Raw genomic sequence first — 72,089 nt, 5'->3', positions numbered from 1 at the left:
AATGGTATATGTTAATCTAAGCACAGTAAAAATAAAGACATATTTGGCCACTTCAAGAATTAGGAAAGAGTTGGTCAATAATTTTTCTTTAGTCACTTTGTATTTTAAAATGTTAGAAGTAGCACTTTGAAATTATAAAGAAGATTATCCAGTAATACTATTCTTAGGTATATACCCAACAGAAATGCATACACATGTTCACCAAAAGATATATGCTAGAATCTTCAAAGTAGCACCATCCATATTAGTCTGATATGGGAACTGCCCAAATACTACCACCCTGCTCTCTCAGTCCTACTTCCACCCTTTTTTATCAGTTGGGTATTATCAACAGTAGAATATTTCAACAAATTATGGCATATTCACAATGAAATATTGTACAGCAATAATAAAAGATTAGCATTATGCACAATATAGCCGAATCTTACCAATTTACTATAGAGGGAACCAGAAACACAAAATTCTACACTGTATGATCATATTTACACAAATAAAAAACCAGTTTTTATATTAAACTCACAAGATTTACCTTTAAGCAAGGTACTGACTGATAAAGGGCACAGAAGGAGCTCTGGGTTATTAGTAATATTCTCTTAATGAATTTAGGGGCTGGTCTAACAACATGTTCACTTTGTGAAAATATATCAAGCCACACATGTATAACATATTGATATATAAGCACACAGGCAAATATCACATTTTAATAAGGTATTAAGATAGTATTTTAATTCTAGAAATATAGTTAAGTAACCTGGATCATACTGCTGATGCAAACAATATATATAAACAATATCATATAGTCATCAATAAAATAATGAGGAAGTAAGGAGTCTGAAAGTCAAAACAGCCTAAAACCAGGAAACACTGATGGAAGCAAGCACAAAGGCTGCCTTTCATCATGGTGCTTCTACAAAACCGTGGAGAATGTATGGGGAGCAACTCTGTGGTATCCAGTCTAGGTCTTTAAGACCAGGCCCACATGAAGGGTATAATTTAAAAGGACATTCCTGCACGATGCTCAGATACCAAAGAGGTATGCTTACTGGGGTAAAAGTAAATAAGAAATAAATTGCACAACACAGAAGAAATCAATGCTGTTTGCCTGTCTTAACCTTGCTGGAGGATGAAAGGGAAAAACATGTCTGAGAATGAGTAACCAAAAGAACAACCAAATCAACTTCCCACAAAGGTTTGTAATATAAATCCAGGCTACCGCTGTGGACTCACAATACCTAAGCAAATATTCAAAGTGGTACCAGTTTAGTACTTTTACCAGATGAAGGAAGCATATATAGATGTTTTCTGAAGAAACTGAACTTCAATGCATCTAGAAGAATTTCTACAGAAAAAATAATCCAGACAAAAAGAGCTGCTTATATTAATAATTTTTAAAAAATCACATAACACTCAAGGACATAAAGTATTATGAATGAAAGCCATCACAAATAAGAGACATCAGAAATGACGAATTCAGACATTAGAATTACTAGGCATAGAATATAAAATAACCGTGTTTAATGTATTTGACCAATAAAAGAGAAGCTGAGAAACTTGAACAGAAGATGAATCAACTAGAACTAGAAATGAAAAATATAATAGTTGAAATAGAATGGTTCCAAATAAAGATTCATTAAAGAGACTAAATACAAGATTATTTGAAAAAAGAATTAATGAACTGAAGACATAATGGGCAGAAGACATTGTTCATAATTCAGTCTAAAAGCCAAAAGATGGAAAATATAAAAGAGATAGAACATATGGAGGGCAGAGTAAGACGATCTAGCACACATCTAAAGTGAGATCCAAACAGATATATTGGAAAGATTATCTAAGAGTTTTATTGGAAGAAATAAATGCTTCAGTTTTTCCAGAGATCTTGAAAGATACCAATCCTTAGATCCAAAAAGCCTGGAAAATTCAAGCAAGATGAATAAAAGAAATACTCATCTAAATATATTATAGTGAACAAAAGAACAGAGAACACTAAAGGAAAAAAAAATCAGAAGTAGTCTAATGGGGGAAAAGGAACAGATCACTTACAAATAACTGAGGAGTATATGCCCCACAGCCTTCTTGACAGGAAAAAAACAAAAACAAAAACAATAAAATAATATTTTCAAAATATATAGAGAATGTAATTAATCTAGGATTTTATATACAGAAAACCATCTTCTATTGCAAAATTCTTAAGAAATGTCATTTTCAAACCAGTAAATACGCAGAATTTATTACCTAAAGACCTGCATCAAAGCAAATTCCAAAGGACGTATCTCAAAAAGAATAATAATGATTTTAGACAACTAGTCTGAGATGTAAAACAGAAGGACAAGGGACTTCTAATTACGGCACTGAGAGAATATCTTTGGAACAACTGAAGACTTTGGTAAGCAAACAACACAAGCCGGACTTGAGCAGCTACAATTTCTGATGAGCAGAAAACACATAAGTTCCATATTCACTATGGCTTTTTTTCCTTATGGACATTTCCCATTTCCCACTGCAGGATAACTGAGGCCAAACAGAAAGTGTTATCCTTACTGGTTCAAGACTAAGAAGCCAGTTGGAAATCAAAGAGTAAAGTTTAGACATGAAAACACTTCAGAGAACTGAATGTAAAAATCTACGCCCAAATAACCCTTCAGTCATGGGCTAAATCCTAACCTACGCATGCACAGGGAGAGACCCCGAGGAAACCTGCAGAAATGTGTCTAAAAGTGTGAACAACCGAACAGTCATTTCAATAGCTACAGTGTTAGGGGAATGAAGAGGTGAAATCCAAGCCCCAACAAAAAAGGTTCTTATAAACACGCTATGATTTCGGTTGATACATAAGAAAATTCATGGCATACAAATAAGAACCATGCCTTAGGAGTAAGGAGTACGCTTTTGGTAAAAGAGCAGACCTTAAGTGAACTAGTCCTCACAAAGCCTGAAGCAACTGACCTGTGATAGTATGTCAGTAATCTTCCAATACTTTTTCTGCTCATTCCACCCAGAAATCCTTTAGAAAAACTATATCAATTGGAATGTTAATAATTATCCACAATACCCTGCATTTAATCAAAAATTAAAGAGGAGGCTCAAAAACAGAATATGTTGCCAAGAACTCAAGAGAACCAACAGATAATCGAAATAGTCTCATAGGGGTTTACATATTTGAATTCATAGACCACAAACTTAAAACAACTGTGATTAATATTTCAAAAATAGCAAAAACAAAGCTGGAGAACTTTAGCATAGAACTTAAAACTCATAAAAGAATAAAATGGATGTCTTAGAAATAAAAAATAATAAAAATTAGTAGTTTAATTGATGTCTTTAATGGCAAAAAAAAAAAAAGAGAGAGAGAAAGAGAGAAAAGAAAAGAAAAAGAAAACCAAAGAATTAATGAACTGTAACAGAAGTCAGTAGAGAGTATTCATAAATAAGCTAAGAGGGAAGAAAGGATAACGCACAAAGAGATGAAAGGATTTAGCAAGAATATAGTAGAATTAGGAGAAATGGTGACAAGTTATAACATATGTATAATCAGAGAGAGAATGAAACAGAAGCAGTATGTTAATAAATAATGAATGAAAATTACCCCAAAGAGATGAAAAACATCAAACCACAAAATGAAGAAACTCCACCTTTCCCAGGAAGATTAAATACAAAGAAAACTACACTAAAGCACATAATAACCAAACTGCTGAAAACCAAATGCAGAAGATCTGAGAAGTAGCCAGAAATAAAGGATACTTTCCATTCAAATAGCAAAAACATAGCTGATTATTTTATTTTATAAATTTTATTTGATTTTATAAAATTATATTTTATTTTATTTTATTTAAGACAGGGTTTCACTCTGTCCCCCTGGGTAGAGTGCCATGGCATCATCATAGCTCACAGCAACCTCAAACTCTTGGACTGAACTGATTCTCTTGCCTCAGCCTCCCTAGTAGCTGGGACTACAGTTATGCAGCACCACACCTGGCTAGTTTTTCTATTTTCAATAGAGATTGGGTCTCATTCTTGCTCAGGCTGGTCTTCAACTCCTAAGCTCCAGCAATCTGCCGACCTTGACCTCTCAGAGTGCTAGGATTACAGGTGTGAGCCACCATACCTGACCATATAGCTCAGTTTTTAAAAGAATGACGAAAACAAGGACACACTGGAATTACTGAGAGAGAGAGAATGAGAGAGAAAACTTGCCAATCTAAAATTTTATGCTCGAGAAAAATATTCTTTAAAGATAAAAAACAAATAATTTTTAATATACAAAAGCTGAGAGACATTGTTGCCAGCAGAATATGATGTAAGAACTACTAAAAAGAATTTTTCACGATTAAGGAAAAATATTACACATAGGAAGACAGTACTGTAGGAAGGAATGGAGAACAGTAAAAAGAGTAAATAGGTCAATATAAATAAATATATACTGCTTAAATCAACAACATATAAAAAAATATACAATATAGCATAGCTGTAAGATTAGATTAATGGAGATAAACAAAAGAATAAAGAACAGATGTAACAAAGTGAAAACAATGAGCAGTTTGGTCAACTTAAACCCAATTGTCAAGGACTGAAGGTTTGTGTCCCTGCAAAATTCATATACTGAAACCATAACTCACAATGGAATGGTATTAGGAGGTGGGCCTTTGGGAGATAATTAGGTTTAGATGAGTTCATGTGTATGGAGCACCCATGATAGTATTAGTGTCCTTATGAGAAAGAAGCTAAAGCTCCCTCTTTTAGCCATGTGAAGATATACTGACAAGGGGGCTGTCTACAAACCAGTAATCTAGCCTTCACCAGACATGGAATCTGCTGGCACCTTTTTCTTGAAACCCACCCTGCTTCTCTGCCAAGCCTCCAGAACTGTGAGAAATAAATGAACTGTAAGCTACCCAGTCTATGACATTTGCATTACAGCAGCCCAAACTGATCAAAATACCAACTATATCAATAATTCTATTCATTGTAAATGATTAAAAATCCAATTACAAGACAGAGTTTACTTAAAAGAGAAATACTTCAAATATGAATACATAGAGATTGAAAAAAAGATGGAAAATTATACACCATACAAACACTAACCAACAGAAAGCTAGTGTGGCTGCACTGATAACTGTATTACTATGATGAGAGTTCCTAGAGATAATAAAGACATTTCATAATAAAAGATCAAATCAGTGGAGCAGAAAGCAATATAACAATGTTAAATTTGTGTCTTTAATAACATAACTTCAAAATTCATAAAAAGTTAACAATAATAAAAGAAGTAATGGGCAAATCTACTATTATAGTTGATGGTTTAATACCTTTCTCATCTTTCTAAAGATCAGTAAGGATATACACATACAAGATTGGAGTAGCATAGTTAACAAATTTGACCCTATTAACATATATGATACATATACACCCACCAACAATAGAATATACATGATTTCAAGTGCTTGTCAAACATTTTCTCAAACAGACCATATGTTGGGCATAAGGCAAAAAACTAAACAAAATAAAAACATACAGATTAAATCGTATTAAACAAAACATAAATCAATAACTTCATTAGAAAATTCTCACGTTTGGAAATTCAGAACATATTTCTAAACCAGCAGTCCCCAACCTTTATGGCACTATGGACAAGTTTCAGGGAAGACAACTTTTCCACAGACCTGGGGAGGGTGGTTTGGGGATGATTCAAGCCCATTACATTTCCATCTCAGATCATCAGGCATTACAATCTCATAAGGAGTTTGCAACCTAGGTCCCTCGCATGTGCAGTTTATAGTAGGGTTCATTAAGTTATCCTGTGAGAATCTAATGCCTCCACTGATCTGACAGTAGGTGGAGCTCAGGCAGTGATGCCAGCTACCGGGACCAGCTGTAAATACAGACGAAGCTAGGCTCCCTGGCCTGCCTCTCACCTTGGGCTGTGCAGCCTGGTTGGTAACAGGCCACCAACTGGTATTATTTTTATGCCTAGGGGCAGCAGACTGCAGATATAAAGGACCCTTAGGTCAGAAAAGAGATCACAATGAAAATTAAAAAATAATTTTTACTCAAATGATAATTAAAATACACCATATCAAGGTTTATGAGATGAAGCAAAATCAATTACTAGGAGCAAATCATATCTCCAAATGCATATATTACTAAAAGAGGAAAGGCTGAAAGTAAACCATCCAGGCTTCTATCTTAAGATATTAAAAATGAAAGAACAACAAATCAAAGCCAAAGACAATAAATGAAAGAATGTAATAAACATATGAGCAGAAATCAAATTTAAAAAAATTGAGAAATTCAATAAAACCAAAAGTTGATTTTAATGAACCAAAAGAAAAATGGTCAATAAAGAGAGATAAAATATATTATGATTATGATTAGAAATAAAAGGGGGCCTTACAGTACAGCCCTAAAAGACATTAAAAAGATAAACAAATGATATAATGAATAACCATATGCCAATAAACCTGAAAAATTCAGATGAATTTTCAAATTTCTTAAAAACACAATTTACCCAAAATTGTGCAGAAAGAAATAGAAAACATATATAATTCTATCTGTTAAAGAAATTTAACTCAAAATTAAAAACATTCCCAAAAAAGGAACTTTAGACCTAGAAGGAATTTCATAGTGAATTTTCTTAAACATTTGAGAAACACAATACCAATGTTATACAACTTCTTCCACAGAATAGTAATACAAAAATATTTCCCAACTCACTTTATTATACCTGGCATAATTTTGATACCAAAATCTGGTAAGTATATTACGAGAACAAAAAACTAGAAGCCAGTACCACTCAATGAACATAGATTCAAAAACCCTTAACAAAATATAGCAAATCAAACTGAATGATATATAAAAAGAATAAAGAATCTTCAACAGACTCACATATGTATAGTTACCTGATTTACAATAATGTAACTAATATAATCCAATAGTGTCAAGAGGCCTTTTCAGTAAGTAGTTCTTGACTGAGTAGGTATCTATATGAAAAAAATAAACCCTGACCCATCCCTCACATCATACACAAAAAATAATTTGAGATAAATTACATTAAATGTGAACAATAAAATATTAAGCATAGGGTAATTTTTTTGTAATCTAGGAGTAGGCAAAATTCTCTCAAATAGAACTTAAGTGTTTGGATTTATTAACAAAAATTAGGTATTATTAAAATTAAGTAAATTAAGAAGTACTTTTTATTACCAAAGTGAAAAGATAAGCTGCAGTTTAGAATCAGATATTTACAATTTGTTAAAACAAAAAAGATGTGTATGCATGATTCAGAACATTATTAAAAACTTCTGGCCAGGCATGGTGGCTCATGCCCTTAATCCTAGCACTCCAGGAGGTAAGGTGGGTCAATTGCTTGAGCTTAGGCCTTGAAGACCAGCCTGAGCAAGAGTGAGACCCAGTCTCTACTAAAAATAAAAAAAACTAGCCAAGCATGGTGGTGCATGCCTATAGTCCCAGCTACTGGCAGGGCCGAGGCAAAAGAATCAGTTCAGCCCAAGAGTTTGATGTTTCTGTGAGCTGCTACCGAGAGCAACAAAGTGAGATCTGTTTCAAAATAAAATTCACAAAATTAATTAACAAAGAATTAACTATTTCATTTCCCCAAATGGACAAAAACATAAACAGACAGTTCATCAAAGATGATAGTCAAATGGCCAGTAAGTATACAATAAAATGCTTAATATTATAATTAGTCATCAAAGCAATTAAAATTAAAACTGTGAGAGACCTAGATCTATTCTAGATGTCTAAAATTAACTGTAGTGACAATATCAAACAATGACAAGGATCTAGAGTTGCTCAAATGTATAAAATAGACATTTCTGATGGGAGGGTAAACTGATAAAGTAATTTTGCAAAACTAGTATTTCCTATTCAGGCTGACTAGGTATATGTTCGATAAAAATGAGTGATACCAAAAGATATGTTCAAAGAAGTTTATTTGTAACAGCAAAAAGACTGGAAAAACTCAAATGTTCATCAATAGTAGAATGGATAAATAATTTGTGATCTACTTAGGCAACATGATACTATAGAGAAAAGTAAAAGAACAAAGTACTGCTATATGCCACCATGTGGACAGACGTAGTGCTGGGTAAAGCAAGCCAAACCCAAAAGAATACCTATTTATTACTCAGTTTATGTGAAGATTGCTATTGGACCAATATGTGACGATAAAGATCTGAATAGTGGTAATCTATGAAAGTGAAAAAGTCTGAATATTATATATCCTGACCTAAGCTATATACACATACACTCCATATTAAGTGCACATTTTTGTGAATTTATACATGTAAGTTATACATCAAGTTTTCATAAAAAGAAAAATTTGTAAGCAAAAATATTTGTAAATAGGTTGGAAAATCAAACACTGATGGTACTAAATAATAAAAATTATTTGATACTCAGAAGTGAGAGTATAAGAGGAGAAACAGCCTCAAGCCCATCAATAGCTGTAAAAGTTGTCCTTTGTCCTTTGTATCATTACTTAACGATACAACTGCTTATCAGTCAGTCACATTACTCAGTCTTCCCCTGGTTCTGACACCGTGAAGGCCACCATGACCCTGGGCTGAAGGATAAAACACCAAATGTACAGCTTGGGAATGTAACAAACAGTGAGGCCTTCAGCTAGAGATTAGTGGGCTGGATGATATGAAGCTAAAGATAATACTTTTGAGGAGGGCATAAGAACTCCGTGAAGTTCTCCCAGAGTCAGGCACCCTTTGAGAATAATCTCCCTGTCTTCCTGGGATTCTGAATCTTGGCAAACAAAGGACAACTTTAACCCAGATGAGTGTTTGGCTCATGCTCCTAGTTCTGCTGCCCCAGTTACAAGAGTTAGACATAAAGTCCTGAGAACCAATTTAACTTGAGTGTGTAAATTATAAAACTAACCATGTTATAAACTAGAAATGCCATGAATTAAATGTGTTAAAATTTAAAATATTCCTAAAGCATGAGACCTAAAGCATGTAACTTCCATGTAAGCCAGAAAAAAAAAGAGCAATAGTAATAAAAGAGACAGAAAATATTGGGAAAAATAAAAAGCAAAGCAAATAATAAGATGGCAGGAATAAATTGAAATATAATCACAATAAATATAAAAAGACTATACCCATTGACAATTTATAAATTGTTAATTTTTTTTAAATGCAGGATTTTAAAAAATCCAGATATCATACATATTTAAAGCATAGATTCACAAGATTTAAAGTCAAAGGATAAAAGAGATAAATGAAACAAATATGAATCAAAGAAACCTTGACTTGATATTTGAACAAATTAAGATTTTAAAACAATAAACGTGGACAGGTATCCATGATATAAGATACCTACATTAAAATAAAATGTTCAGTTTACTACCATTCACTATTAACATATCCTCAGAATATATAGAGCAAAAATATGTAGCCACACAATGAAAAACTGTCAAACCTAGCATTATAGTGAGTAATTACACCTATTTCTGTAGTTATTAATTCAATTGGTAAAGATACATAAGGTTGGATCACACAGTTAACACAGTTTAAAGATACACATAATCTCTTTATAATTAGAGACTACACATCCTTTTCAAGTACAAAAAGAAACGAACCAGATTCAATAAATACAAAGGAATTGGTATCATACATTTTCTGACTATAAGTTAGGCAACACTTATTTCATATGAACAACTGGAAATTAAAATGCACATTTCTAAGAAATTCATGACTCAAACAACATACAATAATGGAAATTATAAACACTTAAAGCTACATGATCAAAAACTTCATACCAAACCCTGTGAGGTGTAGTTAAAAAACAGTGACTGAAACTTACAGCTTAAAATCTTTCATAGGAACAAAAGCTCGAAGTTAGAGAGTTAAGCTTACAACCTAAAAGCTTGGAAGATAAATTACTGAAAAATTAAAAGAAAGCAGGAAGAAGTAATAAAACAGGCAAAAAATTGTGAGAAAAAGTTAACAGTTTTTCCGTCAGAGTGTGGAAGAGCTAATAAAGTAGACCAAGTTCCTGCAAAACTAAAACAAAAGAGGAAAAAATATATACGTATTAATTAGTAATGAAAAGGGGATCATATTGATAGGTGATGGCAAGATTTAAACAGATAATAAAAATATATTATGAATAATTTTATTTATCAATTTTGAATACACATATTCATATGCGTGCAGTTGACTCCTAAACAACATCGTCCTGAACGGCTTGGGTCCACTGACTTGTGTATTTTCTTCCTCTGCCACTACCAGACAGCAAAATCAACCCATCCTCTTTCTCTTCCTCCTCAGGCTACCCAACATGAAGAAAATAAGGATGAAGACCCTCAAGACGACCCACTCCCACTTACTGAGTAGTACACATATTTTCTCTTTCATATGATTTTCTTTTTTTTCTTTTTTTTTTTTAACAGTTTTTGACCAGAGCCAGGTTTGAACTCGCCACCTCCGGTATATGGGGCTGGCACCATTCTCCTTTGAGTCACAGGTGCTACCCTTATATGATTATCTTAATGACAATTTCTTTTTTCTATCTTGCTTTATTGTAAGAATATAGCATGTAAGACATATAACACAAAGTATGTGTTATTTGACTATGTTACCATAAAGCTTCTGGTCAATAGTAGGTTGCTAGTAGCTAATTTTGGAGAGTCAAAGTTATATGTGAATTTTTTACTGTGCTCCTACTCCTTAGGTTGGTGTCCTGACCCTCACATGTTCAAGAGTCAACTATATTTTTATATAATGAATAAACATTTATACATATGTAAGAATATATATGAATACATATATGAATATGTATGAAATGCTTACATATCTTGACAAATACCATTTTTCAAAACTGACCCCATAATAAAACCTAAATAATTCTATAGTCATTAAAGTAAATCAGCCAAGTTGAATCTCTTGACAAAGTAAACTCTAAACCTAGCTAGTTTTCCAAGTGATTCAAGGAAATATTTAAGAATCATATAATACTAATCTTGCAAAAATTCAAAGAATAGAATAGAAAAAGAGAATATTACCCATACTATTTTATGATGATACCAGTATGAATAAAGATCAACACAGAAAGGATGAGAGCAGACCAATCTCAACTCATACATGCAAGTTCAACAATCTAATGTTTGCCTTTATATCTATATCTACATATAAAAGTTATTACATACTTACAAGGAAGGATTTTGTATTCTAGGAATATAAAATTGTTTTAATATCAGAAATTCAATACTATACCATGTTAATATAGTTAAAGGAAAAAGGATTATGTGATATTATCAGGAGCTACAAAAACAGCATTTGATAAAACATCCATTCATAATAAAAGTGTTTACCAAAAGAAGAACTGAAATTCCTTACCATAGGGAAGGCATTTATAAAATTACTATGGCAAATGACATGTTCAAAGTTGATAGGATGAAATATTTATTATCTTAAGGATGAAACAAGATATTCTTCACTACTTTTATTCAACAAGGTATTGGAGCTCCTAGCTGTGGCGGTGAGACAGAAAAAAGAAATTAAGGTATAAAAACTGGAAAGGAAGAAACAAGACTGTCATTTTCAGATGATATGATTGTCTATGCAGCAAGTCTAAAAGAATCTACAGATGAACTGAGGGTCAATAATAATTTCATCAAATTGGATGTATATATGATTAATATATAAAGGCAAGTGGATCTTTGTATGTTAGCAACAATAAACATATAAAATAACTTTTTCAAAGAAAAATTTATAGTTTTCTTTTTATAAAAAAAAATTGTTAAATACATTTAACAAAAAAAAAAAATAGTACAAAACATTAAAGAAGACCTAAATAAATAGCATTTTATACCAAGTTATTGGTGGAAAGACTGAATATCTTAAAGAGGTCATAGCTCCCCAAATTGATATATAGAGGGCCATGGTTTGAAAGTGTTCTCCAAAAAGCATATGTTGGAAACTCAATTCCCAATGCAACAGTGTTATGAAGTGGGTAGGCCCTAAAGAGAGATCATGAGGACAAAGGGAATGAATTAATGATATTATCAACAGAGTGGTTTGGTTTTAAAAGGAGGAATTAGGCTCTCTTTTACTTTCTCTCTGTCTTACCCTCTCTTTTCCTTTCCTTTGTGGTATGAAATAGCATGAAGGCTCTTACCAGATGTGACCCTTTGATCTAGGGCTTCCCAGCCTTTAGAATCATGAGTCAATACGGTTCTGTTCATTATGACTTACAACACAAAACAGACTAAAATATAGTGTCAGTACACTATCAATTAAAATCTCAATGGGTTTACTTGCTTGTTTGTTTTGGAGAACTTGACAAATTTTTAAAAAATAATTACAAGTAAGGTCAAAGGTGTAAAAATAGCTAAAACGCTATTGAAGAAGAATAAACAGGCGTGAGGAATTTTCTATCAGATTTCAAGCCTTTTTATAAGACTATAGTAGTTAAAAATTTAGTATTGGTGCAGTTGGACAAATAGATCATAAGAGAGGACATATAAAACAAATTATGGGACACATATGGAAAACTTGATTCATGCAGATCACTGGTGCTTGGAAAACTGATTATCCATCTGGAACAAACAACATAAAAATCAGTTTCTATGTGGATTAAAACTAATTGTCAACTACAAAACCACAAAAGCTTTTAGAAAACAATATAGCAAAATTAATTTACAATCTTCAGGAAACAATTTGTAAGCAAGAAAAAATATAAAAGAAAGCACTGGTAACTTAAAATCAAAATTCAAAGCTTACACTCTGATAGACACAGAGAAAGAAATGGACATACAGAGGAAGAAAAATTCAGAAGCAGTTGGAAGCACATATTTGTGACATATATAGTTAATTTGGAATTGATTAGTATCCAGATTAAAAACAAGGCATTCCATTCAGTCCATAAGAAAAAGGTAAGCAACCCAATATGCAAATGAATATTTTCAGGACAGAACCCGAATTTCACAGACAAAATGCACAATACCAACATATAAAAAGATAGTCAATCTCATGAGTTATGAGGAAATGCTAATTAAAATCACAGTGGTATGCTATTTCGTGCCTGCCAGACTAGAAATGAAATTTGACAAGACCAAGTTATGACAAGTATGTGGAGCAACAAGAACTCTTACCCCCTGCTGGAGGGAGTGCAAACTGATTTAACCCTTTGGAAACAGCTTGGAAATAACCTAAGAAGGTCAACTATACATAAATTCTACAGCTCAGCAGTTCTACTCCTAGCTATATACTCCAGGGAAACTCCTACACAAGGATACTTGAATGGTAGAGGACATTATTCGTTAAAATTCCCTGTAAGAAGCAGCCTTTAAAATGGCCCCTAATAATCCCTGTTTCCAGGTATTTATCCCCTGGTGTAAACCTCTCCCCTTGAGTGTGGGCTGGACCTAAAGATGACTCACTTGTAATGAATAAAAGATGGGAGAAGTGATGGGAATGTCACTTTGGTGATTAGGTGACAAAATGAATCAGTTCTCTGTTTTTTTCTTTCTCCCTGGGAGCTTTCACGGTGGGGAAAGCAAGCTGCCATATTGTTTTCATCCTCTATAAAGGCCCATGTGCAAAGAACTGACAAAGCCAGTGAGGCTGAAGGACCTGCCAGGAGTCATGTCAGTAGGGCTGAAAGGTTGTCCCAAACCCAATTCCTGGCCTTGCGATGACTGTTGCCTCAACCAATACCTTGATTTCTTGATTACAGCTGGTGAGAAACCCTGAATCAAGAGACTTCCGCCTAAGCCCCTGCTATATTCCTGATCCACGGACACTCTTGAGACAGGCGATAGTAGAGTTTGTTTTGTTTCATTTGGAGTTTTTGGTTTTAAACTGCTAAGTGTTAGACTACTTTGTTACACAGCTGTAGATAATTAATATATCTCTCAAATTACCAACAACCCAAAATGTCCATCAGCAGTAGAATGGACAAATTATAGTACATTTATAACATAAAGAATGAAACTAAAGGAAGCACCAATAAGGCTGAATTAGAAAAGCTTAAGAATATGTACAGGATAATGTCATTGGTATGAAAGTAAAAACTTGAGAAAGTCAACATGTAGGTATGTTTCTGGAATACAAACAGTGGTTGGCTGGTCAGCTAGACAGATACATTCTGTCCCTTCTATCTAGTCAGGTCTGTACTTATTCAGAGTTTTCCTGATGATCCAACTGGCAAAGATCTTTTTCTCCTATACCCCTTGAAGGCCTTCTTCCCTTACAGGTTGGGCCAACCCGGTGGCCAGCTCCTGGCTGTTTACCCGGCAGGCATATAATCCAGCAGTTGCTGGGTTCAGACCAAATGCATTCCAGACTTACATTCTCCTGGACCCTGGCACCCACTCTCCCACTCTCGCCAGCACCCCTCCCCCAGACATCACACCCTCACCACAAACACTCAGAGCCCATAGCATGCAAAGCGCTGGCTTTGGTTGAGTACTTTCACTTAGGGGGTAAGCAGAGACAAGCTACCCTAAAAGAATTCACTATCGGGCCCCCACCCCCACTCCCCGCAGAAGATAAGATAATATCGTCTCCATGGTTCCTATGAGCTCAGATCTCAAAGGCTCCCGGTGAAGCACAAAACAAATGACAGGAAAAAGGGGGTCATCCATCTCCCGAGAGGAAGAGAGAATTAACCATGGTGCCAGAATGAAATAGAGACCGCAGAGAAAAACCAGAAAGGGGGGCAAAAGGAAGGATTCCTCAGTGGGCTGCCCGTCACCTTCCGGCATGCGCAAAGGCTCCAGATCCATCCCCACCCTCCCGGGCATACACCACCCAGCCCCCTCTCCGGATCCTGTCGCTGTCAGCCCCTGAGGCCTCTGTCACCGCAGTCCCTCCGGGTCCAGCACCCACGCTAGACCACGCTCACCTTTTGCCCCGCTATTCCCTGCAGCGCGGGTTCAGGGCAGAAGGGATCTGCTAGGAGCAGCCAGGGGTGGTTCCCCGGAGGAAAGAGCTGCTCAGCCGTAAAGGGACTGAGTGGCCGATGTGATGCTGGGGGAAGTGGAAAGTCACCGCCAAGGAGTGGAGCGCGGAGGCGGCCGCCCTGGGAGCGGATTGGCCGCCGTGGAGTGTGGGCGGGGCTTGGTCGGCCAGTGGCTGACAGCAGAGGCCCAGCTGTGTGTCACTTTCTGGTCCAAGGAACGCCCAAATCCGGGATGGAAACAACGCTTTTGTTGGGAGCAATTCGTTTAAAAAAAAAAAAAAAAAAAAAAAGTGAGACTGTTTAGGAACCAGTGGAGGGTTGATAAATAACGATAGATCTTTATATATAAAAAACAACTATTTTTAAGGGACGAATTAAATCTGTTTGTCCTATATATACACACACATTTTTAATTTCGGATTAAAATGAAGGCACATATGATTAGATTGTTTACGTTTGGAAGGCAAATTCTGAATTGCAGTTAAGTCCTTCACACAGGAAATGTGCCATATAATTCTACGTTGTACTTATTCTGTGGGAATTTGATGAACCCTCTTCCCCTCTCTCCTCCTTCCCCTTTCTTGAATTTAATTGTGTTTTTCTCTCCTTTGGGCCTGTAGTTGTTGATCTACTAGTTTTAACATAGTATTAAGCACATGTATGCTTGTTTTTCCATTCTTGAGACACTTTACTTAGGAGAATGTTCCCTAAATCCATTTAGAGAACATTCTAGTAAATACAGGTAAATACAAAAGATGTAAAGTCTCCACCTTTTTTATGGCTGTATAGCATTATATGGCATAAAAATACCACAGTTTATTAATTTATTCATGTCTTGATGGACATTTGGGTTTTTTATACATCTCTGCAATTGTAAATTGAGCTGCTATAAACATTTAAATGCCAATGCCCTTATGATAAAAATTGAAGTGTTAAAATGGAGCATATAGGCCAAGTGTAGTGGTTCAGGCCTATAATCCTTGAACTTTGTGAGGGTGCGGTGAGAAGATCACTTGAGATTAGGAGTTCCAAACCAGCCTTAGCAAGAGCAAAACCTTTCCACTAAAAATAGAAAAATTAGCCAGGGGTGGTAGTGGGCAACTGTAGTCCCAGTTACCTGAGATGCTGAGGGAGGAGGATTGCTTGAGCCCAGGAGTATAAGATTGCTGTGAGCTACAGTGGGGCCAGGGCACTCTAGCCTGGATGAAAGAGTGAGACTCTGTCTCCCAACAAAATGGGTACTGTGTATGGTCACATTCTTATAAAAAGACATGCTGCATATGTTTACATAAGAGGCAGGGCTAAGAGTGAAGAATTTGGCCGTTGATTCACATCTTTACAATCACTGAATTGTTTAAAAATATCATATGCATTGTTTTTGTAAGTAAGGTATTAGGAATTTCATGTAACAATAAATAAGTGGCAGATATTGGGCATGAGGGAGGGACAGAAGGGTAGAATCTTCGACTTACAAGCTGGGTAGCATATTAGTTTGCTATGACTGCTGTAACAAATCACCACACATTTAGGGCCTGAACACAACATGAAGTTTATCATTTTCCAGTTCTGTAGATGAGAAATCTGGCATAGAAATCTGGCATAGGTCTCACTGAACTATCATCACGTGTTGGCAGGCAAATCCATTTTCCTTGTCTTTTCAAGCTTCCAGAATCCCCCCAGCCACCCAAATTCCCTGGCTTGAGGCCTTTCCGTCCATATTCAAAACCAGCAATGTCATAGCTTCAGACATCTGCTTCTGTTGTCACCACTCCTTCCCCAAGTCTCCTGCCTCCATCTTTCACTTAGAATGGCCCTTGTGATATCCAGATAATCCAGATAATCTCTCATCTCAGGGTTAGCTGATTGAGCAGCCTTAACTGTACCTGCAGACTTAATCTCCTTGCTTGGGATCAGGACGACTACATCTTTCTTTTTCTTTCTTCTTATTCATTCATTTATTTATTTATTGAGACAGAGTCTTACTCTATTGCCCTGCATAGAGTGGTATGGCATCAGCCTAGCTCATAGCAATCTCAAATTCTTGGGCTCAAGCAGTCTTCCTATCTTCACCTCCTGAGTAGCAGGGACTACAGGTAACCACCACCATGCTGGGATAGTCTTTCTGTTTTTAGTAGAGATGGGGTCTCACTCTTGCTCCAGCTGGACAGAGAAATCTTTTCAGGGCCATTTTTCCTTCTATCACAGAGAGTTCATTAACTTCTATCTCAGCATCCTCATCTGTAACATGGCGGATAGCGATCATATCTACCTCACAGGATTGTTATGAGGAATAAATGAATTAATGCAGATACGAGGTCAGACAATTTCCTGAACCCATCCTAGAAAAAGTGCTACATACTCATTCCTGAATATCACTATAGTCACCTTGGAGGTACTCCCTTTGGGAAGCTATGCAGTGACATCAGTGCCTAGTTCACCCTTAAAAGCAATTTTGGAACTCTTTCTGGAATGGCCATCAAAGCTGTTGTCATTGGAAGTCTGACAATTAAGTTCAAAAACTCATCCTAGAAAAAGTGCTTTGAAGAGTAGACTAGGCGCTGGCATCAGTGCATAGCTTCCTGAGGAGAATATTTCAAAAGTGATCACAGCAATATTCACAATGAGGTATGTAGCACTTTTTCTAGGATGAGTTTGAGAACTTAATTGTCCAACCTCATAGAGCATTTAAAGCAATGTGTCACAGAAGGTAAATTGTATGTGAGTGCTCTCTACTACCATAGAGATGAGTAGGTCCTTCCAGACCCTTCCAGACCTCTTCCATGTATCTCCAAATCACACAATGACCAGTAACCTCATTCTTCTGTAAGACCTCCCTGTGCTGTGGGTACCTTCACCTCTGCTGCTGGTTCTCTCTTACCTGCAGCTCCTTTCTCAAAGGTAAACCTCCCACTCCCCTTCTGAGCCAGTTTGACCTGTTTTCCCTTTATGCCCTGGGTCCAATAGGCCTCCCTCAATTCTAAATCCTGCTTTCCTTTTAATGTTAATTTCCTTTAGGTCTTTCTGTTCATCTTTTCTTTTCTGTATTACTCATGTTAGTCCCTTAGATATTTAGTTCCCTTCAGTAGAAAGCTTAGTGAGGAGAAGATTTTATCAGCAGACCACTTGCTTTGCCTTCTTACTGTGCTTTCTAGCCACTGCAAAGTTGTTGCTCTTCAGAGTAATAATACTCAGGGCAATGTGTGGAGAAGGAAGGTCATTCTAAGCTCTGGGCTGTCAGTATTAAGTTCTCCTTTCTCCTCTTTTCCTCCTCTGCTCAGAGCCAGTTGAAAAATGCAAGTCAGAAGAAAAGCAGAGGGAGGATGGAGGAGCAGGGGAAGGAGGGGAGCAGAGTAGGAAAGCCTGGCCTGGGCTGGCTGGCATGCTCAGGAGCCCTGGCCCAGGTCCAGATAGTGTGTTTGTGTTTTCTGGGGAAAGGAGACTCCTTCACTATGCTGGCCCCAAGTCCTTCCAGCCCTTGACCACCCCATCTCCCAACACGCTATGCACACACACACACACTCTCTCTCACAGAAACATGAAGCACCAGGGGACTGGCCAGCGACCTCAGCCCCAGGGACTTTGTACTCCAAAAGCACTGGCATCTGAATTTCAAGGTCATGCTCCATCTCTACCTGTGTGAATCCCTCTGCTGCCAGCATTTCAGCACTCCTTTTTTCTTTTAATATAAAGGAGATCTGATGAGATATCTTAGCTCTGAATCAGATAAGATAAGATATCTTATCTGCCATCAGTTGCACAGCAAAAACAACAGCAACTAAAAATGGTGGGTTTGGCCTGTGTGCTTAAAGAGAGGGGGAGGGGAGGCCAGGCTTGTGTCCTGTTGACAGTCAGATTTGGAGAGGAGGAGAGATCTGGCAAGAGGGAAATGCAGCTGTCTCAGCAAAGAGAATGCGAAATGAGAGAATGAGGAAGAGCCACAGCTCAACTACAAGGAGCGGCATCTCTTAGAAACACTCAAGACACAAGCCCCAAACACCCACCTCTCTCCATAGGTGCTCCATACCTGCTCAACTGTACAAAAACCCAGACACTGGTTTTTCCTTTCATCAGAATAGTCAGAAACAACCCCCCTGTGCTGGTAGCTGGGTATGTTCACTTCTAGAAACCTTCCCATAGCAGGGTAGTTTGGAGGGAGATTAGACATGGGGGGAAATGAGAGAACACACACTCACTTTCATTTTGCACCAGCCTCCCAGTTTATATAGCTAGTCCTGCCAGGCATCTTACGAGAATCAGTCCTTAGGGAACCCCTGAGCCACTGGAAAGGTATTTAAAGGTACTTAGACAGTGACACAAGGGTGAGAATATTAAAAACAAAAAAACCAAAAAACAAAAACAAAAACAAAAAACAGCAAAGCCAACAGGAGAGAATGTAGAGACAAGGAATGGGATCTATGCACCCCAGGACAGTAATGGCAGGGTTGACCTATCCGTGCCTTGTTGTGGTACCCCAAGGTGCCTTGTTGTGGTACCCCAAGGAGCAAGCCAGACTTCAGTGGGGATGACTGGGACCCTGCCAATGACTCTGACAACATTTTCTGTCAACTCAGTGGCGTAGAAGCTCACTGTCAGAATTAATTATATTTAATAAAAACAAAATCATTTTTGTTTTACATATATGATATTTTTCCACTGAGAACAATACATACCACAGGAGCAAGTCGAAAGATTTATTCAAAGTCACCTACAATAGAGGTCACAAATCCATGACCCATGGGCTAGGTTTGGTCCCCAAAGATATGTTTAGGGAGCCTTTGGAGGCTCCCTAAACCTAAAACTTTTTATTAATCTCCAGCATTTGAGAGATCAGCAGGTTTTTGTTTAAGTATCCAGACTCCCAAGATCACTTGAATAGTCTGAAAATTGAGCATCAGAGGACCTGCATTCTTATGCCACAGCAATTTAGGGCTCTCTGCAGAAGAGTATTGTGTTGGCTGTGCTGCTCCCCACTTCCTAACATCCTGTTCCAGGTTCCCTTTGCTCACTTAGGTTACTGCCTGACCTTTGAGGGCACTGGGATTTGTAATCATGTCTTAGATGTTTCTCAACCATTCCCTTTCACTGCACTGCACTCCCCTGGGAGGGTAAAGTGGAATTCTTGCAGTGTTGCAACTTGAGTTGGGAAAGTAAACACAGTGTCACAAGGAGACCTGATAGGCATTTGGAAACTCCCTCAAAGAAAAGTTTAACTTAAATCCAATACGGAAACTAAAGAATTGCTCAGGTAAAATGGTTGTCCACACATGAACATTTGAAATACTCATATTCTAACGATGGGGTACAGAGGGTTTTCTCCACATGGTTGGAATGTGTCTGGTTCACAAGGCACAGTGCTTTTGAACCAGGGAAACCCTGAGGACTTCTGTTTTCTTTGGTTTCTGCAAAGCCAATGGTGGAGGTAAGAAGAGGTTTCTGCACTTGAAGGATTTTATTCAGTTTTCCTCAGGGTTTTCTCATCACCTCAGTCCACTGCTTCAAGATTGGTCAATGTCAGGGAGAATTCTTAGTGTTTTATAAGCTCACTTCTTTGTTTAGCATAATTTCTTAGGATATGGAGAGGCAGAAAAATGTGGGAATAGTATTTAAACATCATTCCAAGATGAACTAGACTCTTAGTTTTCAAGGAAGCACCATTTAAGGCCAAATACCCTGGCTTCAAATACACGTTCTCACATAAGATATAGTTTGAAGGCAGCCTAGCTCCCAGCAAGTGCTCAGGAAGTGCCATGTATTTATTAAGTCATATTCACTTTTAGAAGTCTATGGAATAAGGTTGTGTCACATTCCTACTATACATTATTCTATGCAATGTTTTTGTGCTCTGATAACTTTCTCTAATTTTATTACTTATTAATAGAAGGGAATCTATCTTTTTGGTACCCTGAAAATTTCTGCCATTGCTTTCTACCAGATGTAAACATTCATGCCAACCAACATGTTCAAGGGAAGAGTTCATCTATTCTCTTCCACAAAATTCTCAATTGGTACCAGTTTTGACATTATCTAATAAAAGATGTATAAGCTTTTTTTTCTCCTGGTCACTCAAATTTATTGAATCCATACCCTAAACCTAACCTTGCACCGTTTTGCTCCCTCTCCTTCCTCTCCCTTTTTCTCTCTCCTCCCCATCCTCCCTTCTCCTCCTCCTCCTTCTCTCTCTCTATCTCATTTAGGAAATTCAAATAGGGTGGTTTGGAGAAAGAAAAAAAAATGCCCCAATTTTTCCAAGGGAAGAAAAATAATATATAAAATGGTACCATAAAGACTCAATCAACAACACCATCTAAACTGTTCAAACTCTAAAGTTTGAAACCCAGAAATGTCTATTTTTCCTGAACCATTCCACAATAGGTTGTTCCAATCACTCCTGAATTTTAAGAGTATTCTATATAAACATCATAACAACTATCACAATCAGAAAAGCTGGTTATATCAGCTTTTATATATTTTTAGCTTTGATATATCATTACCATCTAATTTTCAGACCCTATTTCAATTTTACTGTTTACCCCAATAATGATATATATATATATATATTTTAAAAGGACTGGTCTAGAGTTACATGTCCCATTTGGTTGTCATGTCTCTTTAGTTTTGGTTTGGAAAAGTCCTTCACTCTTTCCTTGACTTTTATGACCATGACACTTTTGTAAAACTACAGGCAATTTATTTTATATATTCTGGATTTAGATTTTCCTGATTTCTGTTTACGATTAGTTTCAGGTTATGCATTTTAACAGGAGTGTCACAGAAGTGATGCTGAGTTCTCACTTATATAGATGTCATATGACCTCAACTGATCCCACGACTAACAATGGTCATGGTCACTTGATTAAGGCAGCATCTACCAGTAAGATGTTGAGTTTTTTCTTTAGCAAAAGTTTCTCACTTAGCATTCCTATAATACTGTCCTGTGATGCTATTTGAATTTAGCATCCCCTATATGATGGCCCCACACACTCTTGTTTCAAACATTGTGGCAATGACATCACTAAGGCCACTATTTGGCCTCATTTGTATTTGCAAGTTTTTTTGTGTCATATTATCCTTTTTTAATTATGAACTTAGAACATTTGCCTACCTTTTTTTTGAATGTACAGTATTACTTATTCCTAATTTATATGTAGGAACATAACACCATTGGTTTCCAACATCTCACTTGTAACAAACCCATTAATACGCAGGAAGTTTATTTCTTTGGGCTTGTACAATCCTTCATGTGGAAAACTAGCCAAAGAAATTCTTTTATTCTGTATAAAATCAAAATCATAGTAGTACTCTTTGTCTAAATATTAAGTCGTTGGGAAATTAAATATAAAATGCAATTTTGATTTTCAAAAGAAAGAGGAGGAGAAGGTGAAGTTGAGGGGAAGGTCAGAAGAAGATGGGATGAGACTGAAGTAAGCCAGAAAGGAAGGGTTGTGTCCTCCTCTGCCATCAGGAGTCTCATAGGCAGCCAGGTCCATGTGCCAGGAGGGAGAGCTGGGAGGAAGTTGGCAGCCTCCTCTCCCCCCAACATGGAAGCAGGGGTGAGTGCACTTAGCTCCAGGGGTTGTGTAATGGACAGAAGGAGATGGAAGAGAGAGAACTTGAGGAGATCAGCCTGTGCTCTGTCATTAACTTCGAGCAATATTGACCAATTCTTCTTCTTGGGACCTCAGCTTTCATGTCATGGGAATGAGGAGAGAGGGAGGCCCTTGCAACCAGGACAAGTAAAAATGAAAATAGGTCATAACCATGAAATTCTGAGATGAGAAAAACAGAATCACATGCATCAAGAAAACTTTTGCCCCTTGAGCTCGGAGTTTCTAGCCCATGGCTTCCTGTGCTCCACACAGTCCCAAAGATCCCACCACATGCTCCCTTTACAACTGCTTCCCTCTCCGCCCCTCACCCGAAAAGCTGCCTCTGTGTCCCCTCATCTTTGCAGCCTGTTAAGCTGAATTTATCATCTTCCAGAAACTTACAGGGGTAAAAACTGCCTCCTTCATGCTACTGTCCCAGCTCAGAGGTGCTTAAAATGAGATCTGTCTTCAGAGAAGTGATGAGGAGACAAACAGCCTCAAAGAACAGGAAGAGAGTGCGAAAAGGGGATCATTCCCTGTAAAATCTCTTTCTTTCCTTTTCACCCTGACTGGAGGTTGGAAGGGATGGAGTTTTGTCATGGGAGGGGCTCTGATTCAAATGATCTTGTGGAGAAATCGGGAAATGAATAGAACTGTGTGGAGAGAAATTATGAAACCATTTAGAAGTTGTTTAGTGATGTTAAGTTGATCATTTTAAAGGATCATCGTCTCTCTCAGGCATTGCCTCTGACACAGCCTTCGCATTGAAGAGACATTCTGCACAACTGGAGATTGCTAGTTCCACTGGGCTTTTGAAAATTATTACTAAGGTAAAGAAATAGAAAGGAGAAGAAAGGAGGTTGTTTTGCATTCAACTAGCCAACTTAGTATGGATTTAAAAGCTGAGCTGCCTTCTAGGAATGGAAAGAATTAGTCAAGGGCCAGGGCTTTGTACCTACATGCCCACAGATCATCTCTTTCTGTTTTCAGGTGGGTGAGGCAAGGAGGAAATATTTCCTTTAGGCAAGATAGCTGAAAAACATAAACCAAATGTGTTCTTTTAAATATCAAGCAAGACAAACAGACTATTACTGAGGCAGATGGTAGACAGGAAGATGAGAAAGGTTTTTAAGAGAGACTATTGGTATCAGAACACCATAAAGCAGCTTCTTCAGCTAACCATGGTTAGTCTGCAGTTCACTGTGCTCCGTGGACATGCTCTCACCTTAGTGAAAATTGGAGGCTCAGTTTAGGGGGCAGAGGTTGAGGGAGAGTTGATGCCTTTAAATCCCAAGATAGTCTGAAGCCTTCTTCCTGTGATAAGAGACTAAATGAATAGCTAAAGAAAATTTTGATTTTAAATGAAGGTCTAATGTTAATTTTTTTTCCAAGAAGAATTTAAATAGAAAGTTGAAAAGATAAAAAATAATATTCCATCATTACAAGATCCAAAGAAAACCACTCTTAATATTATTAAATACTTCTTGCTTTTTCAGCTTCTATTTTCTTAAAAAAAACCTAGCAGCTAATTGTGTTTCATTTATTAATTCCTTAAAAAATGTTTAAAGAGTTTTATTTCAAAATAATTATAGATTTATAGGAAGTTACAAAAAAGTACAGAGAATTCTTACATACCCTAAACTTAGTCTTTTTTTTTCTATTAGTAATATCATGCATAATTCTAATATAGTATCACAACCAGGAAAGAGACATTGATGCAAACTTTAGAACTTATTCCTATTTTACTAGTTTTATCAGCACTCATTTGTGTGTATGCATGTGTAGTTCTCTATTATGCTACCATGTATGTAGATTTGTATAACCACTGCAATCAAGATACAGAGCTAAGGCAGGTCTATTTTTAGATCTCTAAGTATTCTCCAAACATCTTTCCAAAACAAATGTATTAGTTTGCATTCCCACCAGCAGTGTAAAAGTGTTCCCTTTTCTCCACATCCACACCAACATCTCTGATTTTGTGATTTTTTGATGTGGGCTAATCTTACTGGAGTTAGATGATATCTCAAGGTAGTTTTGATTTGCATTTCTCTGATGATTAAGGATGATGAGCAGATCCTACAATTCCTCACTAGGTATATATCCAGAAGACCAAAAATCACATTATAACAAAGATATATGTACCAGAATGTTTACTGCAGCCCAATTCATAATTGCTAAGTTATGGAAGAAGCCCAAGTGCCCATCGACCCATGAATGAATCAATAAATTGTGGTATATATACACCATGGAGTATTATGCAACCTTAAAGAAAGTTGGAGACTTTACCTCTTACATGTTTACATGGATGGAGCTGGAACATATTCTTCTTAGCAAAGTATCCCAAGAATGGAAGAAAAAGTATCCAATGTACTCAGTCTTACTATGAAACCAATTTATAGATTTCTTATGAAAGTTATAACCCAATTATAGCCCAAGAAGAAGGGGAAGGGGACAGGGAGGGGAGGGGGAAGGATGAGTGGAGGGAGACTAATTGGTGGGAGCACACCTACGGTGCATCTTATAAGGGTACATGTGAAATTTACTAAGTGTAGAAAATAAGTGTCTTAACAATAACTAAGAAAATGCCGTGAAGGCTATGTTGACCAGTTTGATGAAAGCATTTCAAATTGTATGCAAAACCAGCACATTGTACCCCATGATTCCATTAACGTACACAGGTATGATTTAATAATAAAAAAATTTAAAATAATAAAACATAAAGTTTTAATTTTAAATATTCAAATAAAAAAAAGATACAGAGCTATCCCATCACTACCAGGCTCCCTTATAGCCACATGCACCCCAAACAACATATACTTATAATAATTATAATTTTTGTATACTTTCTATGTGCCAGGCACCAGAACTTCCTCATGGGGCAAATAGAAATCCCTGCTCTATTGAGAAGAGATAGAAAATAATTTTTAAAATGAATATAAAGTATATATTAGGTGATGACTGCTACAGATAAAAATAAATTTTAAAAATTCCCACCCTTTCTTGACTATCTTGTAGATTTTGGCCTGGGGCTAAGAATGCAAACTACAGAGTTGTTGTTTTTTTCTTCTCACAGCAATTTGATAAGAGAGATTCAATGTATCACTACCTATCTGCATTTTGCTTATGAATAAAATAATATTTATAAAGATTAAGTTATTTACTCAAGACCACAAAATGAATAAGTAACATAGGCAAGATCATAATGTGTTTTTAATTTTAATTGAATTGAATTTTCTTGAATTCTTATTTAAGAATATTACAGGGGTACAAATATTTTCATTACATGAATTGGTATTTGGACAGTTGACTCAAAGTTATAAATGTGCCCCTCATCCAGATCATGTGCATTGTACTAGTGAGGTGTGAATTCATCCTTTCCCTCCTGCCCCCTCCCATCTGCTTGCTTTCCATTAAGTTTTGCTACCAAATGTGCACATGGGTGTTTATCAAATATTTCCAGTTTAATAGTGGATACATGTGGTGTTTATTATTCCATCTTTATGAAACTTCACTTAGAAGAATGGTCTTCAGTTCCATCCAGGTTGTTGTAAAAGGTGTTACTTCACCACTTTTTTCTATGGCTCTGTGGTATATATATATATATACAACATTTTCTTAATCCACTCATGTATTGGTTGCCACTTGGGTTGGTTCTACATCTTTGCAATTATGAATGGGGCTGTAATGAACATTTAAGTGCATATCTTTTTGATAAAATGACTTTTTTTCCCCCTTTGTGTAAATGCTTAGTAGGAATTTCTAGTTCAACTGGTAGGTCTACTTTTAGTTCTTTGAGGTATGTCCATACTATTTTTCATAGATGTTGTACTAGTCTGCAGTCCTATCAACAGTGTAAAAGTATTCATTTTGCTCCATATTCATGCCAGCATTTGCAATTTGCATATTTTTTTTATAAAAGTCATTCTCACTGGCTTTAGGTACCTCACTGTGATTTTGATTTCCATTTCCCTAATGATGAAACATTGAACATTTTTTTTATATGTTGGTTGGCTATTTATCTTCATTTGAAAAGTTTCTGTTTATATCTTTTGCTCAATTTTTATGGGGCTGTTTGATTATTTTTTTCTTGCTGGTTTGCTTGAGTTCTTTATAGATTCTGGTTATCAGCTCTTTATCAAATGTATAAAAAACAAATATTTTCTGCCATTCTGTAGATTGTCCATTCACTATTGATTGTTTCCTTGGCTGTGCAGAAGCTTTTAAATTTAATCAGGTCTGTCTTCTTAATTTTTATTCTTGCTGTGATTAACTTTGGGGTCTTCCTCATAAATGCTTTGCCTAGACTGATGTCTATAAGAGTATTTCCAACATGTTCTTTTAAAATTCTTATATTTACATGACTTATGTTTAAGTCTGTTATCCATTGTGAATTAATTTTTGTGAGTGGTGAAAGATGTGGATCCTGTTCCAATCTTATTAGAAGAACGTATATTCAGTAGTTTTGGGATAGAATGTTCTGTAAATGGCAGTGTGGCCCATTTGCTCTAGAGTCTTATTTAAGTCCCATGTTTCATTATTCATTTTCTGCGTGGAGGATTGGTCCAGTTCTGCCCGTGGAGTACTGAAGTCCCCAGTATTATGATGCTGCTGTTTATCACCTTGTTAAGTGGTTTAACACAGGTGCTCCCAAATTTATAAAGCAAACCTCACTAGATTTGCTTTATAGATCTGACTGCACCTGTTGTTAGGTACATAAATATTTAGAATTGTTATGTTTTCTTGTTGAATTTTTCCATTTACTATTATGTTATGATTATCTTTATTTTTGTTTTTCTTTTGTGTCTTTGAAGTCTATGTTACCTGATATAAGAATGGCTACACAAGATTTCTATTGGTTCCGTCCCTTCACCTTGAGTCTGAAAGAGTCCTTGTGAATAAGATGTGTTTCCTGGAGACAGAAAATATTTGGTTGGTATTTTTTTTTTTTATCCATTCAACCATCCTATGTCTCTTGAAAGGAGAGTTTAATCCATTTGCATTTACTGAAAGAATCGATAAATTGGGCGGATTTCTGTTCATCCTGTTTAGTACAACTTTAAGGTTTTTATTTTTTTTATTTTTTTTAATCTCTGGAGCCATTGTGGTATCTGGGCTTTGAACTTCAGCATTTGGATGGTTTTACATGGGTAGGTGTGTACTGAGATGATCAGTGTATAAAGCATATCTGTACTTCCAGATATGGGTATGGCAGGGTAGGTCTAGGTGTGGTCTAGACAAATTTTTTCAGGGTTTATTTGTCAGAGAAGGTCTTTATTTCTCCCTTATGTAAGAAACTCAGTTTTGCAGACCACAAAATTCTAGGCTGGCGATTATTCTTTTTGAGAAGACTGAGAATGGGATCCTAATCCCTTCTGGGTTGTAAGGTCTTAGCTGAGAAGTCTACAGTTAGTCTGATGGGTTTTCCTTTGTAAGTTACCTGGTGCTTTCACCTTCCTGTTCATAGGAGTTCCTCTTTTGTGTTAATTTTTGCGATTCTGATGACTATATGTCATGGTAATTGCTGGTTGGTAATGGATATCCCAGGAGTTCATTCTGCTTCCAGTTTGGGGGAGTCCAGATTTCTAACTAGACCTGGAAAATTTTCTTCAAGTATTCGCTGAAATAGGTTTTCCAGCCCTTGTGTATTTTCTTCTTCACTCTCAGGGATGCCTGTGATTCTTGTTAGTCCTTTTTACATGATCCCATTTTTTTTTGTAGACTTTGTTCATGTCTCTTACTTCTCTGTTCTCTCTCTTTGTTTAATTCTATGAGTGTAGACTATGATGGAAAAATACCAGTTAACTCCTGGCAAATTTCTGGACTGTAAGCTTTAATAAATAAATAAGTACAGTTCACCCCCCAAGATAAGTGAGAAAGTACTAATTGATTTCTTGCTTCTAGTTCATTCCCACTTTCTTGCTTTGTTAACTTCTGGGCCTGAGAAATGAGGCAATTGTCCACAAACTGACCTTTAAACAATATCAGATGTATGAATATTATGACAAAGATATATGGAGGAAAAGTATTGGCACTAAGATGTATAAAGGAAAATATTAATCCAAAGATGTATGACATATGGCTAATTAACCACAAAAATTCTGCTTTTGTACAATGCTTGCTTGCTACCCCTACTTGAGTGCACTTGGACAGCCTGAGTGCCAACCAGGATGCAGACTAAGCCTTAAAAACCTGACCACTTAAAGCACTTGGGCCTGCTCTCAGTGTCATTGGGACACTGAGGCAGTCTCTAGCTGGCTCCTCAATAAAGAGACTCTCTTGCAAATTCAGCTTGTCTGGCTGTGTTGTCTCTGGGGAACTCCTGGACACAATTCAAAGGTGCTGTTTTTCATCTCCGAGATTCTTTCTTCTGCCTAATCTAGCCTATTCATAAGGCTTTCCACTATGTTTGTATTTCCTTAAGTGAATTTTTCATTTCCAGAAGTTCTGCTTGCTTTTTTTAAGTAACTCTATTTGTTTATTTCTGTAACAGTTTTTGTCATTTCTTTGCATTGGGTTTCTACTTTATCTTGTACTTCATTGATATTCTGTATGTTCCATATTAGAAATTCTTTATCACTCATCTTAATGTTCTCACTTTGGTTGGTTTCCATTAGTGTGGAGTTATTGTTTTCTTTTAGTGGTATCCTTTTACTTTAATTTTTCATGTTTCTAGAGTTCTTTTGCTAATTCCATGTCATTTGGAGCAACTGTTGCTCCTTATTTGGGGGCTTTCTTTTATTTAGATAGTGGCACACTCAGTTTATCTCTAAGACAGTAGCTGGAGCTTAGGAGGACTCAATCCCACCATGCCTGATTGAGTTGGTAAAGGTTCTCAAGAGAAGCAATTGAATGCCCCAGGTGGTGGGTGGGGCCCCAGAACCACTGGCAAATCCTTAATCTTTGCCACAGTAGAGGCAGGTGGGGGAATGACGCTGGGAGGATCTGGGCTGGGTTAACTTGCCCTCAGGCTCTATCAAAGCTGGTCAAAAATCTGTTTTGGCAGGCAGGGGTGCAGGGTATGCTCCCAGCTTCAAGGCAAAGCCACCAGGAAGGGCTGAAGTGACCTCATCCAAGGTGGAATTCTGCTTGTGAAGGCAAGGCTGTCTGAAAATTATAGTACTGGATGCTGGAGGAAGCTCCCTACTCTGTCCTCTCCTACTCTGTGGTTTCTCCCTGCTATCTGCTATCTGGCAGGAGATCAAGCCAGTCAGCTTCCCCTGCTACTGTAATGTAGGTGGGGGATTCCCTGCTCAGGATCTTGTGGGGACAGCTCATAGGCAGACTGCGGCTGGAACTCACATGCATTACTCCTATATCTACCTATGCAAGCAATGTTACCTCACTGTCACCTAATTCACACATATCCCCTCCTTGCCCCAAGTAATGTGATTGAGACCTGGAGATACAGGATCCGGCTTGTAGGCATGTTTCCAGGTTCCAGAAGATCAATCTCTAACCATTCCAGAGAGAAGCATGGGGTGCCTAAGCATGTTCCGTGTTTCCCCACCTTGGAGAGTGGGGCACTCTGATGGCATTGCTAGGCAAGCACCACCAGGAAGGCCCTGCCGGAAGGGAGCTCACAGTCTGAGTACCCCCTCAGTTCACTGCAGGACCTTTAGAGGAAAGGTCTGAACTCCTCCATGGAAGCCTTGTGTGGTGGCTCTGTTGTCTCTCTTGGCAGCCAGTAGGCGGGGAGGAGGAGGGAAAATATCTAGAATGGTTTGAGCCTCACTGTCTGTGGAAGTCCTGGTGTTGTGGATACACCAACAGAGAGGAAAAGTAGTTCTTGTGACCCCTGGATCAAATGTCTCTCAACACCTATGGGCAGGGAAAAGGAAGGGAAGGAAAAGAGTCTGAATGGAAGAAAGGAGTCCATTCATCTCTGTCCCTCTCTCCAGAAGGCAGCACACCTGAAATGTCCAGGTCCTTTGATCACACAGATCCCCAATACTCACCAGCCTCCTGTGGCTCCCATAGTCTGCTCTGGAGCTTCTGTTTGATTCTTTTATATGATTTTTGCATCTTTACTAGTTTCTTATTTTTTCATGTATTATTTTCTAATTTAGTTGAGTTATCTATATTCCCTTTAGCTTGTTGCACTTCTTTAAAGCAATAATTTTGATTTTTTTGTTATTAAATTCATAGATCTCCATTTCTTTGGGGTTGCCTACTGGAATAGTGTTGTATCCTTTGGTGTTGTCACATTTCCCTGATTTTCTATATTCCTCCAAGTATTGCTGCTGCCTTTACCTTTGAAGAAGCAGTCACCTCTTCCAGTCTTTACTGACTATCTTTAAAAGAAAAATGACTTCACCAAATAGCTTGGTTATGATTCTGACACTCAGAACTTTTTGTCTCGATATAGTCTCTCCATACCTCTTATTTCCTCTAGAAGTTAAATCTTTAAGAGTGGATGACTTCTCTTGATCTTGCAGGTTAAGGCGGGTGCTGAAATCCTCCTGTTGGTTTTTCTTAGGATATTGTTCTGAAATGCTCAAGTTGAGGTGCCTCCTCCCAACCACACACACTTGAGCCAGGTGTCTGTTCAAGTTTCTTTCACTTACTGGCCATAAGAATATGCTCAAGATGCCAGTCTGGGGGAGAGGTGCTGAGGTACACAGACCATTAGAAATGATAGAGTCTTTACAGTAGCCTGTTGGGGGGAAGATCCATAGGTGAGGTGTCCCAAGTAGCTCATGGCTAGACTTCTCATGTGGTCTGGGGAGTGGTTAGCAAGTGTTCAGTCTCTCATCCCTGCTCCCAACCACTCCCAGCCATTCAGCTATGCCAGTCACCTCAGTATTCAGGATGAGGTAAGAAAGAAGTGAGCCTTTGGCCAGTGTCTCACATGGCTAGAAGATTTGGGTGCTCACTCACTATACTCTCACTTTACCCCATGGGAGAAATCTCCAGATGAGGGAGTCATTTTTTGTCAGTAAGCTGGGGAGGAGTGATGGGGAAAGCAAAAATGTACTTCTTACGTTTCTCAATGCCTTTATTCTTGGATTTGTTTTCCGATGCTCTGGTGGAACTTTTCTGCTCAACTTTCAGACTCTCACAAACATATTGTCTTTTGTGGGTAGTTGTCAAAATTAATGTTTCTGCAGGGAGATAATCATAGGGAACATCTATTCCACTGTATTGCTGACATCCACCAATCTTGTTTTATACAGGACCCTACCATTTCACCTTCCTTTGATTTTTCTGAAGCTATCATTTCACCATATACTTGTAAAAGAGACTTACTAAATTTATAACCATCAGACTATTATTACACAATACATTAAATAATAATTCTTGAATGTCATTAATTATCCCCTAAATGTTCACATGACTATTATTTCCCCACTTACATACTTATTTTTTAAAGATATTCTTTTTACTGTTTGTTTGTTGGATAACGAACCAACCAACTTAAAGCAAACTGGATTGCCAATACGGATTAGACACTGTGGTCTGGTCTGTTAAGACTCAGGACCACATGCTAGGTTCTTCTTATGAGATGATGCTGGGTGGCTTCCTCAAAACAGTCTGGAAGGAGGTTAACAAGAGCAAATTATGTGGTGTTTAGATGAAGGAGATGCTCCTGAGACCTGCCAATGGATGGGAGAAGGGTGGGTGCCAAAACCTTCTGAAGAGATAGACTTGGCTTTGATTTGCAAAGATAGATTCAACCTGCTAGGTGGACATAGATGATACCTGCTTCCTGATTTTTATCTTCAAAGTTATGAAATAAATAAAGATTAAATAACAATAATACCAATGTTAGTGAGGATTATGAGAAACTGGATCATAAATACTTTTGCTGTTGTGAATGTGAAATGATACAGCCACTTTGGAAAATGGGTTGGCAGTTTCCTAAAACAACCTCCCCCCTCCAAACCTCATAGTGCAACTATCAGCAATTGCACTCATAGAGATTTATACCAATGAAATGAACACATAGACTCACACAAAAATATGAACATTTATAGCAACTTTATTTATAATAGGCCCAAACCAGAAGCAACACAGATGTCCTTCAGTATTTGAGTGGCTTAAGAAAAGTGATACATATATACAATAGAATATTCTCCAGCAATAAAAAGGAATGAAAGATTAATATTGACCATAAACTAATGAATCTCCAGAGAATTATGCTGAGTGAAAATAACCAGTTCCAAAAGGAATATAATGTATGATTTCATTTCTATATCATTCTTGAAATGGAAAAATTACAGATACAGAAAACAGATAGTGATTATCAGAGGTTAAAGAAAGGATAGGGCCAGGACAGAAGTGGTTGCAGCTAGAAAAAGCAAGAAGAGGGATTCTTGTGGTGATAAAAATGTTCTGTATCTTGACTGTATCAAGGCCAATATCTTGCTTAAGATATTTTAGTATAGCTTTATAAAATGTCACTATTGAGAGAAATTGGGAAAATGGTGCAACAAATACTTCTGTATTGTTTCATAAAAAATGTGAATCCACAATGTTCTAAAATACAAAGTTGAATTAAAAGTAACGTTTGAAGAGGTATAGAAATTTAACACTTCTAAATTAAGGATTCTGTATGATCTTGTTGTTTTTCTTTTCTTTGTTTTTCTTTCTTTCTTTTTTTTTTTGAGACAGAGCCTCAAGCTGTCCCCCTGGGCAGAGTGCCGTGGCATTACAGCTCACAGCAACCTCCAACTCCTGGGCTCAAGCGAGTCTCCTGCCTCCGCCTCCCAAGTAGCTGGGACCACAGGCACCCGCCACAACGCCCGGCCATTTCTTGGTTGCAGCCGTCATTGTTGTTTGGCGGGTCCGGGCTGGGGATTCGAACCCGCCACCTTAGGTGTACGTGGCTGGCGCCTTAGCCAGTTGAGCTATAGGCGCCGAGCCTCTTTCTTTTTTTTTAAGTAGGTAGTAATACTCTCTTTATCAACTTTTTAGAAATCTGAAGTTTTAAATTTGTCTATATGATTTTATTTTTGGAGCTTAAATACTACCATAAGAAATGTACTGATGTCAAGTGCAGGTGTCTTTTTAATAAAATTACTTCATTTCTTTTGGGTAAATACCCAAAAGTGAGTTTGTTGAATCAAATAGTAGATCTACATTTGCTTCTTTGAGGGATCTCTATACTGTTTTCTATTGAGGTACACTAATTTGTAGTCCCAGCAACAGACTATAAACATTCCTTTCTCTCTGCATCCATGCCAGTACCTCTTGTTTTTTGACTTTTTAATAATGACCATTCTGATAGGGATAGGGTGGTATCTCCTTGTAGTTTTAATTTTCATTTCCCTAACAATTAGTGATTTGAACATTTTTTCAATGTTTGTTGGCCATTTGTCTATTTTTTTGAAAAATTTCTATTCATGTCTATTTCCCCCTTTTTGATGGAGTAATTTGTTTTTATCTTGCTGATTTATTTGAGTTTTTGTGTAATTAATTCTGGATATTGGTTCTTTGTTGGATGTACAATTTGAAAATATTTTCTCCCATTCTGTAGGTTGTCTGTTCACCCTGTTGATTATTTTCCCTCTTTTACAGAAGCTTTATAATTTAATTAAGCCCCATTTATTTATTTTAGTGGTTGCTGTATTTACTTTGGGGGCATTAATCACATATTCTTTGCCTAGGTCAATATCTAAAAGATTTTTTCCTATATTTTCTTGTAGAATTTCTATACCTTCCATTTAAGTCTTTAATCTATTTTGAATTAATTTTTATATAAAGTGAGAGATAGAGGTCTTATTTCCTTGTCCTGCATGTGGCTGTCCAATTTTCCCAGAACTACTTATTGAATAGGGCCTTCTATCCCCAGGGCATGTTGTCTGCTTTATGAAAAGTTGGCTGTAGGTAGACTGTTTTATTTCTGGTTCTCTGTTCTATTCCATTGGTCTATGTTTATATTTTTATTCCAGTACCATGCTGTTTGGGTTATAATAGCCTTGTAGTATAATTTGAAGTAAAGCATAGGATACCTCCAGTTTGTTCTTTAAGACTTCTTTGGTTATTTGAGGGGTTTGTTACTATTGTTATTTGAAATGAAGCTTAGGATTTTTTTTTTTGATCTGTGAAATATGAATTTTTATTCAGCATAATTTACAGTTGCAAATATATGGAATCAACCTAAGTGCCCTTCAATTCATGAATGGATTAAAAAAATTGTGTATACAAGGTGACCATAAAGTTTGTATGCAATTTATATTCTTATAACTATTTAACAAACTTTATGGACATCCTGTATATATATAATATCCATGAAATACTATCCAGGCATAAAAAGGAATGAAATAAAGGTCCTTGCAGCAAACTGAATGGAACTTGAGAGCATTATCCTAAGAGAAGTATTTCAGGAAAAGACAACCAAACACTTATGTTCTCACTAATAAGTGGGAGCTAACAGATGGATCTACATGGGCACAAAGTGACATAAAGGACATGAGAATCCAAGAAGATGGTAAGGTGGGAGGGTGAGTGTGCCATAAAAACTTATCTATTAGGTGTAACAAACACTATTCTGGTGATAGGCACACTAAAAACCCTGGCACAAGCATTGTACAAGGTATCCATGTAACAAAAACATGTATATCCCTTTGTTAATATTTTGAAATAAAAAAGAGAAATGTACTGGATGCTCTCAGAAGCCCTTTAGATTATTTGCATATATGCTGGGGGGAATGAAAAACATCTCTCCTATCTCTAAAAGGAGAGAGAAGGCCCAAAAAGGGAGAATTGGTGTTTATAGCAGATTTGGAGTCAGACCCAGTTACTCTAGGGCTAGGGCATTGAGGGGTAAAAATTTGGTTTAGGCTATAGGAAAACATCTTAAAACCTAAGAAATATGGCTTCTCTGACTTTTTGGAATAACCTAAGGCTTCAGTGAAGGTGTTAGAGGGGAGAGGAATGCAGGAGAACCTGCAGCCTACCACAGGGAGAAGAGGGCAGCATCTGGCTCCTGAGAATTGGGAGTGGTGACAGCAATTTAATATTCTAATGCATGAAGCTCCTGAAGGGACTTTGCCAGCTCCACACTGCCTCTGGAACTGCTGCCAAACTTCATTAGGTCTGTGTTTTAGCTGTTTTCACAGCTCTTGTCAATTTCCTCCCAGTAGTGTCTCCCACAATCCCAATTAATCCTTAGTGATTTATGAATCCAGGAGCCCAAGGAATTTGAAAATATCTAATCTATATGGTCTATCACTGTTTGGAGAGAATTACTTTTCAAAGCCCAACTTAAAGCAGACTGAAGTAGAGACATCTATTTTGTTAGGTGCTGATTAATGTTTAGAGACCTCTGAAGAATATAGGGGTACAGGTTTAGAATGCACGGAAATAGAAATGATTTGATTTGTGAGGGATTTTGTAACAGAAATATGAAACATGAGTGGTGAGATCCTTTCATGGTAAGTATTATAGCAAACGTAAAATAACTTTGCTTTGAAGAAGCTTGAAGCTTTGGTACAATTTTATTTTTTTCAACAGGCTTCTCAATTATAAAGCTTAATAATGACATAGAGAGGAATTATGCTTAGGGAAGAAGCCAAGAATTATAAAATCTTTAGTTAGGTATTAATATTGATTAAAAGGGGGCAGGAATATCAGCATATTATATTTGCAGAAAAAAATAATAAATTGCTATAAAGCATCTTAACTCAGTTATTTACCTAAAAGTTTGGTTCACATGGTATTGTGGTTTTTCTTTTAATAAAAGACAAATGGAAATGTAAGTTGATTAATGGCTTACTCAAGTTCTTTCAGCACTCAGAAGAGTGAACTGGAGCTAGATTTTAGGTCTCTTAACTTTTATTCCATGGTTGTTTCTCCTAGAATTGGCTGTAGGGATCACACTATGAAGACTTGCCAGACTGAGAATTATGCTGAAAAAGAAGGTATTAGTCTTAGCTATTGTAGAGAAGAGAGATAAAGAGGGTGAGAATATACACAATAAGGTCATAATAAAATACGCCACCAATGGCGAATGTAGCAGTTGCACATGTTTGAAAAACTGGGCCACAATAATTACACTTATACATGAAAATCAGGTTATCAGACTTGACTGAAAGAAGATAACAGGACCCCATGGAGAAAAAAAATAAATTTTCCTTCCTGGATGTCAAGTGCATCTCTTGAGAAGTCAGCCACCCAAGGGCCTGTGGAGCTTTCTGTTTTCAAACATTAGGATGATGCAAATATACCTTCTCATGATGCACCCAACGTTTACATCAACTAAATCTTTGGTCACAAGTCAGAGAAATCTTCCTCTAAAGGAAAGAGCCATTGCTATTGACAATTCAACTTTAGAAAGGTATGACTCTGAGTTGTTTTGACTGACATGAGAGAACCGTTTACCTTTATGTGCCCTGCTTCTATAGTTAGGACTTGCACTTGTCCCAGGCAAGATTATTTATACTCCTGTAAAACTTCAATACAGGGCAGATAGGTGGAAAGCTAAATGGGTAGTTTTTTTTATTTAAACAAAAAACCCACCAAAGCTTATTAAAATTTAAATTTCTAATTAGCTATGTTAAGTTATATAAAAAGTTTTGTACTGGAATTTGAAAGTTTATTATTTTTATTCTCTGTCATTGAATGAAGCCATTGTGGTTCTATTTGTTGTCACTATTAATATTAAGTGCTGGATAATGGAAGAAGGCACATGGTATTACTTTTAACTAGGGTCAACAAAGGTGATATTGCAACAGTGAAGAGTTGGTCTTTGTTGTCCATATCTTATATCTGGTTTTCCCTCAGATTTCACTGTTATTCCTCATCTCTCCCCAATATATAAGCGTCTCAGATTTCTACTCTTTCATGACTTATTTTAAGGGGTCACAACACGGTCAGGTAATTTATATTTTAAAAGTTCCATTTAGAAAAATTATACCTTAAAATTCACAAAGAAAACAATGTCAACAAGGGCAATAAATTGTCAATATTGGAATTTTAAGCATTAGTGATGGCAATAGGAGATAATTTGTAGCAGAACATTTCCATGGTCACTTTCTTACTATGTCACTGTTTGTGTTCTACTTGTTACAGCCACAGTAATAACCCTACCTCCACCACAATTCAAAAAACACAAACACGAGGAAGTCTTTCTTTCTTAGTACTTATTCCCAAAGAGATGAACTGCAGAGGTATGTCTTGTTCAATACTATGTTCTGAACAGACAGCATAGATTGATTGTTTTAAGTAGACAAAGTTCAAAATATATAGTTTTAAGTGTGTTCATTATGAGGGCAATGTGACCCAAAGATGTAAAATAAAATTTTGTTGTTTATTAAAGGAAAGTTAGGTACCTACATAAAGACAAAACAGCTGGAATTGGAATGAATACTGAGAAAAAAGCACAAAAACAGGCTTGTAGAGCACTTAAACCTTAGGAAGATCTAAATGGGACTAACTCTTACATTGTTCAAAACTGGCTTTTGAACAAAAGCTCTGTTCTTAGCCCTTTATTAAGATATTGATATCTCATTTCTACAGAAAGAAATTGAACACATATTCTCTAAAATCTATCTTTTAGGGCAGCACCTGTGGCTCAGTGAGTAGGGTGCCAGCCCCACATACCAAGGGTGGTTGGTGCAAACCTGACCCCAGCCAAAACTGCAATAAAATCTATCTTTTGATGTTGTCCCTCACTGATGTTGGTATCAATTAAAGATGCAGGTTTAGACAGTTTCAGTTGCTCCAAACACACTGGAAATGAAAAGACTATGCTTTAGCCTTCTAACACTAAGTGTTTGAATCTGCAACCCACTGTCTTTAACTTATTTAATTCTTTCTGGACACAGACTAATAGAGTCTTAGAGAGAAGCTGAGTAGACAAGACCCTAACTTTGTGAAAGCCGAGTTGAAAATAATGTAGAGATAGTCTTAACTGCCGCTGTGCTAAAATCATCTAACCATCATTTACTCCTTCATTTATCTTTTAAAATACAGATATTGTTTCCATTTTCTTTATCTGCCATGAATCGAAGTAAAGATTCTATGGCAATAGAAAATAAAAATACTCGCTTATATACATTTATTTTAAATATAAATTATATTAAAGTCAAGGAAATGCTGAATAGTCTTTCATGAGTTGAAAATAATCAGCTGACATGTCCATGAAAAGTATTTAAGTATTAGCAGGATATGTTACTGAAATACTTCATTCTAGAATATGCACATGATAATAAATGCTATAATTAATAGTATAAAATACAGACAGGATAGGACATATTGTCAAGAACTTGCCTATAATTTTAGTTCTTTCAGAGGCCAGGATAGAAGGGTTTCTTTAGGCCAGGAGTTTGAAATAAGCTTGGACAACATAGCAAGACCCCATCTCTAAAAACAGATTAGTAGGCATGGTGGTATACTACTGTAGTCCCAGTGACTTGGGAGGCTGAAATGGGAGGACAGCTTGAACCTAAGAGTTCAAGTGTGCAGTAAGTTATGATCATGCCACTTACTGTAGCCTGGGCAACAGAGTAAGACTCTAACTCTCAAAAATAATAACAAAAGTAAAAAATAATAATCGGGATACTCTCCTGCTCAGTATATCCTTAATGCTTTATTAATCGGACATAACAAAATCTGTTTGTAAGAAAATAGTAAGATTATATTATAGGATAATTAGGCTGGTGGTAGAGGATAGAGTGGTAGAGTAGGCACAGGAAGAATCAGTGGGATTCATAAGGAGATTGTTGCACTTCTTTAGCTGGGAGGTGATGAAGCATGTGTTGGGATATTAGCCATGTGAAGGAAGACTGTGGGAGAGGGCAGAGATGGGTAATAAAAGAATGAAATATAAGGACTTATTCTATGGAAGGGCAAGAAAAATTAAACATTATGCCTTGGGAGAGTGGAAGAAATTTAGTTACACTGATAGCAATAAAGTCATCAGAAAAGAATTCAGGTTGGAAAGATATGAGTTCGGTCAGAGGTGAAATATTTAGAAAACATTCACTAAACTGTTTGAGGAAGCATTTAAACCTTAGAGAGAAGCTGAGTAGACAAATGTATAACCAAGAGCTGGTAATAGCCCAGCTTTGCAGAAGCTGGCTGTTATCTTCAACTGGGTACCACAGCTGGAAATAGAAAAGAAGTCACCAAGATCTGTGTACTGGTCACTATGACCTCCATCTCCTTTCTTTGTTTTTATCGTTTTTTTTAAATTTTTTTAATAGATCATAATTGTGTACATTAATTCTCTCATAGGATACAGCGTGTTACTTCTATATGCAGTTTGGAAAACTCTCATCCAGGTAGCCAACATAGCCATCGTATCTTTCTCATAATTGTTGTGCTAAGACAATTATATTCAACCTTTAGAGAAATTCACCTGTACCCAAATAGAATAAACTATAGGCATGATCCCCACAATATCATTCTCTTCACCCATCCTCCCCCCTCCCCCCCCCCTCCCCTTCCCCTCCCCTCCCCCCTCTCCCCTCCCCCCTCTTCTTTCTTTGTTTTTATCTAAATCCATGTAGTCTAGCTATGCTGCTACCCCTAGTGTTCTCTATGAAGTAAGACTAGAGGGGGCTTTCTGGGAAGCCTTTTGGGATATTAGGAAAGCTAAATGACTACCTACCTCCATGTTTCTTTAGCTTTTGTAGAACCTGTGGGCCTAGGGAAATGTTCTTTGTTTGATGTTGTGATGATTTGGGGGAGGTGTAGGAAGCGGGGTGATGCAGTCAAAGTGAAACCATTCATCTTGCAATTCTAATTTAGTTTTCCTTCAGTGTACCATAATGGGTAAGTCAGGTTTGTTTCAAAATATTGAGGTTTTCAAAAATATATTCTACTCTGCAGATAATGGCTGGAAACTTTTGGTGGGAAGTAGTGGAACCTTGTACTTCCTATCATCCCATCTCTCTGACATCACCAGAAGAAACTTCCTTGTCATAGATACTGAGCTAAGTTAGTAAGGATGTAAAGCTTCCAAATATTACACTGCAATATATACAGGATTTAATTGACCTCCCTGCAACATATGTCCTTAAGAAAGCTCTGATGTAAAGTAAATACACTTCATATTGGGACAACACTGGTTTTCTTGTTCTCATGTATTATCTAAAACATTTGGATTGGCAGGTTGTGTAGAGTATGCATTACTAAGATGTTATTGTTATGGTTCTTTGATTCAACATCTTGTGTTCCTCTGATTCTCTCTGCAGATTAATATTACTCACATTTTTCAATGGGAATAGATAACCAGACACAAGTGAGAGAATTTATTCTCCTCGGCCTGTCTAGTGACCGGGACACTCAGGTCTCCCTTTTTGTCCTATTCTTGATAACATACCTCATGACAGTGCTGGGGAACTCTCTCATTATTCTTCTGATCAGACTGGACAGCCGACTCCACACTCCCATGTATTTCTTTCTCACCAACCTCTCCCTTGTTGATGTTTCCTATGCCACAAGCATCGTCCCTCAGATGCTCGTGCATTTTCTAGCAAAACAGAAAGTCATCCCACTCCTGAGCTGTGCAGCCCAATTATTTTTCTCCCTGGGATTGGGTGGGATTGAGTTTGTTCTCCTGGCGGTGATGGCCTATGACCGCTATGTGGCCGTGTGTGACCCCCTGCGATACTCGGCCATCATGAGTGGAGGGCTGTGTACTAGGTTGGCCATCACATCCTGGGTCAGTGGCTCCATCAACTCTCTCATGCAGACTGGCATCACCTTTCAGCTGCCCATGTGCAGTAACAAGATTATTGATCACATATCCTGTGAACTGCTAGCTGTGGTCAGGCTGGCTTGTGTGGACACCTCCTCCAATGAGGTCGCCATCATGGTCTCCAGCATTGTGCTTCTGATGACACCCTTCTGCCTGGTTCTTTTGTCCTATATCCGGATCATCTCTACCATTTTAAAGATCCAGTCGTCAGAGGGAAGGAAGAAAGCCTTTCACACATGTGCCTCTCACCTCACGGTGGTTGCCCTGTGCTACGGCATGACCATTTTCACTTATATCCAGCCCCGCTCCGGTCCTTCTGTCCTTCAGGAGAAGCTGATTTCTGTCTTTTATGCTATTGTTATGCCCATGTTGAACCCCATGATTTATAGTGTAAGGAATAAGGAGGTGAAGGGCGCCTGGCAGAAACTATTAGGGAAAATCTCTGGGTTAACATCCAGACTGACAGCTTCATGAGTCATGAACATCATGTAGGGGAAGGAACTTTGCCACAGTGTTCTCCCTGCAACTCAGATGTGACAGGCTGAACTGCATTGCCCTGGCAACAGTGAAGGAGATGGCCTGCTGGGTGCTGCGGATGTTGTGTGGGAGGCCGAGTGGTTGTGTTGGGGTGTGGGGGGTGGGGATATTTTTATGTCACGGCAGCATGCTCAGTGGAGTTCAGCACTGCTATAACTGAAGTTTCTGCACTTACTAAATCTACATTCTTATGGCCTAAAAATAATTGAACCACAAAATGCTACCTACCATTTTAATTTGTCATATTGTGTGTGGTCATGAACCTATTCATTCTTCTTAGCTAGGACCTTTGGTTCTTACGCATCTGCATTTTGTGAAAGGTTATACATTTTTAACATCTGATGACTCACTTCAAATAACATGTGTTGTATGAAGCCACATTCATAATTGTGTGAGTCAATCCTGAGAAGAGTGTTGGTGTCAAGGCTGAGTAAGATGTTTTTCTTCAGAACCTACTCAATGTGTACTTGATGTCTTTTTCTGAGTGCTGTGGGTAATTCAGTAGAGAAATATCAAGGTAAGGTATTGTTTTACCTTGTTAGGGTTATAATGAATGGTTTTTCGTACTGAAGACTATTATTGACCAAAGAAAAGTTAACTTTCAGGCACTACTTGAGCGAAAGGAATTTAGTGCATATGTAAGGGGTATCATTTAAAATGTTAAAATAGTCCAATCTCAGAAAAATTCACAAACCATGTGAATCTTTAGAAACAAAGTAGGCATCTAAATTATGAGATAATGTATAACCTATCAAAGTTATATTAAAGAGTGGGCAGACTCTCTGGCTAAAGATAATGAAAAGTATGACAATTCAATATGGATTTTGAGGAATTGGGGTAGATGAATCAGGCATGCAAATGTTACCCTCTTGTCTCCATTTTAAGGATCTCTCTCTCCTCCCTTCACAAACATACAAGTGGGGCTTAGCCAAACTTAGTGCTGTGAATTTGAGAATGGACCACATCTATTACGTAATGTAAAAGAAGAAGAAATAAATCTATAAGGTGAGGAGGAGGAAATAGAAGAAAGAACATGATAATAGCTGATCTTCTCACTCTCTGGAAGGAATCTTAGTCCAATTTCTTTAAATCAGTTAATTTGCAGTTTTCATTGGTAATGACATGATAATAGAATCTCAGGTTTTATACAGTGTTGAAGGTTTATATAACCCAAAGCCCCTTTAATGTTTGAATTTCACTTTAATTGTAATCCTATCTTAAATTTTGCAGCATAAGTTAGCATCCCAAGTGATGTCAATGCTAACAGGTTAAGTTTCTTTCTTTTGGTTTTAATTCAAGCATTATCAATGGTGTGCCCACTGCATGTCTGTTGGAATGTATGGTTCTGTGTCAATAATAAGTAAGATTCAGTTCTGACAATCAAAGATATGGTTGCATAGCAGGAATGATGGATAATTAAGCAATAATAAAGCAATGCCATAAGTGTTACAAATACAGTAAGCTCATGGTGGGTGATTGCAGAACTTTTCCTGTTAAATATCCAGATTGAGACCAGAAAAGTGAGAACAAGTTATCCCAAAGCAACACAGCAAAGGAAAAACCCGTGTCAATGTGCAGACATAGGGGAGAGTTGAGAGTCCAGAAATACCTGGAAGCTGCACTTTAGGGCAGAGAAGAGTGAGGCAGTAGTGGGCTGACATGGGTGGAAGGGTGAGTGTCAGTTCATGGAGGGCACTGAATGACATGTTATTTCAACTTCATCCTGATAATAGTGGAGAGTGGGTAAAAATTCTTAATTGGGAGTGCGGTTCGATAAATTCTAAATTTTTGAAATATCAATTGGCTAATGGAGTAGAGAAAGAAAAAAGGAATTATTCTAATGGGCTGCTTCAATAATACCATTGAGACATTAGAAGAATGTGAACTAAGAGTGTACTATGATCTAGGGCCTGACAGGTTGGGGCTAGCAGGCTGGATGAGCATAGATAGACCTGCTCATCGTAACTCTCAAGTGGGCAAATATGGGGAAAAAGTGAGTCTTTAATCTCGGGTGCATATAAAAGGGGAGATTTTGTCATTATCATCAAAACAAGAAATTCAAGGCTATGTATCCAGATATTAGACCTTGAAGACATAGTGCACTCATTAGAAATGTTACTCTCTTCTACAGCATACTGTTGAGGTTATTGCCATGAACCTTCTGCTTTGCACAGGCTGCATGAATCACAGTCTCATAGTGAGTTTCTGTGAATTAAAACCTGTGTATCTCTACATTTCAACATATGCTTTGAATTAATTCTTTCCTAGTTCAAGAGCAAACAAAATTACAAGGGAACTGGACCTCTAATCTGGATCAGATTCTGTAGTCTTTGTTGAGGCTGAAGACCATGTACTCCTGCTGGGTCCTTTCTGTGAGGAGACACTGGGTGGCTTCCTGCAGACAGTCTGACAGGAGGTTAAGAAGAGTGAAATGTGTAGTGTTGAGATGGAGAAGACACTTTCTATGCCCCAGGCCTGTGCAGGGCAGTTGGTTGGGTGCCTCAGACCTTGCTGAGAGAGGGGCTAAATTGGGCCCTGCAGAGCTGAAGGCAGTGAGCAGTATCTGCCTCTGAGCCCTTGTCATTTGAGTCATGAAATGAATACACATGAAGTACAAAAACTTTCAAGAAGGATGATTCCTTTCTGCTCTAGTGATCAGGATACATAGGTGTCACTAGAATGACTGGTTGGATTATTCCATATAAGGACATTTGGATGGGAAGAATTTTGTAAGTGGAAGAATCAGTAACTACCACAGCTTGGTGAGAAATCATAGATGTATATGTTAAGGTGTCATTTTGCCAAAACCAAAGCTATTGGAGAACTAAATATTTAGGCTACATGCTCCTAAATGTTCACTCATTAGGATCAATCCTACATGTCTTATTATCATGGATCTCTTCTTGGGGTTTGAATATTCGTTTTTTCCCTTCCAATGTTAAAATGATAATCATTCAGATTGAGTCTCTCCCTCTTACTCTAGAGGATGAAGAGAAAAACCATGATCAGTGGCAAATGGCAATTGCAGTTTCTGTATGCACAGAAAACATGCCACCTCCAGGCCTGGCTTATTAAAAACTCCTGAGCACCACCAGCCTTCATTGCTCACTGTCCTGCTCTGTTGTCATCCCAGTCCCGAGTCCAGAATACAGTGGGGCTCCGAGAGTGGTATAGTCCCATCTTGGTGAGGAAGGTCTGGGTCTTGAGTCACTGATTGAATAAGAGCTACCAAAAGAGCCTTCATCAATGTCAACTATGTGGGAATTTTGTGTATATGAAAATAAAATTTTATTATGTTAAGCCATAGTTATTTGGGGATTGATTGTATCAGCAATTAGCCTACTGAATAAAACAATGAGGTTATCATTAATATAATCATTTCAGAAATATCCTTTGCAAGTCTAGTTGACACTTTGCTAGTGATAAATGATTTTTATCTTTAAACAGCTCACAAGGGTATCTATTATTTCATAATTCATAAACATGACAGATACATTAAATGACTTTATTTTATTATTATTTTTTGGTTTAGCAGGCCTAGGTCGAGTTCAAACCTGCCACTCCCAAATGGCCTTATATTTTTAAATTTTAAAGTAGGTACCCAGTACTGAGAATGTTGTAACCAAAAAGCTTCAAGTCTTTGTGGCATTATTGCTGGACCAATAAGTCCTTCCACCTCTCACCAAGCCAATTAATGGAGAAGCAGATGGGAAAGCAATCGTTTCACTTTTATTTACAGAAAAATCAGCAATTTCATAGAGCAGTAAAGCTATCTCTTCAAAAAACTGCTCTGCTTTCCTGTTTTTCTTTGTTACTTTTAATATTCTCACAGTAAAAGCAAGCATTGGCAATGTTTTAATTAACATAGAATACATTAAACAGATTTATTTTCATAGGTCACAAGACTACACATATCCCCCATCTTAAAGTGGCTTTCCCTTCAAAGCAATCTTACTCTAGACTAAATTTATAGTCAGTCAGTACTGACTGGAGTTGGGGTGGGGGAGGAAGAGGCTGCAGATATCAGTGTTGGAGTCAGAGGAGCAGGGGGTATTGTTGCTTCACAGAGGCCATGTAGGTGGGCTGCCCCACAGCTGATCCAAGTCTTGGCAGAATTCCCCTTGATCCTTCCAGATTACAGGAAGTTTGTGAGTTGCTGTCACAAGACCCTGTCCTCAGCATCTCAGCTCTTATCTTCTGTGAGGTTGCTGCCACACCATGGTCCTTGGAGCGTCTGGTCTGGTCTTTTAACTTTATAATGGAGAACTCATTCATGAATAAACAACTCCAGATGGGACTCATTTGGCCCCACCCGGGTTGGTCCCCCAGTGTCTGTGTGTAATGGTTATTTAGAATAATAATGGATGTCATCAGTATAAACTGATGTTGAGCCAACACTGCAAAGTTCTTGGTATTTTTGAGGCCAAATTCTAAGCTAATATTAATAAATAATAAACTTTGTATTGCATTTTAATTGAGGTATAATTTCTATGCAGCAAAATTTCACCTTTTTTCATATTCAGTTTTACGAATTTTGAAAAATGCGTGCAATTATGTAAACACCACAAAATTCATGATATAAAAAGTTTCATCTCTCCAAGCATACCCTTGTACCCCTTTGTAATCAATCTATTTTTGTGGACATCATCCACTGGCAAGCACCGACCAGCTTTCTGTCTCTGTATATTTGTCATTGCAAAATATTATATAAATGGAATCACACAGCATGTGGGTGTTTGTGTCTTTTTTCCATGTGCGTAATGTATTTGAGATGAATCCGTGACACTTCATGGTAGAGTAGTCATTTGTTTTTATTGCTGAATAACATTCCATAGTTGAGGGTACAATATGTCAATTTGCTATTTTAAAATATATACGAATTACATCTAATTTTGGGGAACTATGACCAAAATTATTGTAAACCTTCAAGTACAGACTTTTGAGTTAACAAAACTTTTCATTTCAAGTGGGTAAAATAAAATCCCACATAAGAATCATGTAGCTGGGTTGTATGGTAAGAGCATGTTTATGTTCCTAAGATAAAGCCGAACTGTGGTTTTTTTTCTTTTTGGTTATTTTATTTTATTTTATTTTTTTTTTTGCATTTTACATAAATGTTTTTTTTAATTTCAGATTAATATGAGGATATAAATGATTAGGTTACTTTGTTTGCATTTATTAGGTAAACTTCAAGTTATAGTTGAGCCCTTCACCCAGGGGTGTGCTGTATACACTTACATTGTGCATAGGTGAGAGCTTACCAATTTTCCTCTCCCCTTACCCTGTCCCCTACTTTGAGGCAGAGTCTCACTCTGTTGCCCCAGCCTAGAGTGCAGTGGCATCAGCCTAGCTCAAGGCAACCTTAAGCTGCTGGGCTCAAGCGATCCTTCTGCTTCAGCCTCCCAAGTAGCTGAGAGTACAGGTGCATGCCACAATGCCTGGCTAATTTTTCTATTTTTAGTAGAGACTAGGGAGGCAGCAGGAGGAGGTATCTCACTTTTGCTCAGGTCTCAAACTTCTGAGCTCAGGGGATCCTCCCATCTCAGCCTCCCAGAGCGCTAGGATTATAGGCATGAGCAACCACTCCTTGCCTGAACTATTTTTAAAAGTGGCCAAGCACAGTGGCTTACACCTATCTATAATCCAAGTAACTCGGGAGACAGAGGCAGGAGGATAGATAGCTTGAGGCCAGTAATTCTAGACCAGTGGTTCTCAACCTTCCTAATGCTTTCTAATGCCAGGACCCTTTAATACAGTTCTTCAAGTTGTGGTGACCCCCAACCATAAAATTATTTTCGTTACTACTTCATAACTGTAACTTTACTACTGCTATGAATCGTAATGTAAATATATGATCTGCTGGATGTATTTTCATTGTTAAAAAGGGATCGTGACCCACAGGTTGAGAACTGCTGTTCTAGACCAACCTAGGCAACCTTGTTTTTAAAAAGAAAATATATTCATACCATTTAGTTTGTTATTCCACATCATTACCAACACTTACTATTGTCAGTTATTAACATTATATCATTATTCATATTATTTATTTTTTGACAAATATTCATTACATAATTTATGCGATACAAGGTGATGTTTTGATATATATATACATATATATACACACACACACACGTTGTAAGATGATCAAATCATAGTAATTAACATATTTGTCACCTCATATACTTACGTTTCATGATGATAATTTTAAAATTTATTCTCCTAGCAATTTGGAAAGATACAATACAATCTTGCAAAATAGACCTGAAAAACTTATTCCTCCTGTTGAATTAAAACATTTTACCCTTTCACCAACATCTCTCCATTTCTCCCAACCCCCACCTATAGCCTCTGGTAACTACCATTCAATTCTCTCCTATGGGTTCAACTTTTTTAGATTCCACATATAAATGAATTTGGGCAGCATTTACCTTTTCTGTGTTGGCTTATTTCATTTAGCGAGATGACCTTCAGGTTCACCTATGTTGTTGCTGGTGTGTACATTTTCTTTATCCATTTATTCATTGATGGACACTTAGGCTGGTTTTATATCTTAGCTATTGTGAATAACACTGTAATAAATGTAAGAGTTCAGATGTCTCTTTGACATATTTCTTTCAATTCTGTTGACTATATATCCAGAAGTGAGATTGCTGGGTCAAATGGTAATTCTACTTTTAGTCATTTGTGGAATCTCTATATTGTTTTCATAATGGCTGTACTAATTTACTTTTTACTGAAAACTATGAAACATTATGAAAGAAATTGAAGAAGACACAAATAAATTTAAATATATTTCAGTTCATGGATTAGAAGAACTAATATTCCTAAAGTCCTATTCTTCCCAAAGTGAGCTATAGATTCAATGCCATCCCTATCAAAATTCTGATGTCATTTTTCACAGGAAAAAAAATCACAAAATTTGTATAGAACCACAAGAAACCATGAGTGGCTCAAAATATCTTGAGCAAAAAATAAAGCCAGAGGAGTCACATTACTTGATTTCAAAATTTATTATAAAGCTGTAGTTATCAAAACTGTATGCTACTGGCATAAAAATAGGGACATAGAACAATGGAACAAAATAAAGAGACCAGAGATAAGCATAAGCACTAATGGTCAACTCATTTTTGACAAAGATGCTAAGAACACATATATGGGAAAAGGATAGTATCTTCAATTACTGGTATTAAGGCAACTGGATATTCATAAGCAGAAAAATGAAGTTGGACCCTTATCTCAGACTATAGAAAAGATTTACTCAAAATGAATTAAAGAATTTAAACATAAAAACTTAAACTGTAAAACTACTGTTGTCATAGGACAATGATTTTTTGAATGGGACTCCAAAAGCACATGCAACCAAGGCAAAAATGCCAAACGGGATTACATCATTAAAAACCTCTGCACAGTGCAAGAAACCATTAACAGTGCAGAAAAGATAGCCAGTGGATTGGGAGAAAATATTTGCAAGCCATACATCTGATAAAGGATCAATATTGAAAATACATAAGAAACTCAAATGACTCATGCAGTGAATATTCATAATTTTATGGTGCCTCCGCATCCATTTTCAATATGTTTAATTTTTTCATACCAGAAGTAGAGCTCAGTCACTCTTTACAGAGTTTCCAGTTCCTCTATATTGTAGATCCAGATATCTGTCTCCTCCTGGAGACCACCTCCCTATGGAACAGCTGGATACAAACTACTCGACTTACACCACTGACCCCCACTTCTCACATGGACTACAAAGATATACCTCAGTGACCACCTCTTGGTCACAGGGTGACCCCATTGAAATTGTGCCTGCTTGCTCTAAATTCACCGATTAGAACTCCCCACAGGAAACCTGCTTGGATAACCTAGACTCTAATAAAAGATTTAGTCCCGTAGGTCTTCTCTCAGTATCTCTATCTCCTACTTTCTACTCACTGAGCACCCTGCAGTCTTCAGATGTCTTTTTTCTCTTGCAAATCTATGTATTTTGTTGTGTTGCCTCCTCTGTATGTCACCTGTTTAACAAACCTGAACTTAACTCTCCTCTATGTCAGGGCTCTCCTAGAGAATGGCTATCTTGGTTAATGACTACTCTTAGGACAATGACTTCAAGAAGAAATTAGAAAAAAATCATAACAACTTAATTGCAAGAAAACAAATAACTTGATTTAAAAATAGTCAAAGGCCTTGAATAGACATTCCTTAAAAGAGGACATACAAATGACCAACAGACATATGAAAAAATGCTCAACATCACTAATCATCAGAAAAATACAAACTAAAATCACAATTACATATCATCTCATACCTGTAAGAATGGCTGTCATCAAACTGAATGATAAATATTGGTGAGAATGTGGAGAAAAGGGAATCTTTGTATTATGGAAACTGCTGGGAGGTTTGGGTCTAGATCCAGTGTCTCATCACACAAAGATCCAATCATTGAGACAACTGGGGTTGACAAGGAAGAACAGAATTTTTAATATGAAAGATATCTTTTTTTTTTTTTTGAGACAGAGCCTCAAGCTGTCCCCCTGGGCAGAGTGCCGTGGCATTACAGCTCACAGCAACCTCCAACTCCTGGGCTCAAGCGAGTCTCCTGCCTCCGCCTCCCAAGTAGCTGGGACCAAAGGCGCCCGCCACAACGCCCACCTATTTTTTGGTTGCAGCCGTCATTGTTGTTTGGCGGGTCCGGGCTGGGGATTTGAACCCGCCACCTTAGGTGTACGTGGCTGGCACCTTAGCCGGTTGAGCTATAGGCGCTGAGCCAATATGAAAGATATCTTGTCAGAAAACTGGAGAAGCTGCCTCAACTGTCTTCTCCACTAAAGGAGAGTTACAGCTTTATAAAGAGGGGAAATTAACAAGGAACTACAGTGCATTGTGGCAGATTGTGATGAAATAAAAAAAGGGTCCAGTGCTAGAGTGAGTGGTGAAATTAACAAAAGAAAATTAACAAGGATCTAGGGCCCATGGCAGGTTACCTAAGTATGGTGAGTCCTGGTGTCAGGAAGTCTGTCCAGGGACCTTCAGAATCTCAACTCCCTCGACTTGCAGAAAACCCACCATCCCATTAATTTTTTGGGAAACAACTTTGAACGTGCAGGCAGGTATCCAGTTGAGAGAATTATAAAAAAACATAGAGGAGTCATTGCAACTTGTTGATAGAGCCAGTTACATTTGTACACTGTTGATATGAATGTAATTTAGTATTATTATATTTTTAAGGCTAGACATTCTCATAGATTGCTAAATAATATCTCATTGTGGTTTAACTCAAATTTCTTCATAAACTAATGATGTTGAACATGTTATCCTAAAAAGATGTGCTTTTTAGCCATCTTAAAGCCTTTTCAGGGGATTGTCTACTGAGATCTTTGTTTAGTTTTTATCAGGATGTTTATTTTATTTATTACTGAGTTTTCAGGATTTCTTACACAATGTAGACACAAGTCTTTTATAAGATGTATGCTTTACAAATATCTTCTAATCTGTAGCTTCTCTTTTCATTTTCTTAATTAGTTCCTCTCAAATGCAGCAGTTTGAATTTTGAAGAAGTCAAATGCATTTGTTTAGTTTAAGGATCATATTTTTGGTATCCTAAGAAATTGTTGCCTAAACCAATGCCACAAAGAGTTTAATCACTATTCAAAACTCTGGTCCATTACATTTAAATCTTTCATCGATTATACCTAAGTCTCATATATTACTTATGTCTATGATCTACTTTGAGTTAATTTCAAGTTTTAGTCAGGCTTCTTTTGTGCATATGGGTGTCTAATAGTCCTTTACTGTTTGTTGAAGGATCAGTCTTTTCTCCACTCAATTATCTTTGTACATTTTCTGAAAATCAACTGACCACATACATATGTGTGAAGCAGTTTCATGACACTTCAGTTCCTTTGATATATATGCCAATTCTTTTTTCTTTAAAACGTGATATTCATTACTATAGCTTTATAGTTAAGTTTTGAAATCAGATAGTGTGATTCCTCACTTTTGTTCTTCTTTTTCAAAATTGTTTCAGTTATTCAACATCCTTTGTTTTGTCATGAAAAGATAGTATTGGCTTGTTAATTCATACAAAAATTTTGTCTGGAAATTCAATTGTTCTTACTTTGTAGCTAACATCATTTTGGAAGAGAATTAGTATTTTATAAATATGTATTAAACATGAGCATGGTGAATAATTATCCATTTCCTTAAATCATTTCTTTGATTTCTTTCATTTGTGGTTTGTAGTTTTCAGAGTACAGATCTAAAACACAGTTTGTCAGATTTAGAAAGAACGCCAAGATGGCAGACTAGAGGCATCGCCTTGCTGCCAGCACTCTGTAAGATCAGGGCAAGGGGACTCCATTACCCCTTATTGGATTCTCCAGCCCAGAAACATCATTGCCACAGCACAGAGAGACAGTGAGGGACTCCAGGTACCAAGGAGGCCTCCCCAACATTCAAGCACAGAGACAAGGAAAGTTAAGAAAGAAGGGAAGGAAGTGAACAAGAAGAAAACACACATGAGTAAGAACCATCAAAAAATTCTGCAACGTGAAAAACCAGAATGTATAAAACCAAAAGATCATAAAGCAGCTACCACAGAGTATCCTACCTATAAAGAAATTGTGGAAATGAAAGAAATGGAATTTAGAGTTTGTTAGATTTATGCCTAATTCTTTTCCATTTTTACTTGCTATTATAAATAGCATTGCTATTACATTTCACTTTTCAATTGTTTATCACTAGCAAGTGTAGTTATAATTTTTGTGTATAGATCCAGTGATCTTTCTAGAGTCTTGAATTAGTTTTAGTAGCTTGCAGTAGTTGATGGCTGTTGGATGGTAGTTGGATATTCTCTATCAATAAATATGAGTTACAGAGACAATGTTGGGCATCTAGTGGACCCCAAGCTGGGACAGTGGTCAGCAAGGAAGATGGCTATGAGGAAAGGACAAAACTTACCCCAAACTCAGTGCATAAAACTTGAAAGTTATAGGGGCATACACTGTTTCATGCTCCTGGTGGCAGCATGAGAACAGTGCAACACCTCTCCTGTTTCCAAGAATCTTTTTATTGGTTACACAACAGTGCACCTGTGTAAGGATGCACAACAGTCAGTAGTCAGCAAAGTTAAGAATGAGAGAGGGGAAATTAAAGCCCCTGGAAATGTTGGTAAAGAGTCAACAGGGGTATCTGAAGTGGCCAGATAACAGTGCAACGAGAAGAGAGAGAGGAGAGAGCAAGTCTCATCTCCTTTGACAGACATCTCAGTTTCTCTAGCCTAAGCTACTAGCTGATGGCCTCAGCCACTTGCACTGATGATTTCCCCATGCAGGGATAGTCAGGTAGACATTCCCCTGACTGGGCACCTTCAGACACCTTTCTTCTTAATTAGGAGTACAGGGTGGCCCACTTCTGGGCTTTGCCCTGGCTTTTGAATGGCCCTTGGGGTATCAGCCTATCTATTCCCACATGACAAACATTTTTTCCTTCCCTTCTAGTTTTACTATTCTTTATTTCTGTAGCATTATAAAGCTGGCAAGGGCCTTTGGTGCCTTGTTAATAGGAGAAAAGATATTGCCTTATTCTCTTATAGGATGAAATGATTGAATGTTTTACTATTAAGTATGATTTTAGTTGTAGGTTTTTGTAAATAGCATTTATCAGTGTAAGGAAGTTCTTTTTTCCATTTTTGATGACTGTGAGGTTTTTTTTCCATTTTTGTCATGAATGGATGCTGATGAATTAAATAAATACTTTGTCTACATTATTTGAGAGGATGATATGGTTTTGTTTCTTCATATTTATGATGTGAAAACATTGATTAATTTCTGAATAGTAAAATACAATTGTAGTCCAAGACTTGGGCATGTTGCATTATAATTTTTAATATTCTTTGATTCAATTTGAAAATATTTTTTATAAGAATTTTTGTGTCTATGTTTATTGGGATAATGATTTGTGGTTTTCCTTTCATTGTGATTTTTTGTCTTGTTCTGGGAAAGAGTAATGCAGGTCTCCAACATTGAGTTGGAAGTTGTTTCCTCTTCTATTAATGGAAACATTGTCTGAAATTGGTATTATTTTTCCCTTAAATGTGTGATAGAATTGACCAGGGAAAACATCAGGGACCGAAATTTTCTTTGTTGAAAGGCTTATAAGAATGACTTTAATTCATAATAGCCATATGATTATTCTGTTATCTATTTCTATCAGAGAAAGCTTTGGTACTTTGTGTCTTCGAAGGAATTTGTCCATTTTATCTAAGTTGTGAATGTGTGGATGTTTATAATGTTGGCAGTTTTTTTAGTTATCATTTTAATGTTTGTACAATCTACGGAGATATTCCCTTTTCCTTCCTGATGATGGTTATTTGTATCTTCTCTCTGTCTCTTCGTGTCTTTCTCTGTCTCTGTTTCTCTTTATCTCTGACTGGTCGAGTCAATCTGGTGAAATTTTATTAGTTCCTTCTTTTCAAAGAGATAGATTTTGGTTTATTGACTTTTCTTTATTATTTTCTTTTTATCAATTTTATTTATTTCTGCATCATTTTTGTCTTTATTTTAGCTTCTTTGAGTTCTATTCGTTATGTTTTCATTCTATTAGTTTTTGTTTCATGAATTTTGAAAAGCTGATTTTAGGTGCATATACCTGTGAGATTCTTATGGATTTTATGAACTACCTTTTTTCATTATGCAATTTTCATATTTATCCTCATTAATTTTTTTTGTTGTTGTTGTGCTTAAGTCTATTTTGCCTGGCATTAAGGTCATTACTCCAGTTTCTTTAGAGTTCAACATTAAAGTAGTTTTCTCATAGATAGCATATAGCTGTGTCTACTGCTTCTATCTAATATGAGAATCTCTGTCTTTTATTCAGTCTGCTTATACAGATCACTTTTTATGTAATTATTAGTTTATTTGGATTCAAATACATGGTCATGCTAGGTTTTTTTTTCCTATTTTTTATGTGTGTGTTCTTTTAAATTTCAATATATTAAGGGAGTAGAAACATTTTAGGTTACATGGATCAGTTTTGAGTTCTGGCTATAGATGCACCCATTACCCAAAGAGTGTTCATTAGGTTGGGTTTTGCTCCTTCCCTCTAGATTATTTCCATTGAGTTTTACTTCCCTCTGTGCACATGTGTGCTCATCAGTTAGATCTAATTTAGTAGTGAGTACATGTGATGTTTGCTTTTCTTTTCTTCAGGTATTTCAATTAGAAAATTTCTAATTCCATCTATATTGTTTCAAAAGGCCTTAATTTATTCTTTTTGAGGGCTGAGTAGTACTGCATTGTGTATATATATATATATATAGATATATAGATATATCACATTTTATTAATCCACTCATGAATTAATATAATGGACACTTGGTGTGATTCCACATCTTTGCAATTGTGAATGGTGCTGCTTTAAACATTCAAGTGCAGGTATGTTTTTGATGAATAGTATTCTTTTCCTTTGGGTAGAATCCCAATAGTGGGATTTCAGGATTGAAAAGTAGGTCTATTTTTAGTTCTTTGAGGAATCTCCATACTGTTTTCCATAGAGGTTGTGCTAACCTGCACTCCCGCTTACAATGAATAAATGTTTTTTTCTTACTGCATCTATACCGGCATCTATAGTTTTTGTAGCTTTTTGTTTGTTTATTTATTTTTTATTTTTAATAAAAATCATTCTAACCAGAGTAAAGTGATTTCTCATTGTGGTTTTAATTTGCATTTTCCTGATGATTAGTGATGCTGAGCATTTTTTCATGTTTATTGGCCATTTGTCTTTCTCCTTATGAAAAGCTTCAGTTCATGTCTTTTGCCCACTTATTAATTGGGTTGTTTTTTTCTTGCTTGGTTGCTTGAATTCTTTGAAAATTATAGATATTAAACCTTTATCAAATGTGTAGCTTGTGAATATTTTTTCCATTATGTAGGTTGTCTATTTTCACTGTTGATTGTTTCCTTAACTGTGCAGATTTATAGTTTAATAAAATCACATTTATTAATATTTTTCTTATTGCTATCATGGTGATTGGGATCTTAATCATAAATTTGTTACTGAGGCTGATATCTAAAAGAGGTTTTTCTACATTTTCCTCTAGAATTCTTATGGCTTTATGCCTTAGATTTAAGACTTTTATCCATCTTGAATTAATTTTTGTGAGTGGTAGGTGAGGGGTCCTGGTCTAATCTGCATGTGGCTATCCAAATTTTCCAGCTTTATTTATTTAGTAGGACTTGTTTTCCACAGTGTATGTTGTTGTCTGCTTTTGCAAAGATCAGTTGCTTGTGGGTAGATGGTTTTATATCTAGGTTCTCTGTTGTATTGTATTCCATTGGTCTATGTCTCTATTTTTGTACCAATACCATGCTATTTTGATTATCATAACCTTGTAGTATAGTTTAAGTGTAGTAATGTGATGTCTCCAGGTTTGTTCTTTTTGTTTAAGATGGCTTTGGCTATTCCGGGTCTTTTCTGTTTCCAAATGAAGGGTAGATTGACTTTTTCTAGATTTGTGAAGTTTGATGTTGGTAATTTTATGAAGATTGTATTGAATTTGCAAATCACTTTGGGTAGTATGGACATTTTAACAATGTTGATTCTACCCCTCCATGAGCATAATATGTTTCTCCATTTTTCTTTATTCACTGTGATTACTTAGAGTTTTGTAGTTCTCTTTGTACAGATCTTTCATCTCTGTAGTTAAGTATATTCCCAGGTATTTTATTTTCTTTGTAGCTATTGTGAATAGTATTAAGTCTTTAATTTGACTCTCAGCTTGGCTGTGGTTGGTATATAACACCAAAATGCTACTGATTTATGTACATTGATTTTTTGAATACTAAGACTTTTCAGAATTTATTCATCAATTCTAAGAGAATCTTGGTAGAATCTTTGAGATTTTCTAAGAGAAAAGACCCCAATAAACTTAATCATAAATGAAAACATGACATTACAACTGATACCACAGAAATACAAAACACCATTCAGGAATATTACATAAATCTCTTTGTGCATATACTACAGAACATAGAGAAATGGACATGTTTTGGAAACACATACCTCCCAAAATTCAACCAGGCAGAAATGGAACTCCTGAACAGACTGAGATTGAGCAGTGAGATTGAAACAGTAATAGAAAACATTCCAATAACAACAAAAAAGCCGTGGACCAGATGGATTTACAGACAAATTGTATCAGACCTACAAAGAAGATCTGGTGTCCATAATACAGAAATTATTACATAATATTGAGAGGAAGGGAATCCTATGCAACTCATTCTATGAAGTCAGTATCACCTTAATACCAAAGCCAGGAAAGGGCACAACAAAAAAGAAATATATAGACCAAAATCCCTGACAAATATAGATACAAAAATCCTCAATAAAATACTAGCAAACCAATTCAATAGCACATTCAAAAAATAATCCACCAGGATCAAGTAGGCTTCATCCCAAGTGTGTCAAGAGGGTTTAACATACATAAATCAATACATGTAATTAACCACACAAACCAAAGAAAAAACAAAGACTGTATGATCATCGCAATAGACCCAGAAAAGGCATTTGACAAAATCCAGCATCTTCTTTTGATAAAAACCCTCAACAAACTAGGCAGAGAAGAAATATATCTCAGAATTATAAATTCTTTATATAACAAACCCACAGCCAACTTCATAGTGAATGGGGAAAAGTTGAAAGCATTCCCTCTCAAACCTGGAACCAGACAGGAATGCATACTGTCACGATATTTATTCAACATATTACAGGAAGTCCTAGCTACAGTTATTAGGCAAGAGAAAGAAATAGAAAGTATCCAAATCAGGAAAGAGGAGGAAAACCTTTGTTATACGTGTTCTTTTTTTTAGTTCTTTAAAAAATAGATTTTATTTGTTGAATAACTTTAGGTTAGTAATAAAATACAGTGGAAGGTACAGAGTTTACCTTATAACTCCTGCCCCCATACATGTCTTGCTTCCCTTGTTATCAACATCTTTTCACCAGTGTGGCACATTTCTTATAAATGATCAATGTACAACTGATCAGTCATAATCATTCATTGACCATAGTTTACATTGGCATTCACCCTGCATTGTGTATGGGTTTATGCAAATTCATTGAATGTATTTACCATTATAGTGTCATAGAGAGCAATTTCACTGTTTTAAACATCCTCTGTTTTGTGTTTTCATCATTTCCTTTGCCCCAACTTTGGCAACCACCAGTCTATTTACTGTCTTCATAGTTTCACTTTTTGTCACAATGTTATAATGCTGGAATTATGTCTATGTACACACATGTATACACACACATATATTATATATGTACAAGTTATATATATATATATGCATATATAATTTTATATATTATATATGGAGTTTTATATAGATGGTGCCAAAAAGTGTAAATACATTTTAGGAAAGAAAAAAGGGAAAAAAAACTATATTAAAATTGTAATAAGGATATTAAGGACAACATTTGTTATCTTGTATATTTTATCTTTTATCTCTTGCAACTGCAGAAGTCAAACATGACTTGAATATTACAATTTTAATACAATTTTTTCCTTTCTTAAAACACATGTACATTATTTTGGCACCCTATGTATATCATATATATGTCCTAAAGTTTTCAGATTGGCTTGTTTTACTTAGTAACATGCATTTCCGTTTCCTCCATGTTTTTCATGAATTGAAAGCTCATTTCTTTTTAGCATTTAATTCTATTCCATTGTTTGGATATAACAGTTTATTTATTATTCACTTACTAAAAAATTCCTGATTGCTTTCAACTTTTTGACAACTATGAATACAGTTGCTATTAATGTTTGTGTGTAGGTTTTTGTATGCACATAAAGCTCCTTTGGGTAAATACCAAACTGTGTGACTGCTGGGTTATAGGGTAAGGGTGTTTTTTTTAGAAAGTCTAGACTGCTAGACTTTCTAAACAAATTACCACAGACTGGGTGGCTTGAACAATAAGCTTTTCTCTCTCTCAGTTTGGCAGGCAAGAAAGCACGAGATCAATGCCAAACACCTGGCATTTGGTGAAGGCTTGCTTTCAGGTTTGCAAGTGGATCTTATTTTGTATCTTTTCATGGGTGAAGACCAAAAGAGAAAGATATAAATCTCTTCATCTTTCTCTAAAGACATTAATCCCATTATGGAGGCTTCACCACTGACCTAATTAATTCCCAAAGATCTTACCTCCCAATACCATTACATTATGGCTTCAACAAATAAATATTGGCTGAACACAAACATTCAGACCATAGTAAGCATGTTTAATTTTACAATAAAATGCCAAAGTAAATTTCAAAACATTTTGCATTCCCACGAGCTATAGATGAGTGTCCTGTTGACCTATACCTTCATCAGTATTTGATGTTGGTGTTCTGAGTTTTGACCATTCTGATAGATGTGTAGGAGCATCTTATTGTTTTAATTTGCATTCCCTTATGTTGTATGATGTAGAGCACCTTTTCATGTGCTTATTTGCATTTCCCATATGTATATCTTCTTTGGTGAGTCATCTATTAAGGTTTTTGACTCATTATTTGAGTTTTTAATTTCTTATTTTTGAGTTTTAAGAATTCTTTACAGATTTTGAGTAACAGTCCAATATCACATATGTATTTTGCAAATATTTTCTCCCAGTCTGTGACTTTTCTTGTCATTCTCTTGGAAGCATATTGCATAGAGAAGAAAACTTTAATTTTATTGAAGTCTAGCTTATTATGTCTTACATAGATCATGCCTTTGGTATTGTATGTAAAAAGCCATTGACAAACCCAAGGCCTTCTAGCATTTCTCCTTTGTTATTGTTCATGAATTTTATATATTTGTGCTTTACAATTAGGCCTATAATCCATTTAGAGTTATTTTTTGTAAAGAATATAAGGTCTGCATCTAAATTCTTTTTTCCCATGTGTTTCCAGCACTGCTTGTTGAAAAGAGTACCTTTGCTCCATTGCATTGCCTTTGTTTCTTTGTCAAAGACCATTTGGCTATGGTATATGTTTCCATTTTGGAGCTCTCAATAATTGCCCCTTGATCTATCTGCTTATTCTTTCAGCAGTACCACTGTCTTGATTACTATAGCTTTCTAGTAAATCTTGTCATTTACTCATTGTCTTTCTGACAATGTCTTTCTGAAATGTAGTGTCAGACTTCAATACTGTGTTGGTTCTTCTGGATTTTTGACTTCCTATGAAAACTTTAGAATCCTATAGCACTCAGAATGTGAACTGAGATTATAATAGAGGTGTCCTGACTCTCATTTCAGGGTTGGTTTATCGAGAATGAACTTATAGGATTTTATAATCCTATAAATTAGAATTTACTTATTCTTTTACTATTATTCCTATTCTGGGAAGCCTAGACTAAGGGGATTATACTGTAAAAGAATTCCCTTGTCTTAGAAACAAGGGCAAAGAGCTATAAAGAAAATGATAATTTATAGAATGAAACCATAAAATGCATCACCAAAGGTGAATTTCAATGTTAAAACATATTTTGATATGAATTTCCAAATACTGTGACAAAAGGCCTCACAGTCATGTGTTTATCTCAACATGCCTCAGAGATAATATCCAACCAATTTTTTTCATTTTCTCGAAGTTTAGAAATTAGAGGAGAGAATGAGGAGAATATCCACTTTCTTACATTGCCTGGAATATCATAGAACCTTTGTCAAAGTCACCCTGTGCTGTAATATCAGAAGTGTTGGTAACATCTATATGGATCTTATTTGTACTCTTAAAACCTTAATTAAAATCTTAAATCAATGCTATCATTATTGAAACTTAAATAGCACCATGAAAATATACTCAGGTGTTCATCAGCATTTGTAATGGTCAGAGACACTCTTTTCTCAAAAAGTTGTGATTAGAAGCACAACTCTCTTGTTTACAGATGGAGCAGTGTGGGCAACCTAGAACCAAAGGAGAGAATTAGCTTAGTTCATCAGATGTGGATGCAGGTCCACACACTGCTGCTTAGAATAAGGGCTTAGCGCTAAAGGTCAGGTTTGAGCTATAGGAGAACACCCTAAAAGTGCACAAACCCAGCTTCTATGACTTTTTAGAATGACCTAAGACTTCAGTGAAATTTTGGAGAAGAGAAGGAAGAAGAACAGACTTCTCCAGGGGGAAGAAGAGTAGCATGGAGGTCCTGCCCGTGAGAATTAGGAATGGTGGCAATTAATACTCTAATGCATGGAACTCCTGGGGGGATTCTGTAGTCCTGTGTTGACAAGGAAGCCACCACCACACTTCATTAGTTCTGTGTGGTTAAGCCAATTTGGGAGCCCCTGTGAACTTCCTCCCTCAAATGTAAATGAGTCCCTGGGACACTTAATCTCCATGGTCCATCACTTTGTTAGAGGGGGATCATCCTTTAGAAAACAACTAAATCCTAGACTGAAGCAAATTCCATTTTGTCAGATGCTGATTAATATTTGAGACTTCTTGACAGAGGTGCCCAGAGGGTGGGTGTAAGCAGAGGATCACCAAGAGGCAGCGATAGTACTGATATGATTGGTTAGGTTAGGGACTTTGTATCTGAAACATGAACCATGAATGGTAAAATGTCGTATTAAGTATTATAACAAATGTAATAAAATAATTCTGCTTTTCAGAAGCTGAAAGCTTAGGTACATTTTCATTGCATGAAACTTTCAAACAAGCAGAGAGAAAGACAATGAGTGAAATAGAAGTTGAGAAAAAATTATTAATTAAAACACACAGATATCATGGATGAATTCTGCATTATTTGAGGGAAAGAAATTTAGAGGAGAAACTCAGATCTGTAAACCTTTTATTTAGATTTTGATTGACATTCATGAACATGTATAATAGTAGGAATATATTACATTTCCAAATATGTATATGTCCAGATAAATTGTTAATTGTTCTTTAACAATTGTTAATTGTTAATGTCTTTTATTTCCTTAAGAGAATTTCGATTTTCCTTTCAGTGATAGAAATTTTGCCTGTAAGAAGAGTAAATAAATTGATCAAATCTTCTGGCACTTAGAATGTGAATAAGGATTACAATTGAGGTGTCCTGACTCATTTCAGGGTTGGTTTATCCAAAATACATTTGTAGGGAATGTAATGTTGAGGCTTCCCAGACTAAGAGAATTATACTACAAAAGAAAACCCTGGTCGTAGATACAGGACCAAAGAGCTATAAAGGAGTTGGGAAATTACAGAATGAAATCATAAAATATATCATCATAGATGAATTTCAGTTTATCTCATGCATAAGACACCGAGTCTCAATAATTGAACTCAGGTTATATGAAAATTGAGGTAACCAAATCAACACAAGAAGTAAATAACAAGACCCCAAAGAAGAAAAACTAATCATTCTCTCAGGATATAAAAACATCTTTGTGGCATCACCCATCTGGTGGCACTGGGGTTTTCTATCTCTAACTATTAGGATAGTGCAAATACACCCTGCCTGTGATGCATATATTCATCATATAGAAAAACCAAATACTCAGCCAGATGGAGACATTGGTTGAATTGACAACTCAACTGTGCAAAGGTATGGTTCTGGTTTATCTGGCCAGCATGAAAGAAAAGTATATATAGATTGTGGGGTTTAACCTTAGATGCCTCATCCAAATAAAGACTTGTCCAGTTTTTAATGTCAGCTAGAATGGCTGTCTGAATTTTTCATACTTCTTCTTGTTCAGGTGACATGTATTTTTAACTAAAGAAAATATAAGGTAGTAGGATGTTGAAATAATAGGAAAAATAATTGTGGGTGGATTAATCAAGGCAGAATAGGTTGAAAAAATAACAAAATTTACTTTGTTATAATTTATATTTAACTTTCACAATAAATATAACAGTGTCCATGGAATTGATGAATAGATGTGCATTATTAAAACAGATTCTGACTGATTGAAATTTAACTTTTAAATTAGATTTATTATGTGAGATGTATTGTGTCATGTAAAGAGTGGAGTGAAGAATATAAGTACTTGTTTGTCTTTGTTTCCTTGTCATAGAGAGAAGAACATTTCAGTTCTGACATTTGCTGTAACTGATAATTGCAAGGGAGAAGACACATGGAGGTACTTTTACCTTGGGTTGATAAAGGTACTATTTTTTTTCTTTTCTTTCTTACTTTAATTGAAAAATAAAAATTATGTATATTTACTGTATAGATTTTAAGCATTTTCATCACAAAAACGTTAAGTATATGAGGCAATGTACATGTTAAATAGCTCAACTTAGCCATTCCACTAAAGGTAATCTTTTAACTGAGACATTTTAATTTTTGCTGCCTATACCTCATCCCAAACTTTTCCTGGATTTTCCATTGTATTTGCTTCCGAAGCTCCAGTTTTACACTCTTATGTGATCTATTGTAAAGGATTAATGTAAATTGATGTACTAGTTTATAGGAAGTTCACATACGTCACATTATGAACGTCCCATTTAGTATTTTGAATATTTCACAAAAAGAGGGATGCTCAATGTAAATGTAATACGTTTGGGGCACAAATGGCTGAGCCTTAAGGAGATAATTTGTCATGGGATATTTCAGTTGCACCTTTCTTATTATATCACATAATTGTGTTTTATTTGTTACGGCCACACTAATAACCCTAAATTCACCACAATTCAGAAAATGCAAGTGAGAAGAATTGCTTCCTCCATGGTGGTCATGTTTAAGGAGAGGAAACATATAAGGGTATGTCATTCTCTAATGTTCTGAGCAAGCAGCACAAATCATTTATTTTCAATAGCCTACATAAAGCTACATAAAACACGTAGAGAGGTTTGGGTTGATGTTTGTTCAATACGAAGAAGAAAAAACCCAAAGAATATGAAATAGGATTTTATTACTTACTACAGGACATTAGATGCCTGACAAAAGGTAGAGTAGTTGGGGTTGAACACATACAAGGAAGAGAGCGCAGGGCTCACTTATACACAAGGAAGAGCTAAATAGGACTGCCAGCTGTGCTCCCTGCTGATACTGATTTTGAAAACTAGCTGCATCCCTAACCCTGTACTAAGAAGACTTTGCTACTTTGTTTGTAGAGACAAGTGGAGGAAGGATTCTAACACTTTCCCCTTAGTTTTACAACTTTAATGAAAATCACTGGTTTAGGGAGAATGCAGATCCCACAAATTAGTTAGAGTTAGAAAGACCAAACTCTGGCTTCAGTATAGGAGTAGTTAGATCTGAAGCATGTTATCTGGTATCTTGTACATTCACCATGAAATAAGAATAGAAACTCAATTGTATTTAGCTGGACATAAACAAAAGGGCATTTAAAAATGTCCATTTGAATATTAATTATCTTGAAAGAAAGGCAATGACCTTTGGAAATACATATTGAACTTGGGCTGAAAATAATCAGCTGGCTTATCAGTGGAAGGTATTTAACCACAATGTGAATTGTATTTAACTTATGTGAGTTACGAACCTGGAGCCTCACAAAGCGTATATAACTCACATGTATGATAACCTCTCTTAACCTAATAAAACACTGTGGCCTTGGCCCCAAGGAAAAACTTTTGTCTAGTGTGGCAGTTAATGTGTTAGGTATTAGCACCCAATTTTAATGAAAGAATTTTCTGTAAAACATAGGGCATAAGGCAGTTAATAAAGTAAAAGTTAGTAATAGTATAGAAGATGATCAGATTGTGGATTATCTGAAAACTTTCCTGCCCAAGATAAACATAATTCTGTAAACACTTGGACATTATAAATCTGTTTGTATGTAAAAATGATGTAACTATTTTGTATTTTGCATGATCAATTTGGAGGTAGAGTATAGGATTTTTGGAGTGAGTGGCGGTTACATTAGGGAAATTTACAAGGAAGATTGTGCCCTTCATAATATGGAAATGATTAAGGAAAGGGTAAGTGTGGATGAGAGTAAGGAGATGATGGGAGAGATATGTAATAAAAGAAATAAAGGGAGAAAATTTATTCTGTGGATTGACAAAGAGGGAAAAATCAAACATAATTCACTGGGAGAGTGGGAGAATTCTAGTTCCATTGATAGAAATAAAGAAGCCCAGAGGGGATCTAATGTGTAAAGAGAGGAGTATAGTCATAGGTGAGATATTTAGAAAACATTCAGTAAGCCCTTTGATAAAGCATCTGAACCTTTTGAGAGAGTATATTAGTGTAGAGTTGAAAGTGAGTCACACAGAACACAGAATAATTACTGTAGCTGGAATTAAAGCTTTCAAGAAGAAACCATGGACACAAGGGGACAAGTTCTGAGCACAGAACCCTAGAAAGTGTTCACAGCAATGGAGCAGAAGAATTTTGAAGGGTTACCTAAAAATACAGATAGGGAAAATTAGAATGGGTAACAGTGTATCACAGAGTTAAGAGTATGAAAGGAACAAAAGTTAACATCTTTTAAAGACAAATAAAAATTTAAAATGCCGTAAAAGTTTCTGGTTTTATTGATAGGAAGTTATCAGTAACCTTTAAGTTTGCAAATTATATAGATTAATGAGAATGGACACTTTTCATGTGCTGGGAGATGGATAGTGAGAAATGGATCCAGAAAATGGACACTGATCATTTGAGATGTGAAATGAAGGTAGACTTAGAATGGTGAGTATATAGGAAAGATTCTTCTCCCAAATCGAGATGTCTGTATACATGTGTTTTTATTCATTATTAGAAGAAAGAACACTCAGGCAACAGAAACCTGAGGATGGTAGGCAGGGTTAAATAAAGAAAGATGCTGGTAAAGATAGGACGTGCAAACAAGAGTAAATATCATCACTGAATAATGGACTCCTATAAGAACCGTACCCCTTCACCTCCTTCATTTTCACCAACTACCTTTTCAGGTGGCCAGTGTTATGTAGATTTCACAGGTGAAGACATAAGAGACTCCCTAAGCAGCTTTCTCCAGGTCTCAGGAAGCAGACTAGTTTCTGGATTCACAGCAGGAGCTGTTTGGCTGGGAAGCTGATGCTGACACTATCACTCATTTCTGATGAGACAGGCCCTGTGGAGAAGACACGTGCAGAGGGTGGGTGAGAGGAGCTCAGGAAGGTGCAGACCTTCAGGGCCTCCAGGGAATGGTCCAGTGCAGCAGGGGAGCAAATGGCTTGTAACAATCTCTGCGTCTTTTCCTCCGCTGATAATGGGTCAGTTCTTTGAGCACAGGGAAGGGTAATATTCACCTGAAATCTTAGTTTCTAGCAAAGATGGCACTTCATAGATGTTTGCCAAATTAACAAGGGAAATTATAATTTGGATGCAGATCTGCTATCTGTTCAAGTTGACCAGTATTTTAAATAAAATATTCTGTTGAGGTTTTCAAACTTAAATTTGAACATCTTCTCTGAGGGAATCAGATGTATTCTCAGGCTGATTATGATTTTGGAGAAGCATCAGGACAGAGCAGGAAAGGTGGAAATGCCGGACGGGAGAACAGGTTGTGAGGAGTCTGCAGGAGAGTTTTTAGAAAGAATGTTTGTGACTGGCTCAACCCTGAAGGAGAGGGCCCTTCTGGAAGTACTACATATGTGTTTTATCCTTTATCAGGTAAGAGAGTTGAAGTGCAGATGGTCTTTCAGCTTGGAGATTCTAGTCTGACCAGGAGCCTCTGTTGTGGCCTCAGTCTCTCAGCCCCTCCTGCCTCCATTCTCACCCACTTCCCTGTGCTGTGCACTGCAGTGCAAAAGAAGTTGGTAAACTGGCAGCCATGGACAAGAAAGAGTCGGTTTTGAAAAAGTTTTTTTTAATATAACCTGTTTCTGTTTAATGTTTAAGACTGACACTATAACACGTTGGTTTTACCAAAGAAGCACCTGCTGAGCAAAATAAAACATAAAAGGAATCTCCACTCCAATGTGCATCTTCATGAATTCCAACCTGGGCTTGACAATAAAGGAGAGTCCTTAGAGTCCTTAAACATCTGCTTTTACTTTCTGCCTTTTATCTAGAAATCTAAGTATACATACTCTTATGTACTTTCTTTGGAGGTTATAGGAACAATAGCAAATAGAAAAAAGGGAAAAAAAAAAAAAGACATACCATTACAATCCTTACCCCAACCTACTAAAGGCTGAAGAGAACAAAGGCTGTCAAAAAGACCAGTGATGCACAGGACCCTCAAAGCACCCTGCCCTCCCTAGGCCGTGGGATATATTATAAGTGCATCCAATTTTATTAGTGTTTGAATTTGTGGAAGGGACACAAGAGAAAAATTGCTATTTTACCTATCCGGGCACAGAGGTCCAACGTGTTACTGCTGACACCCATACAGCAGTGGTAGTACTACTAGTACCAATTTGGAAAGTGCTTTCCCCATGCTATCTACATGATTTAATCCTCTCATAAATATAGAAGTTGATCACTAGTCCAGTGTCACGTAGATGCCTAATAAAGTCAGGTTTTACATCTAGGTTCTCTGATTCCATATTTTCTTACAAGGCCTCACTTCTTCAATTTTCATCCTTTTGTGATAGATTTATATCCTTTTGTGATAGACCTATATTTCTTCTAGATAGACCTAGTTGACATATTTAAGATAAGACTTGAAATTCCCAACCCTTCATTATTTACCATTTTACCTGCCGTTGTCATGTGCCAATCTCTGCTTGCCTTGGAATCAAAGGCAATTTGGTAAGAATGTTCAGAACTTCTAAAATTACATTGCCTTGTCTCCAGACTCTAACTGACCTCCCTGACACCAAATTGTGTCTCATGAAGCAACAGATTGTATCTCTGATGCAACGTAGATATAATATAATGCATATTGGAATCAAGGATATCATCTTGGTCAATAAATGATCTGAAGGTCTTGCCTAAGTTAGCTGGTGGGCATACACTGTGTGTTCACAAAAGCAATTCTTATGGTTACTCATTAGATTCTGTTTTCTGCTGATTCTCTCTGCAGATTACTAATCCTCATGTTTTTTAATGGGAACAGATAACCAGACTCAGGTGAGAGAATTTATTCTCCTTGGCCTTTCTAGTGATCAGGACATTCAGGTCACCCTCTTTGTCCTGTTCTTAGTCATGTACCTGGTGACAGTGCTGGGGAACTTTCTCATTGTTCTTCTGATCAGACTGGACAGCCGACTCCACACTCCCATGTATTTCTTTCTCACCAACCTCTCCCTTGTTGACGTCTCCTATGCCACGAGCATCGTCCCTCAGATGCTCGTGCATTTTCTAGCAAAACAGAAAGTCATCCCACTCCTGAGCTGTGCAGCCCAATTATTTTTCTCTTTGGCATTGGGTGGGATTGAGTTTGTTCTCCTGGCAGTGATGGCCTATGACCGCTATGTGGCCGTGTGTGACCCCCTGCGATACTCGGCCATCATGAGTGGAGGGCTGTGTACTAGGTTGGCCATCACATCCTGGGTCAGTGGCTCCATCAACTCTCTCATGCAGACTGGCATCACCTTTCAGCTGCCCATGTGCAGTAACAAGATTATTGATCACATATCCTGTGAACTGCTAGCTGTGGTCAGGCTGGCTTGTGTGGACACCTCCTCCAATGAGGTCGCCATCATGGTCTCCAGCATTGTGCTTCTGATGACACCCTTCTGCCTGGTTCTTTTGTCCTACATTCGGATCATCTCCACCATCCTGAAGATCCAGTCCACAGAGGGAAGGAAGAAAGCCTTCCACACATGTGCCTCTCACCTCACAGTGGTTGCCCTGTGCTATGGCATGGCCATTTTCATTTATATTCAGCCCCGCTCCAGTCCCTCCGTTCTTCAGGAGAAGATGATCTCTCTCTTCTATGCCATTTTGACACCCATGTTGAACCCCATGATTTATAGTCTAAGGAATAAGGAGGTGAAGGGGGCCTGGCAGAAACTATTAGGGAAATTCTCTGGGTTAACATTCAAACTGGCAGCTTCATGATTCATGAACATCACATAGATGAAAGAGCTTTGTCACAGTGTTCTCCCTGCAACTCAGATGTGACAGGCTGAACTATATCACCCTGGCAACCGGGAAGGAGATGGCCTGCTGGCTGCTGCTGATGTGTGGGAGCTGAGTGTTTGTGTTAGGGTTTGGGGGGTGGGGATATTGTTATGTTACAGCAGCATGTTCAGTGGAGTTCAGCACTGTAACTGAAGTTCCCACTTACTGAATCTTCACTCTTATGACCCGAAAATAATTGAACAAAGAAATAGTACTTATTGTTTTGATTTGTCTCATTGTAGTCATGGACCTATTCATTCTCCTTTGCTAGGACCACTGGTTCTTATGCATCTGTAGTTTGAAAAAGGTATGCTGTTTCCATTGGGAACAAAATGCATTTTAACATTTGAAGACTCACTGAAAATATCATGTATTGCGTGAAGCCTTAGGCATAATCATGCAAGTCAACACTCTGACAAGAGTATTGTTGTCAAGGCCAATTAAGACATTTTCATGAGGGACCCACTCAATGTGGACATGATGTCATTCTCTGTGCATTGGATTTAATTCGTTGTAGTAATAACAACTAAAGGATTTGTTTTATCTTGATAGGCTTATAATTAATATAATTAATGGTTGCTTGTACTCAAGATTATTATTGGCCAGGAAAAAGTTAAGTTTCATGGACTTCTTGACAGTATTCAAGCAGTTTGAGAGGACTTTTATGTTATCATTTAAAATGTTAAAATTGTCCAGTCTGTACAAAATCCCCACACTCTATCTTCTGAATCATTGAAAATAAAATAAGCCCATATGTTATGAGATAATATATGAAATGTCAAAGATTTAGTCAATATAAGAAAGGGAAGACTCCTCAGCCAAAGCCAGTGAAGCTGAGATAATTTTATTGTGGATTTTGGAGCATCTCAATAGGTCAGCCGTCCTACACACATTTGCCTTCCAGTCCCCCATTAAGGTCTCTCTTCCCACATATAGTGAACCTTTGCACTAGCTTATCTGAGAGTGAACTTCACCTATGAAGAAAAGCCTAAACAATACAATAGAAGGGGGAGAAATAACTTCATAAGGGATAAGGAAGGGGAGAGATGTGAAAGAATATGGTAACAGCTGGTCTCCCTCACTTGGAGGTGTTTAAGACCTTTCTTCCTGTAGTCTCTTCTGTAAGTCAGTTGATCTGCAATTCTTGTGATAGTCAACACAATATCATAGGACCTGAGTGTTCAAGCAGAGTTGAAGATGGATATAATCTGAAGTCCATTTGACATTTGACTTTTACCTTAATAATAATGTAATTCTAAATTTTTCAAGATAGGGAGGCATCTCAAAATATTAATGCTAGCAAACTAATTTTGTATTGGTGTTAATTTCAACATTATGAATGAACAGCCTACTATGTGTCAGTGTCTGTGAATGGTTGTGGGACATAATGGTTAATTTTGTACAGTCCTGACAAGAATATGCTCAATAGTAAGGATGACAGATGATGAAGCAATTCCACTGTGTTCTGATCAGTGTTACGGTGAGAATAATTTCATTGGAGGTGATTGTGGGAGGCTTTCTATGGAAGTTCCCTTAGGTTGAGGCCTGAAATGTAAGAACAAGTTATCTAGGGGTACACTGAATGTTAAATTATCTTACAACTTTATCCTGAAAGAAGTGGGGAGCCAGTAAAGATTTTTTAGTAGGATTATCACTTGAAAATATTTACAATTTTGAAATGTCACTCTGGCATGAAATAATGGAAGAAAAGTTTAGAGGGAAGAAGACAAGCTAGGCTGCTACTCCAGTATGGTGGCCAGGACACTGGACTGGTCTAGATTAAGGTAAGAGCAAAGGGGAAGAGAAAGGTAAAGTCATGTTATTTTAAAGAGATTGCAGATAAAACACTTCATCTCCCAGATTGGAATTCCCATATGAATCTCATTCCTCTTCTAAAATGTTATAATCCTATCTGAATATTCAGTCTTTTAAATTGGAGAATTTATCATGATAAACACACCCTATATAAAATGATATAGGAAAGATAAGAAGAAAATTAGCCAAAAATACAAATATGCAAGTAGGAGGAAAATATGGTGATGTCATATAGTATATCCTCATTTCTGTGACAGTATTTTTTTGTGACATTTCTCCATCAACTGTCTCATGATATTTTGCCCCCAAACAGTATCTTAGTAGATTTGGGTTCTTTGCCTGAGAGGTTATCCAAATCTTCCTTCCCTGGAAGCAGAAATACTGAGTGTGCATTAGGTGGGTAGAAATAGTTGCATATTGCATATATTAAATTTCTATTTTTATCTTTTTAATTTTATAGGCCTTTTTACAAGCCAAATTTTCACAGCGAATTAAATTCTCTGTGAATTCAATTAGCTGGATCACCTTGACGCTACAGGCATTTCTAATTCAAAGCTTCTTACAAAGACATTCCCAATAAAAGGAAGGTATTATTGATAAAGGAGAAAAATAAGATGATAGCTGTATCCTATTATTTATTTAACCATTAAATAGAAAGTTTTCAAAAGTTAGACACTGAAAAGTATCTGAAAATAACATCTTGCTCATAGTTGATAACAAAAAAATCACTGAAGGTTTTTCTTTTGAAAAACACTTACTACACATAAAAATTAGTTTGTTCAAAATAAGAATCTAAATCAGACCCATATGTTACAATTGTCTGTTACATCTCTAGTGATCATTTTAGTCTACAGGTTCACCTTCAATATTCCTTTTAATCATTGCATTTTTTTAAAAAATAAAACTGCATTGTTTGTCCAGGTTGTATTTGCTGTGCAGTCTGGATTTTTAAATGACAAGCCTAGATTGTAATTTTACATGTTATTTCAACTCTTTGTCTACTATTAACGCTAGAGGTTGACCAGATTTTTTACCTTTTTCTGGCAATAGCATTTTATAGATGGCTGCACATACTTCTCGCAAGAGATAAACTATGTTTTGTTTTTTGTTTTTTTTAATCTCCGTAGGGATTATTACAGTAATTATATTTCCTAGATCAGGGTTTCTCAGCAGTAACAAATGTCTACTGACATTTTGAACTGAATAGTTCTTCATCCTGTGCATTATAGGGAATTTAGCAACATGCCTGATATCTACCTATGAAGTGGCGGTAGCACTCCCTGCCCACTGGGCATCACCAGAACTGCTCCTGACAGAATGGCCGACCCAGCTCCGTTAATTTATTAGGGGTTGTAAGATGTTGAGAGTCTATCATCCCTTTCTCTTAATCATTTGGAACACATCTTCCGGAGCTATATTTGGTATAAATGAGGCAAAATACATTTTTGATTATATCTTTTTACTTTGCCATTTTTAATAGAACAGAAGAGGTCTTTTTATTGTCATTATGATTTCATGGATATAAATTTATTTGATGTGTCTTAATCCATCTCAGTTATTGCCCTTATTGATGTTTACACAAGAATCTGTCTTCTTGCTTCCCTGCTTCCTGAGGTGATCCTATTCCTT

The 72,089-nt window shown here is 36.7% G+C and overlaps 3 protein-coding genes across 4 annotated transcripts in view; 2 read left to right on the top strand and 1 right to left on the bottom strand.

Annotated features, from left to right (window-relative positions):
* The window catches only part of TCAF1 (TRPM8 channel associated factor 1), a 51,740-nt gene extending 36,761 nt beyond the window's left edge, over window positions 1-14,979 (bottom strand). For both annotated transcript variants that reach the window (XM_012806296.2, XM_003791540.3), the window contains exon 1: window positions 14,875-14,979. The gene's annotated coding sequence lies outside the window, so the exon portion shown is untranslated. The remainder of the gene's footprint in view (window positions 1-14,874) is intronic.
* Window positions 14,980-40,621: 25,642 nt separating this feature from the next.
* Window positions 40,622-41,721, top strand: LOC100960685 (olfactory receptor-like protein OLF3). Its single transcript, XM_003791539.2, has one exon. It carries the CDS (start codon window positions 40,681-40,683, stop codon window positions 41,635-41,637), a length of 957 nt encoding a protein of 318 aa, XP_003791587.1. The 5' UTR covers window positions 40,622-40,680; the 3' UTR covers window positions 41,638-41,721.
* A 25,904-nt stretch (window positions 41,722-67,625) lies between these two features.
* LOC100963625 (olfactory receptor-like protein OLF3) lies at window positions 67,626-68,582 on the top strand. The gene has a single exon (XM_003791622.1). The coding sequence runs from the start codon at window positions 67,626-67,628 to the stop codon at window positions 68,580-68,582; it is 957 nt and encodes a 318-aa protein (XP_003791670.1).
* The last annotated feature ends 3,507 nt before the right edge of the window (window positions 68,583-72,089 follow it).

Source organism: Otolemur garnettii, unplaced genomic scaffold (assembly GCF_000181295.1).
Source record: "Otolemur garnettii isolate 467f Iridium unplaced genomic scaffold, OtoGar3 scaffold00049, whole genome shotgun sequence".
In the NCBI taxonomy this organism is placed as follows: domain Eukaryota; kingdom Metazoa; phylum Chordata; class Mammalia; order Primates; family Galagidae; genus Otolemur; species Otolemur garnettii.
The sequence above is the reverse complement of the archived record's forward strand: the minus strand, read 5'-3'. Positions and strand labels throughout refer to the sequence as shown.

What these genes read in the sequence shown, in the direction of transcription:
- LOC100963625 (XM_003791622.1), top strand. Translation starts at nt 67,626, where the DNA reads ATGGGAACAGATAACCAGACTCAGGTGAGAGAATTTATTCTCCTTGGC.
- LOC100960685 (XM_003791539.2), top strand. Translation starts at nt 40,681, where the DNA reads ATGGGAATAGATAACCAGACACAAGTGAGAGAATTTATTCTCCTCGGC.